The 72,089-nt window shown below is 39.8% G+C and overlaps 2 protein-coding genes across 2 annotated transcripts; both read right to left on the bottom strand.

Moving 5' to 3' along the window:
- Nucleotides 1-8,341: 8,341 nt before the first annotated feature.
- LOC131218084 (uncharacterized) lies at nt 8,342-8,959 on the bottom strand. The gene has a single exon (XM_058212766.1). The coding sequence runs from the start codon at nt 8,957-8,959 to the stop codon at nt 8,342-8,344; it is 618 nt and encodes a 205-aa protein (XP_058068749.1).
- A 6,670-nt stretch (nt 8,960-15,629) lies between these two features.
- Nucleotides 15,630-37,792, bottom strand: LOC131219006 (protein FAR1-RELATED SEQUENCE 4-like). Its single transcript, XM_058213959.1, has 8 exons — nt 37,449-37,792; nt 37,299-37,355; nt 36,813-36,861; nt 24,791-26,914; nt 24,638-24,706; nt 24,452-24,546; nt 22,718-22,780; nt 15,630-16,144 (listed from the first exon to the last, which is right to left on the bottom strand). The coding sequence occupies exons 4-6, from the start codon at nt 26,897-26,899 to the stop codon at nt 24,478-24,480; spliced, it is 2,247 nt and encodes a 748-aa protein (XP_058069942.1). The 5' UTR covers nt 26,900-26,914; nt 36,813-36,861; nt 37,299-37,355; nt 37,449-37,792; the 3' UTR covers nt 15,630-16,144; nt 22,718-22,780; nt 24,452-24,477.
- Between the last annotated feature and the right edge of the window lie 34,297 nt (nt 37,793-72,089).

Below are 72,089 nucleotides of genomic sequence, written 5' to 3' on the forward strand. Positions count from 1 at the left end.
GACCATGATTGGGTTGGCTCTATTCTCAGTTTCAATAGTCAGTGTAGTAGCTGGAGAAAAGTTTCAAATGCACTTTATCTACAGTTTATGGTCCACATAATCTAGGTAACGTGCTCAACTGTGGTAGGAATAGTCAGCTGTTTTGGCCATCTGATTCTGACATGAGAAGTTGGTTGGTGGCCGAATTACAGCTTCGATGAAAAAGTTTGCAGTGTTCATTTACCTCAACAAGTTGCTTGATTACTTCTTGTTGGTGACGTTATACTTGGTCAAACAACCAGGAAAGATTCTCGATGTCTAAGCTGGGCAGATTCCTCATTTCTATGGACTGGAAGAGGCATTCAGGGGTGGTTCCATCAGTTACTTCCAAAGCCAGAATCCAACCATGTTCCCATTCCCATGAAGTCATTCGGTGGGGCCTACTCCCCTCAGGATTGAAATTGGTGGTTGGAGGAAGACAAACTGTGTTTGGTTAGTTGCCAGATGGTGGGGAGGCCTTTGAGGTGGAGGGTAGGTGGACTTTAAAAGAAAAAAAGCTTCAGATGCTCGAGTTGAAAACTAAAGAATGGAGTAGGCTAAAATTTGGAGAAGACGAGAAAAAGAAGGATGAAACTCTGAACTGTATTGATTCTATCGATAGGGATGAAGAAGGAAGATTCACGGGGGAGAAAAGATTGATTGAAAGGGTACAAATTAAAATTGGAGTATTTGAGGATTTTAAGAAGGGAGGAAACATCATAGAGATAGAAGTCAAGGGCAACATGGTTGACAGATGGTGATGAAAATACAACGTTTTTCCACAGGTGAGCCATGGACAAACGTAGGCTGAATGATAGAGGGGTCTCAAGAGGCAACTTTTGAGGGGATCGAACAAGAAGTGCTTGGATAGAGATTTCTAGAGGTGACATTAGAGACGTTTCCTGTGAAGGTTTTATGGGGGATCAGAGATGCATCTCTAGTGACAGTTCAAAGGCAGATTCAAGAGGGTTCTCCAGAGGTGATTTGAGGGCTGCTGAGAGAGGAGGCAGGTTTCTTTAGAGTCTAGAGTCGAACAAATGGGAAGGGGCGAGAGAGCAGATATTGCTCAATAGGGAATTGCAGGAGATCCTTGCTTTGAGCAGAGTTTCCCAGTCTGAGGGGAGTGGTTCTAGGTTGGGTAAGGGGAAGGTTGGTTTATCCCCCAGAAGTAGAGAGCCAAGGAGAAGGGGGGGAGGCGAAGTAGGGGCATGTCCAAAGGTAAAGGAGTAGTTTCTACTCAGCTGAACAAAGCTACTGACTCCAACCAGGATCAAGTTGAAGGACTATGGATCTCAGCCAGAAGGGTAGAAAGAGAGGTCGGTTTAGAAATTGGAGGGTCAGAGGGCAACCTTTGTCCAAGTTTCCGATTATCTACATCAACCAGTTCCTCGAGGAATGGATGGAGATTAACTTCTCCCGGGTATTTGGGCATTTTGGTAAGGTGAAGGAGGGGATCATATGATGCGGACACCAGGCCATTCAAAGTATATCAACATAAGGATGGAAAGTGAAGATACTCTCTGAAAGGCTATAGAGGGTATCAAGGGCAAAGGTTCAATGGGAAGGAGATTTGGGGTCAAAGAGCTCATTTTGGCCTGTGGCGGCGAATCCTTTTGTGTGTGTGTGTGGGGGGGGGGGGGGGGGTTGGTTATTCTAGTTCCTAGACCTAAGTCCATCTCTTTTAGTAGTGATGAGGTCAAAGTTCTTTCTCAAATCATTGAAAACGCATGGTTTGCTCTTCAATGGAATCTCCTTGTGATGTAGAAGGTTGGTTTTTCTGTCTCTGACTTGGTTTACTAGCTGGTTCAATCTTGTAGTTTACTGAAAAAGGACTTTCTTCTCCATCGACTTCCGGACTCTGTGTTTTGTGTTTCCCTTCGTCCATCGAAGAATATTGACAGAGTCGTTCTCACCAGTCAATTTTTTCAAAACAATCCAATCTTGTCACTCCGTAAATGGGTTGATCGGTCGATGTTCGATTGATTAGACACCTGATTCCATTTCCTCGGCCTCCCTTTGGAGTTTTGGTTTGAAGAGGAGTTGGTGGCTATCGATTCTTGCCATTGACGATGCTATCTCGAGGTGGGTGGAGCTCTAGTGGGCCAAGATCCATGTTATAGGCTTAAAACTGCAATGTTGGTCCCTTCATCCATTTTTGTCATGGTGGGGGATGAAGTTCTGCTTAGGGTTGTTCATGAGAATGGCTCAGGGCGTTAGTTTGATGTCGCTTCCATCAGATTTCATGGTGGTGGGTTGGGGAGGTGCTACCCCAGTGGTGCTGTCCACGGACTATGCTAGTCCTGCAACGCCTGTCTCTATTGGTCCACCGAGTCTCGTAAGTCACGTGTGTACAATGAGTATAACAAGATTTGAGTTTTTAGCTCGTGTGAATCCTAGCGCTCCATTGGTGGGGACATGTGATTTCTGATCCTTCTAGAGCTCCCATCGAGAGATAGATGGCACCTCCTTTCGATTCTTCTATCCTTGCTCTTATAAATTCTCATCTCGAGACAATTATTGTTAGTGGTGAGCCTGTTACTTGGAGGTCTGAGATTTCTCCTCAAGTGGCCCAATTTGATGGTCGATCCCTAATGTTGCCACATATATCTAACGGGGGATTTCTTCCTAACGTCTCACTTGCTTTGAGAAGGGTTAATTTTCCATATGCCCCTCTTTGATGAGTAGCCCTTCGAAGGTGGACAACTAGACCTGAGGAAATCACCAAAGGATCCTTAGGCATTAATTATAGGTGGCCAATTTCTCGCTCCAATGGCTACCTCAAGCAGCGGAGTATCTACATGTCATCTCGAGAGGGAGCTCTGGTGACCTTGAAGTGTGGCGTTCGCTAGTAGATCTTTACATTTATTCATCAGATGATGACTTGATAGGTCACCACCTCGCTAGTCAACAAGAGGCCTTCGCCTGTCCACCTCGGGCCTGATGAGGGCAGCGCGGTGAAGAGAGATGATATCAACCCTACTCATTCGCCAACTAACAAGGGGTATTGGGAGATGGAGCTAGGTGGCATCAACTTTAACATTTTCTCGTCTCCTCATGCGTCTTTGTCAATACGTGTGGATAACTTGAGTTGGTCTACTCGTGTGGGGGAACCGGCTTTTCTTCCCACGTGTGAATCTCCTCCTCATTCACCTATTCCTTTGAAGTGTTTCCATACCCGGCCTTCCTTCTTTGCCTTTCCTCTTCATTCAGGGTCCTACCCCTGAGTCTATCTTGGTCAGCTTGAGGGTGGTTGGAAGTTGAAGGTCTTTGGTTCTCTCGTTCTAGATCCTTTTTCTTTAGATGTTCCTGAACCTTTTCAATGGGGGTGGTTTTGATCCTATTGAGTGCGAGCTTCCTAGCCCTCGAGTTTGTGATAATGCTTGGATATTCCTCCCCTTCAACCACCCTTTTGTCTGGATAATATTCGTATTCCTCGTGGTAATTTGCTTTCCTCGGTCCTTTCCCGTGGGAATTTGGAGGGTCTGGTTGAAATTCTTATGGTAAAGAGATGGGTTAGGGAGGCGATTTTCCATGTGGGTAGGCTTCTTAGGGAGGTCTTTGGAGTCCTTTTCCTATTATGGAACAAAGGGGTATTCGGTTGTCGGTGGGGGACGTTCAGAGGTGGTCTCCATAGTCTAACAAGAGATGGGGTAGACTTAGGAGGGCAGCTTGATATTTTTCCTCATAGCGAGAGGAGAATAGAGGCCAAAGTAGTTGTCCAATGAAGATCTTTTCCTAGAATGTTTATGGACTTGGATGCCCCTAGAAGCATGTCTTGGTTAAAGATATTTGCAAATGGGCCAAAGCTAGTATTATTATATTCAAGAGACTATTAAAACTATTAATAGGGGTTTAGTGGAGTCCATTTAGGGATGTAGATATGTAGGTTGGGTGGCCCTGAACTCGGTAGGGCTGGCGGGGGGTATTGTTGCTTTGTGGAACCCTTCTCTCTGGTTGAAAGAGGATGGTTGGTTGTAGTCTTCCTAGAGGCATCTTCTAGATTGAAATAGATGTTTTCAGGAATCTGTGGAGTCCATACATGTGGCACGCTGATGATACTCCGAAACAATCCAATTATCTGCTACATCACTAAAATCACACCAGTAGAATGATCCAATTTGTCCAAAGGTCGGCCATCTAAATGGACGGTTACAAAACGTTGGCAAGTTGCTTGTTTGTGATCCTCATGTTTGTGGACAAACCCGAGGCTCGAAATTTCCTCATTTTTTGCTGAAGTATATATTTCAATAGGTTTATTACAATTATTCTGTTAAATATCACATATGTACACTAATTTGGAATATTAAAGCTTATTTGGGATTATCACATATTTTCTTATGTATATATTGAAAAATTCCAATTCCTCCCATTTACTCCCATCTAAACAAAATATTTGGGTTTCAAATGCATTTCATTTACTCCCATCCAAACATAGCTGATAAGCCATTCACTCCTAATTCACTTACCTCTAATTCTATTTCCCATTTACCTCCATTTACAAGCGCTCCCAAACGAGCATTTAGGATGTTCCTTCTTGGCCCTTATTTCAAAACAAGTAGGAGCAGATTGCCTAAAGAATTTTAAACCCATCAATCTCCTAGGGAATCCCTATAAAATCATTGCTAAGATTTTGAGTCAAAGACTTGGGCTGGTTCTCTCGAAGGTGATTTTACCCTTTCAAAGTGCTTTTATTTCTGGGAGGCAGATCCTTGACAGTGCCCTGATTGCGCATGAATATCTGGATTTGTGCTTTAAGGCAGGAAGGCAGGGTGTAATATGCTAATTGGAATCGAAAAAGATTATGATCATATGTTGATCAGTCCTTTCTGGATTCCAGCTGGTCCGTTTGTGCTTTGGAGTTAAGTGGAGAAATTGGATTCAATCTTGTCTCTTTTGCTAAATTCATTGTGCTAATCAATGGTTCTCCATATATATTTTTTTAAAGCCTCTCAGGGACTTCATCAAGGAGATCCTCTATCTCCATTCCTATTCGTTGCGGTGGTTGAAGCCCTTAGTAAAATGTTATCTAAAGGTCAAGTTGAGGGTCTTTTTTGGAGGTTTTGAGATTGCAAATCTCCCTTAGGTGATTTATCATATTCAATTTGCAGACGATACCTTCTTGTTTTGCGAGGTTTCCGAGTCTATGGTGGCCATTTTGCTGATTATTATCAGGTAGTTTAAAGTTGTGTTTGGCCTTAACATAAATTTGGTTATGAACGAACTTCTAGGTCTTAACATTTTTTTGTTAAGGTGTCCCGATTAGTTGGTGTTTTTGGTTGTCGGGCAGGCTCCTTCCCTTCTACTTACCTAGGCCTTCCTCTGTGCTTGGGAAAGCATGTGTTGCATATTTGGGATAGAGTGCTCGAGAGAATGGAGAGGAAGCTTTCTCCTTGGAAAAGCAACTCTCTCTCTCTCTCTCTCTCTCTCTCTCTCTCTCTCTCTCTCAGGGGTAGGATTACCTTGATCAGAGCCTCCCTCTCCAATCCCCCCCTTTACTTAACGTCCCTGTTTCATTATCCCAAGTCAGTTCTAGTGTGAATTGATAGGTTAAGGAGGGGCTTCCTATGGCAAGGAGGCACCTCTTCTAGGAAATTCCATTTGCTTAATTGGAAAGAGGTCTATCGGCCTGTCACTGATGGAGGCACTAGTGTTAAGAGTCTTGATGTGGTTAATTCGGCACTACTAGGTAAGGGTTGGTGGTTCAATGTGGAGGAATCGAGCTTGTGGAGGAGAGTCATTGTTGCCAAGTATGGCTCTCCCCTTATAGGTTGGTGGATTAAAGAACTGTCTTCATATCGGGCCTCCTTTTTGTGGAAGTTGGTTGCTCAAGTTGCTCCTTTAATGGATGGGGGATTGAGTTTTGCTATTAGGGAGGGGAATCGAGTTAAATTTTGAGAGGATGTTTGGTGCAGAGACTCTTCACTTCAATTATCCTTCCCGACCCTAACCAACCTCTACCCCGCAGGTGATATCTCTATTGTTTCTTTTCTTTTCTTTTTTTGCCTCAAGGTTTTGGAAGAGTGTGGCTTCCTCCCTATTGCCAGTAATAATCTGGTTGCTCTTGTCTCATTTGCATGAGAAAGACCCTTTGATGAGGAACGTATGCCTTTGCGCACGTATCAAATGAGGCGGGCCTCAATCTCTCTGTGGTTATGTGAGTATTCGTGTTGAAGACCCCATAGTGCATGTATGAGCATCTGGAAGACCCCTCACCGGGAAGAGGCACATGGGTTTCTTTAGGGAGTGATTTGGACTGTTGGATTTGAGGGATGCGACGATCGGACTGTTGGATCGCATGGATTACATGATCGGCCTGTTGATCATGGACCATTATTCATCATAGGACATGTTTTATGATCTAGTTTTATGTTTGGGGGGGAGGGTGAAGCTCTCTCTAATGGTGGATTTCTGGAAAAAAAAAAAAACAAAAACAAAAACAAAAACAAAACTTCTTTGTTTCTTTTTCTTCATGCGATGTGAATACTTGTTCCATGTGATTTGGAATGAAGATCAGTGCGATGCCTATCTTCAATCACAGGAGTAAGAGACTTCTAGTTATCCACCCAGTCCTGCAAATGTCATCTACAATCCACGTTCCATACTAACTCTCCACCAGAAACAGAAACGCACCTGTTTATCAATATTCCTTTACTTAGGGTCAGTTGGAAGATGTTTGGGAATACTTCTTTGAGGGGCATGTCACCCAGCCAGGTGTCTTCCCAGAATCAAATACGATCACCCTTACCTAGGGCAAAGACAACCCCCTTCAGCACCTGATTTTTCATGGCAAGAACTCCCCTCCAAAGCGAAGAGGCCCTGTAGGAAGAAGAGAGCTTAGACCACCAGCCCCCTGTGGGGCTACCATACTTATATTTGATCACCTTATTCCATAGGCTGTCGTTTTCAGTCCCAAGTCTCCAAATCCATTTCCCCAGGAGAGCGCTATTCATAACCTTGAGATCCTTTATGCCTACACCCCCTTCTTGAAAACTACGGCATACCTACTTCCACTTAACTAGATGGAATTTTCTTGTAACTGTCTTGCCGTTCCAAAAAAACTCATGTCTCAGCTTATCGATTGTCTTCAAAACACTAACCGGGCATCTGAAAAGGGACATGAGGTGCACGGGCAGATTTGAGAGGGCCACCTTTATGAGAGTAAGCCAACCGCCTCTCAAGAGATAGCGACATTTCCATTTGGCGAGATAGGTTTCGACATAGGTACCTTGTCCCATGAAGCTTTTGTGGGCACCCCAACACATAGCGGAAGACCTACAAAAGATGAAGGGAGAGAGGCCGCAGAACAGCCCATCTTATAAGTATGATCCGATAGCTCCGTGTCCTCCACATTGACGCCGAACAATTTAGACTTGGCCAGATTCACTTTCAGCCCCGACACCACCTCAAAGCACCGGATAGCGGAGTGCAAGTTGTCCACCAAAGCTGGAGTTGCCTCGCAGAAAATGATCATGTCATCCGCATATTGAATATGGGAGATTGTGGTGTGCATTCCTCTCACTCTAACACCATGAAAGAGACCTTCCCCTTCTCCTTTTTGTAACATTCTGGATAGGGCCTCACCGACAATGAGGAACAAAGAGGGGGACAAAGGATCACCTTGGCGCAGCCCTCTTGAACTTTTAAAGAAACCTTTGGGAGATCCGTTTAGAAGGATCGAAAAGTAACCTGAACTGATACACTCCCCCATCCACTGTATCCATTTATTACCGAAACCCATCCTCCTCAGCATGTATAGCAAAAAGTCTTAATCAACGTGGTCGTAGGCCTTCTTGATATCCAACTTGCAGATTAGAGACTTCAAGCCAAATTTGTGAGCAGAGTCCAAACATTCATTTGCAATGAGGGCCCAATCAACAATCTGCCTACCTGGGATAAACACGCTCTGGTTACCAGAGATGATCTTTCCTATAACCGTATTCAATCTAGTTACTAACACTTCGGCCAGAATTTTGTACGGACCACCAAGCAGGCTAATGGGTCTGAAATCCTTCAACGCAGCTGCACCTGAAGCTTTTGGAATGAGCGCAATAAACGAAGCCCCTAGACCCTTTGACTGTCTACCTCTATCATGGAATTCCCCAAAAAAATCCATCAGGTCTCCCTTAATGGTATTCCAGTAGATTTGGAAAAAAAAAATTGGGAAACCATCTGGGCCAAGGGCCTTTTCCCTACCGAGCGAAACCACGGCCCTCCACACTTCCTCCACACTGAAAGGCAACTCCAGGTTGCTGGATTCGACGTTGGATATACTGGGCATATGAAGATTATCCAGTCTTAGTCTGCCCCAACATTCTCCTTGGAACTAAGCTTTAAAATGGCAAATCGCCTCTTCAGCAATTTGAACCCTGTCTTCAATCCGACTGCCGTCAACCACAATACTGTTGATTCTATTCCTCCTGGCATTCATACTTGCAATAGCATGGAAGAATTTCGTATTTCTATCCCCCTCCTTTATCCATCTGACCTGGGATCTTTGCTTCCACTCAACTTCTTTTTCAAGACCTCTGGCAAATAAAGCTTGAAAAATCTGAATGCATCTGGACAAGAAATCTGAAGGCCTGATTCTCGCTTCTGCTTCAACATCAAGGGCTTGTAAATCTTCCAATAACACTTCCAATTCCAGTGCCCTTTTGTGGAGCTCAAACTGCTTCCATTGCTTGATTTTCTCTTTCAGCATCCTCAGCTTACAACATAGTCTATACCCAGCATAACCTTCTATTGTGAATCCGTCCCACCAGTCAGCCGCCATCTCTGTATAACCTTTGATTTTAGTCCAGGAGATCTCAAATCTGAAGAGTTTCGGGCCCCGATTCTGGTCCTCAGCCGCCAGAAACACCGGGCAGTGGTCGGAGGTTGTTCCTGGGAGGGCTATTTGAGACACCAAAGGGAAAAATTCCAGCCATTCGAGAGATATCAGCATTCTATCTAACCTGGAATGATTGGATCAGCTCTTCCATTTGTCCATGTGTATCTGGCACCAATAAGGGGGAGATCCGGCAGCTCATGGTCGTTAATCCAAGAGGAGAAAGCACGAATCGGGGGAGAGATCTTTCGCCCGTGGGATTTTTCCTCCGCGTATCTAACGACATTAAAGTCTCCAACGAAGCAGCATGGACCCGAATATCTCTGCCTAGACCTGCTTAACTCTTCCCAAAATTCCTGCCAACGAGCATCCTAGGAAGGACCATAACCGAGGAGATGAGACAGCGAAAATGCGACGATTTATCTTGAAGGATGATCGAGACCGAGAATTTTCCCATCCAGCTATCTTCCAGCGCCCATTGAGCAGATTTCCATGCTATGAGGATGCCACCCGCAGATCCCACCGCATCCAGAGTCACCCAGTTGGCATCAGCAGCTTTCCAAAGTGATTGCAAAATTCGAGCATCAAAGTGCTGAATCTTGGTCTCCTGGAAACAAATAACATAAGGGTTCCTCCTCCCGCACGCGTCCTTTATTAGCCTTCTCTTCTACTTAGAGCCCACTCCCCTCACATTCCACGAGAAGATCTTCATATAATCACTCCACTGCCTTGAGGAGCCTGAAACACTGCACTCATCTCTATATTGTCTTCGAATCTTGATCTCTCAGAAAGCCGCCGAAGTTCCCTATTGCTACAAGACGTGGAAAGACGTCTTCTAAGAGACTTGTGCTCTGAAATTGGTCTCCCTCGAGTTTCCACACAATGAAACAAGGCAATAAAATCTTCCGAGCAGTCGGCGAATGATAGACCCAAAGCCCTTCCCACATGCCCGATTGCGTCCCTCACCCATTTTTTCTTATGAATAGTATCAATGAGTTTCGCTCTTGCCCCGTTCTCATTCATCTTCTTTTCTAAGGCTCCCTCTTTCTCTAGTGACATACCTGTGCGAATTTGTAGCAGTTCCGCTTCCAGGATGTCATCCCCGATCCCGTCTTGGAAAAGGGAGATCAGGTCATAATTAGATAAGGCATCCCTAACAGAGAGAGGAGGGCATAGAGGTCGGAGATTCAGGGTTGTCCGATTTCCATGAAGAGTTATCGAATTCAGCTTCGATAATATCTTCATCCTGTACCTTATCCCTTATTAGCTTACGACGCACTGGAGACCTCCTAGTTCTGATTGCGCGAGGAAACAGGTTTTCTATCTAAGCTTCAGGAATGGGGATGAGGCACCATTCAAAATTAGGGTTGGGTTGGGGAGAAACGTTGAGATTGAGTGTAATCTGCCGGGTTGGGCCATCCGTACCCGAGCCTACCTCCTTACCTGAATCGAAACCGCGGATCGTGCAACAACTATTAATTAAATGAAGCGGCTCTTCTCCCGCACAACCAGGTGTCTCCATCGGGATTGGAACCGCCTCGTTAGAAGTTGCATCGGCCCCCAATTGACGTAGCGGGCTCTCTGTCACCCACTTGGACGACTCTGAGGATCTCGGGCCCCCACATATACACGTGTCGGCTGCCTGGGAGACTCCCTATCTCTCCCAGCGATAGACAATCGAGCCTGCGTGATCAGCACGTCATCACTTGACACACCCGAGGACGTAACACGTGGCTCGCACGAGGATGGCGCACACGTAGCCTCTCAAGGCACACCAGCCGTGAAGTACTCTAGCGTGTGCCCTGCTCAGTCAGATGCAGTGCCACTTGTCACGCTCAGATGCGGGGCACGCACCCAGAGCAACTCGCGAGTCTCGATGGCAAGGGAACATGCATTCGTGACAAACACGCCATCAGCGTCTGGGCCACGTGTCTCGCACAGGAATAGGGCACGCGTTCGGGAGGAGTCCCAATGTGCGCCAACCATGGGAGAAACATCCCATGCTCCTGAGGAGTATCGAGCACTCCGGCAGACATCCTTAGGGCCCGACAACGCCTAAGACGGGGAAGGTGACCACTCCGTCTTCTAGAAATCTCCCCACCTCGGATGAAGTTCCTCCTTCGTCTCTCTTTGAACCAGCAGCTCCACCACTCTTCCGTCCACTAGGACCTGAAGTTGGAGCGGCAACGGGTCTCCCTTTCTTCTTTTGATCCAAGCTTGAATCACTACCATTTCCTCTCCCAGCTTAGTCTTCGGATCCAGCTCTATAAGGGAGTCGATCATGGTGGCTGCTTCTATAAAGAATTCGTCATACCATAACTCGAGCGGTACCCCCCAAATGAGGACAGAAATTTCTTCCATGCCAAAGAAGGAATAATTGTTCCATTTTTGAACTTTCACAATCAGTTCCTCAGGATGCAAAACACCTGCCATAGTGAGGAGTTCCGGATTAACTCCCAGGCAGACCTTTATCCATAGGTCGTTGTAACCTATTAGCTTGATAGAGTAGTTGGCCGGTCGAAGACTACAACACTCCGCTATCCATTTTCGAACCTGCGGAATTGAGAAGCCTTCTTTGGTGCTCACAACCACCGTATCCTGCAACTCCTTTTTGGACCGATCCAATCTATCTTTGCTTATGCATATCATGCGCGGATCGAAGGTTTTGATGGCCTCAGCCTCTGGCTCCGATCGATTATCAGCAAACTGGGGGTGGTTGGTTGGAGATGACTGGAGAGCGCCTTTCGATGAAGAACCCGCTAAACAGTCGCCCGCTATGTTGCAGGGTATAAACTCCAATTTTCAAACTTTTTGAAATTGTCGTAGCTTCGGAGATTTTTTTTGTTTCTTTTAGATAACCAGAGAATTTCTTCTACTCTAGCCGTTCAGGGCCGAATCTTGCCCTTTGAACTAACATCAGTTTTCCGCCAAAGCTTTCACCATGAAGCATCTGGGTCTGCCCTTCCCAGCTCCTCTTCAGAACTCATCCTAACGAGGGCGAACCCTCTGAGATGCCCTGAGACCCTGTCTCTAGGTAGGACGACGTCCATCACCGCCCCCGCACGCCCAAAAACTCTCGCAAAGTTGATCGGAAGCCACCCATCTAGGTAGCCTTTGACGAAAAGCGTTGGGTATGACGCGATTTTTCTTGTCCTCCCGACCGTCTCCTTACCTTTCCTGGATTTCCGATCGATTGTCTGTCATTGCTTCTGTGGATCGTCCCACTGTGCTATCTCCCCCTCCTCTATTTCCCTATCTGCCACATCCACCTCCATGGGTCACCTTCCACTCCGCTGAGCTATACTCCAGTCGCTCTCACAGCTCCGGTCTCACCCACCGTCGCTCTACCTTTGTCATGTAGCTATATAGTTTATGGGTTCATGTTATAGATCAAATGGATACTAGGCAATTAGTAAGATAGGGCATCAATCATATGGAGCTAACAAGATATCACCAATAAGGGCAGCTTTGAAATTTCAAGGATGAGGAATCGAGCTTGTTTGTCAACTCTTTAAATAGGTTGATGAGCAAGGTGCATAATGATAGTTCAATAAAGGACGGGGAAGTTGGTGATGATCGCACAATGGAAATTTCTTGGCCAAGTCTTTTTTCTTAAGGGCAAGCAAGAGTAACTCTTCCCCACCATATGCTAAAAGTTTGGATGACTCCCGTACCTCCAAGATTAAAGCTTTTGCATGGGTCGCCACAGCAAACAAAATGTTGACATCAGATAATCTGAAGAAAGCAACATATGGCTCTTCTCCATATGTGCTTTATGTGCGAGGAGTTGTCGGTCGACTATCTTTTCATCCATTGTTAAATGGTGAGAGAGGTACGGAGCTTCTTCCATAGTTTGGGACATTATTCAGTGTATTGGCGGTATTATCAATATTACTGATATCATCGGTATCAACAACTCGATAATATCGATAACGCTGGTAGTATTAGAAATTCTAGGTATCAGTGATATATTGCTAATATGTCATAGAGTATCACCAATGCATCGTGATATTTTCGATCGTATAAATTTTGGATGTTGATAATATTGCCAATGTATCAATATTGCTAAAAATATATTTATTAAAAAACTCAATTTCAATTTTTTTTTTTAATGGGTACATGGTCGTATGATGAAATGCATGAATGTGTGTATATGCACGCATGCATGGATGGATGGGTGAATCATGTATGCAAGTATGTATGTATGTATGCATGCATGGATGGATGGATAGTTGGATGGTTGGTTGAATGGATCGATGGAGGGATAGTTGGATGGTTTGTTGAATGGATGGATGGATGGATAGTTGGATGGTTGGTTGAATGGATTGACGGATGGATAGTTGGATGGTTGGTTGGGTGGATGGTATGCCTGTGTGTGTGTATGCGTGCAAGGATGGATGCGTGTATATATGTATATATCATTGTATGTATGTATGCCTGCATACATACATGGATGGATCGTGCTTGTGTGTCTGTATGTGCATGCATCCATGGATGGATGGATGGATCCATCCATCATTTTCCCCAATGTTTTCCTGAGTCAATGGTACATGCTTTTAGGCCCCATTAAAGGGAAACTTATTATGTATGCATCTTTTGGTCATTATTTGATTCCTAAATATGCAAATATGTGTATTTTAGCATTTGCTAACGTATCATTGAGAAATTCCACCATTTTCCCCATGTTTTTCCAATGTTTCCCTCAAACAGTGATACATTTCTGGGTATCAACAATAATATTAGTGACATTAATACATGTTTTTGTATCCCCAACTACCAATGCATGTAGCGATACTGATACTATGGACACTGGTTTGGGATCACTTGGACTTTTAGTAAGTCCTTTGGTGAGACATTTTTCAAGTGGCATTTTAGTCCATTCAAAGGCCGGATGGAGATTCCTTGGAGATGGTGCTTTTTGGAATACCATGAGTGGAGAACGAGAGAAACGGGAGATTTTTTAAGGATAAAGTCATTTTGATCAAGTGCCTAAAATGGAAAATCCTACCAGTGATCATTAGTTGGGTGATGCCAAGACAAGAATTTCATGGGTTCTCTTTGGAGGATTTTTGTGCAGATTGGATTTTTTTTCTTTTTTCTTTTTTGTTATTGGGGTTGGGGTCTCTAGGATTCGCCATAGCTGATTCTTTTTTGCCTTGCAATAGCTTGGTTGTTCAGTGAGAGAGATTCACTTAACGCTTTGGCTGCCTTTCTTGGTCTTTAATAAAAATCGCTTTACAAATACCCACATCAGTAGAGGGGTATTTGCAAATGCCTACATAAAAAGGTTTGAGTTTGAAAATAGCTACATTGTTAATAAGACCTTATTGCATATACTCATAAAAGAGATTTTACAAATACCCACATCAGTAGAAGGGTATTTGCAAATACCTACATAAAAAGTTTTGAGCTTGAAAATACCTACATTGTTAATAAGACCTTGTTGCAGATACCTATATTTTTTTTTATTTTTTTGCTAACGGTTGTTGAGTCCCCTAAAACATGCTCTTCTCTCTTACTCTTTGCAACTCAAACCAAAGGACCTGATGGGGTTTGGGCGAGCGGCCAACACCGTGGGTTTGCTCCTTACAAGCGTGGGTTCGACTCCCCTCCCCAACATTACTGGCTGCATGTGTTTGCGGGTGATTGCGTGCATCCGAATGGAATAGTCTCGCCTCAAAAATGGGTTGAGGACACCCTGTGTTGTCAAAAGACTAAAAAATAAAAAATAAAACGAAGGAGAAAAAAAAAAGAAAAAAAGAAAAGAAAAAGAAGAGTCCGATCTCCTCTCTCTATCTCTCTTGACTTCCTTTCTCCAATTCTCCTTCCATCACTCTTGACCTCTCTCACTTTCCAATCACAATGAGGGAGGAGAAGGAGAAAGAAAAGAAGGGAGAGGAAGAGGAAGAGGTTTTAAAGTTTTCTTTTTTTCTTTTTTCTTTTTTTTTTTTTTTTTTTTTAACGGGAAGATAGAAAATTTTTTGAGGATATAAAATTGTTTTTGAAAATATTAAAATATTTGGAAGATGCTTTTAAAATCTTTGGGAGATTTATTTACTCATTGTTATCCTTGTTATCCTCCATTTACATTCGGGGGAATTGTTTGTGGAGCCCAACCATGCGATCTACACCGTCCATCTGTTGGGGCCCACAATTAACGGTGGATCCCCAAAGAATCCGGATTTTTGTTAGTGAGGTCTGCTACTATTCCTTTTACAAATTATTTGTTTTTGTAACCATTCATTTTATAGAAATTTATCAAACCGTTAGGATCATTTGATAATTGTGATTTCCTATTCACTACCTATATACGATAGGCGCACAATTCTGACGGTTCAATCAGTGTAGGTTTCCACCATCTCACCATCTTTTTGGTGAATCCGTGTGTGGATGATATGGTCATATATATTTTGGTGAATGCAAAGGGAAAGAGGGAGGGGCTTTTTATCTCCGTATCCTAATATAATATGATCAAGGCATTTTCTTTTTTCCTTCTTTCTTTTCTGTTCTTTTCTCTTTTCCAAAAGGAGGGAAAGAGTTTAAAGACGGGTTATTTTTATTGTTTTCTAAGAAAAGCCACAAAAAGTTAATAGCTGTTAGTGTTAGCAAAAAACCTAACAGCATATGGATTTTGCAATAACGGCATATTAATGGTATGTTTATTTGCCAAACTGACTAGTGGATATTTGCAAATACCCTATTATTGAAGTGGGTATTTGCAAAAAAAAAAACCCAAACATATCATTGACATTAAAAAATAAAAATAAAAAATCTCAACTAGGGTGGATGTACAATTCAATTTGTTTCATAGATCACATAATGAACATATGATTTTAGTGTATTTCTACCTTATATGCATACAATGATGAGGAACAAACCCAAGACTCATTGAGTGTCTAACTGACCATCCATAGTTGGAGTGGGTGAAAGAAATTACCTAAAAACCTTTTTCATCCAGACCATCCACCATTCCATGGGTGGATGAAATTCCGCAAGGCCAGTTCATCCAGACCATCCACCATTCCATGGGTGGAAGAAATTACACAAGGCCATTTCATCCATGAAATAAAGTGGACGGATCAGCCAGGGACCATACAATTCCTATAATGCGACAGACCTGGCTTTGACCTGACCGCAATTTGAAGTTCAATAAAATTGCTGTAAGTAAAAAATTGTCATTTACACCAGATGCTTGGGAGATATATTGTAGTTCTTTCAGAAGTTACAAGAGACGTACCAAGGCAGTCCTTGATACCTTGATGGACATCGGACCATCGATGCCTTCTCTCCAAGGTCACTGAACTATAAGATGGAGATAAACCAACAAGAATAGCAGAAGCTTGTCAGAATATAACCAAAGATGGAACCAAAAATAAAGAAGGATAATAGCATCCTCTGAATCAGCAAATTAATGGGTTTAAAGACATGCAGGAATCTGTAAATGTGGGACTATGAATGGGTGATCTGAAGGGCCCCACCATGGACAGGTAATGCCCTAGTAGAAGTTTCTAGATCGGAAGACCCAGCCCTTTGACAAATGGCCTACAGATAGATGGTCCAGATTGAAAAAAGTATAACAGTCCACATTCAACAGAAAAAGGCCAAATATCAAATGGTTATGATCTTCCAATTTGGGAGGTTTCTAGGGCGTCCCCGCACAATGTGTCACATCATATTTTGAAAAAAAAAAAAAAACAAAACAAAACCTCAACTCAATTCGATGTTCAGCAAAGTCAGGTCAAATAAAAAACCCAACTCGATACTTTATAATTAAATTAAGATATGTTATGAGTGTATTACAAAAGAAGCAAATGACAAGTTTGTAGAACTACTTGGCTCTCGAAGTTAAGGTCGTGGCTTGTGGGTAAGAAACTCATGTTCTGCACTTTAGTTTTCATACTTAAAAGCAATCATCGAGAGAGTGACGCGACTCGAGTCACGCTGCGTCATGTCAAATAGACCGATTCAGAAAGAGTCTGGCAGAGTCATAACTGAGTCAAGCTCACCAGTGAGTTCTTGGTGGCTCGGCTAGAAATCTTGTCAAGTTGAGTTGACTAGACCAAGTTTCTTGTCTAGTTACCGAGTTTTGGAACGATGGCTCATATGACTTGAATTACTGAAACATTGGAAGCACTCAATAGGCATACAAAAACCTGATGTATCAGCAAATCATAACTCCTCCCAGCTACATTTCTTAGAACAAAGGACAGAATGTCACTTAGTATGCACAAGAGCATTGTCATGCGGTCCACCTAGATGGCCATATGGTTGTACAGCCCACTGTCTTTATTATTATTCATAGTCCCTTAGTCTCATCAAGTGCACTCGTTGTGTACTTGTCTTATTGTAAAATGTGGCAAGCACTTTCATCATGTTTGGTTATATAACTTAAAATCCCCTTTTGTTTTTAGAAAGATTACCCTACAGAGAGACGAGAAAGTAGGGCGTTGCAGCCCTAATTCCTCCTCCTATTTTCTTCTCCTCTTTTTATTCTTTCTTCCTCTTTCATTCTCTATATATTAATCTACAAGCATGAAAACCTAACAATGTGAAATAGTTTGAGTTAGGAAAGACACATTTACAAGAAGAGATCATTTGGAAGGGACAGAATGCTTGATCAGATAGATCTGATCTTGCATAGTGATCATATAATTTTGGGAAATGATATTTGCACCCTATGATCTCTTAATGCATAATCACTTTTCATTTTTTTTCCACTTTTGATACTTGAATAGTTATGCTTGCCACTATTATAATATATAAAGCTAGGATACCTGCATGCTTCAAATATGTCAAAATACCCATGTTGGATATGATGAGATATTGGAATGGATCTACATTGAATATGGCTTAGTCCTATAGAGCATTTTATGTTAAAAAATAATTAGATTTAAAACAAAAAAAAAAAAGAAATTAAAAGGTGTTCATTAGAAAAACTTGTTTTTTGGAGGTATTTATATATAAAAAATTGTTTTAAAAAAATAAAATAAAGTATTAAGAGCATGATTTCAATGGCGCTAAGGGAGCATGGAGAGTTCGTATGCACATTACCTCCCACTATTTCAGGCGAGTTGGCACATCTATAAGTACTTCATATTTGAATTCCACCCAAGAATATTGGATGGTGGGAGGATTGGGATTTAATGAATGGATGGAATGATTGGCATGGAGAGATGGATGTGCTCTGGTTCTTCGTTCAATGATATGACGTAGTAGTAGTTGATGCTACTACTCAATTCGATCTGTATACGGGGCCCCCTTGTAAGTCAGACTTATACTGAAAGCTTTCGAATCAACTTAACTATACTATTCAACAACTAAACTTTAGAGACTTCTTCCGCGATTCAATGAATAGTTTCATTGATAAGACTCTTGGAAAAGGGGTTGTTGAAATACTCATCAACCAGTATAGTCTATTTCAATCCGTCTTCACCAATCCCTCCTGATGATTCCAAGTTACTGAAGACGAAACTCGAACTACAAACAAATTCTTCGAGCCCCAATTCAATCGGCACCGCGGTTCCCTCCATCCGATTGATAGTGAGAGCCAATACCTCCATGTGCCTCTACTGTTCGTCCTGGAGCAGCACTGAAGAACTTCATCCTTGCGCATCAACTGATCCTTGAATGACGAAGACCTGGCTAGGGAAGACGGGGGATGGCCGCTTGGCCAACTAGAACAAATGCACCCTCCCTACAAGGATTCTCTATGAACATCGGGTGGGTGTGTGTACACACACACACACAATGAGGTTGACCTCATGGGAGCTTCCCTTGGAACATTCCATGGGCACCACCGTGATGTGTGTCGTATATCCACACGGTGCATTTGGTGGCTCTCCTTTAGGTTATGGGACACACACACACATCAATGTTCTAAATAGCAAATAACACGTAGCATGGTGTTTACCCCTCTAAAGTGTGAGGCTTAAGCTACATGGTGAGTGGTGCTACTTCTGGATTTTTTAATTAAAGTTATGCTTGGTTGCGCCAAATATCATGAAATTTTATGATATTTGCATCAAATCAGTCTGATTAATAATTAAATTTAATGACATTTGGTATCATCAAGCTTAAAATAATAGGAAAAATATGCAAAGATTAAGTATAAAAGTAAAGAAAGAGCAACCTAACTGATTTAATAGTATTAAAGGAGAGAATTTGAGAGAGAGAGAGAGAGAGAGAGCGTGATGGGGACATCAGAGGACCTACTCAGGTGTACCAGAGACGGAGACGACCACCCACATCAACACAACTTTCTTTGTAGATGGGAGACGAGTACCAGACGGGGCCCGCCAGACCATTTTGAAGACCCCACATGCATTGGACATGCATCAGGAAGACCTCACCTTGGGATGATGCATGTGGGCTGCTTAGGAGATCATTTTAGTCATAAGATTTCTATTTCATGTCGATCCAACCGTTGGATCTTGTCGATCAAGCCATCGGGCCACCAGATCTTCTAGATCTGGGCCCATTGGACTCTAACCTTGCTTTCTTTATGTTATTTGTTATTTTTAGGAGTTATTTGATGGTTGAGATTGATAATATATGTTTTAGTTTTCTTATTTTAGATGATGGGCCACTTTACTTAAGTAAGTGGCATAGTTGTAATTATGTTGGATTTAATTCCAAATTTTTAATTATAAAAGCACAAAAGGGTGGAGTTCCAAACAAAAAAAAAAAGAAGCTCCCTTCCAATTAAATTGTGGAAGGGTAAAAACATGTTTGGTGGTGGATTCCAAGGTACATCTTTCATCTTCCTCTTCTTCAAAAGGTATTCTTCGTCTTACATCATTCCTCTCTCCTCTTCGAAAGGTATTCTTCTTCTTCTTCTTCTTCTTCTTCTTCTCTTGTCTTCCTCTTTTCCTTCCCATTACAACCTTTTAAACCCAAGATCTTCAATTTCTTATTTTCTCCAATTTAAAAAAAACCCTAATTCCAAAATCCTCAATTCCCAGAACCATAATCTTCCTAATTTCAGATTTTCCCATTTCCTAAGCCTAATCATAAGACCTATAAATCTGTCCATTGAGTGTGGAACGTGCCTATGCTAAATTGGAAGTTTTATCCTTCCATTGGTCCAACTTTTAATTGATTTATGTGATTTCTTAGCATGCGGGCATGTGATTTAGGTTAAATCAGATTTTATTTCCTGTTATTTACTCTTAATCAATTGGTAGGTTAGCATCTTTTGTGAATTGAATTACTTTATGGACTCTTTCGTAATCTCCAGGTTGCATGCTAGCATTAAATCATATGTCCTGCATCAAAGAGAGAGAAAGAGAGAGAGAGAGAGAGAGAGAGAGAGAGAGAAGAAACTCATAGGGTTGGGATGCCTAGCCCTACCTTATTTATAACAATTGGAGAAAGAGAACAATCACATATGTGCCCTTACTAGGAGAAAAAATCTAAAGAAAGAAAAGGGACAAATAAGGAAAGCATAAAAGTAAAAATAAAAAGTAAAAAGGCTAACACCAAGGCCTAGGTGTACGTGCCTATACGCCCAATCATAGGATCCAAATAACAAAATGACAAATGGAAATAGTGACTTCTATGAAGATCCAGAAAGATACAGAAGATTGGTTGGGAAGCTCACTTACTTGACAATCACACGTCCAGATATCTCCTTTGTTGTAGGGATTGTGAGCAGATTTATGCACAGCAATGGGATGTTGTCTTGGGCAACCTTCTCTATGTGAAGAAAGCTCCTATATTGGGTCCTATATATAAATCATATAGTCATCTCAAAGTGGAGTCTTATGCAGATGCCGATTGGGCTGACTTAGTAGTTGATAGGAAGTCTACATCTGGGTATTGTATGTTTGTAGGTGGAAACTTGGTCACGTGGAGAAGTTGAAAAATAGACTGTGGTAGGAAGATCTAATGCAAAGGCTGAATACAGAACCATGGGGTATGCAGTATGCGAACTTCTATGGGTAAAGTCCCTTCTTTAAGAACTCAAGCTTTTCAGTACTGAGCCCATGATCCTTCACTGTAATAATGAGGCAGTAATTCACATGGTAAATAATCCCTTATTTCATGAAAGGACAAAGCATATAGAGGTAGATTGTCACTTTATTAGAGAGAAGATTGTATCAACAAAGATCTCCATTAAGCATGTTCACACCAATACCAATTAGTAGACATTTTCACCAAGTCATTACCATTTCCCATAGTTCTTATCTTGCAAACGAGCTGGCCGTGTTTGATCTATATGCTCCAGCTTGAGGGAGAGTGTAGAAGAACAGTTGAATAAGTCAGAACACAGAGTAGAGTAAGCTGTAGAACAACAGTTGAATAAGCTCTCTTATATTAGACCCAGCCCATGCAAAAACCCAACTTGGGCACACATTTTGTACAGGGCTTCCTATTATATAAAAGAGGCTAGGGTTCTTTTCTAACCCCCACCTCATACATATATCACTTCTCTTTCCCTTCCCCATATCTCTATCATCTCCCTCATTCCTCTCATCTCTCTCTCTTTCTTCTTCATTAATATCAAGCCTCTCATGCTCACATAAGATTTTTCACTTTTCATTGTTAGCAGTCCAATAAATGCCCAAAAACCTGATAGTCAGATAGTTAAATAAGCAGAATTTTTATTTCATGTTTCATCTGAACTGGTACGCATGAATTAGACAGTTTAATCTAGATTGCTTGTATGATATTTATACAAGCCTTAAGTGCATATGTTTCATCCATCACGCTACTATAGTACAAGCAATTTCCCCTTTAACAAATAGGTGTGTGCTTACGAAACCTTTCTTTGACTACAGAAGTAGGAAAGGAAACGCCGTTTCCTAGGAGTGCATGAGAAAATAAATGCGCAGTTTCGAAAGAAAAATTTCCCGCATAGGAAATGTGATTTCTGACTCTTTCTGATGGCGTGGCACTTCAAAAACAACGAAAAGAGGGTTTCTCAAGAAACTCTTTTTCTTTTTCCCACTGTTTCACTGAATCCAAAAGGTCCCCAAGTGTTTTTTTTTTCTTTTTTCAGGCATGAGAAAATTTATTGAACCCACAACCGTGTTCCATTTGTATAAACACAAATTTCTTCTAATGCTTATTTCCTTATTTGTGTTGGTCCAGAACTGCATTGTCTTTTATGCTTCTCATGGATTTGCAAGTGGTTGTTATGTTTCTTGTGGAAAAAGGATTGAGTACCAAAGTAACCCAAACTATGAAATGCAAAGCACCAGATCATCATTGTCATCATCATTATCTAAGCCTTATCATTACTAATTGGGGGTTGCCACACAAACCCTGTTGTGCTAGTTCACTCTATCAAGGACCATGGTCTCAGCTAAAACATAGGCATGCAAAGCACCAAACATGCACCTAAAAATGCATTAGATATTAGGAAGGCAAACTATATATAAATTATGATGATTTCACCACACTAAATAGTGATGATCAAAAAGTGATGACAAACTTCATAATCACCACAGAAAGCAATAACAAACTATCTGAAAAAATTATTCCCCATGAAACCTCCAGACATGTTTGAAGATGATCCTGATTTTTTTTTTTAAATGGATAAAGATAAGGGTATTTTTGAAAAATCTGCCAACACCATAACTAAATGAAAGATGAGGCAGTTTTATGCATCCACCTATACATGATTTCATCAAAATATCTGCATAAAGGCAAAGAGACTCACTAGCTTCAAATTTTCAATGCCCATGTGTGTGAGTGCACACACGTGTGTGTTTGTGTATTATTTGATCAGTTGAAGTATAAGTAAAATAGTTAGCTCTATTGCACGCAGGGTGAGAATTTTCCAAAGGCAGACCTAAAAGGGGAATGACAGAGTCATAGCTACATCCCTATATATAGGCATACCGCAAAAGAAGACAGTTTGGAGAAACAAATCTTGAGGACTTAAATCTTGTTGGACATAACCTCCGGCAAAACCTTTCAATAGCATCTCAAGATCTGAATGCATTGATAACCATAATAAGTAATTCACATATATGGTAAAACAGGCTAAACAATAACACTATAAATTACCATCTTCAAGGTTTAAAATTGGCGTATCGTGTATCATATTGTTCACTGCTGATACAGGTTTGTATCCCTCGTATAACCCCTGTATCGAGTTGTTTCATTCGGGTAATACTTTTGTAGACATCTGTGTGTGGGCCTGTTGGTCCCTGGCTTATTTCTCTTTTAAGTTATGTATTATACTCTCTCTCTCTCTCTCTCTCTCTCTCTCTCTCTCTCTCTCCCCCCCCCCCTATTTGAGAGTCATTGCTGCCTATTTGGCAATGTGATCCGATTTTTTGAGGAGGGATCTTGCAGTTGCTTCAGATTTTGTCACAGGTAGCTAATTGTTTGGATGTTGTTTTTCAGTTTTTTTTAATCAGACTTTCAGAGCACTTTTATGCCAGTTTTCTTAAGAAAACCAGTTGCGGCAGATAGGGTTTGCTGGATATACAGGTTTGGACAGATTTTCTTTAAAGGTTTCTTCTAAATTTTCTTGAAATTGGTTTGCATCACCATGGTTTTCTAGAATTTCTTATCATGGCAGTTTTTGGGTTCTTTTCGCCTTAATTTTTCAGCAATCTATTTGAGGGCAACAATCAGGTAATTTAAGTTTTGGTTTTTGCTTGAAGATTGTCAAGATTTACGAAGACTATCAAGCTTTGTTAGCTATATGAGCCCTTGTATGGTTGATATATTTGACTATTACTCGCCCAGATTTATCTAATGCGACGAGTTTTATAAATCAATTCATACGTGCTCCCCATTCTGGACACCTTGAAGCAATTCATCGCATCTTACCCTACATCAAGTTTTCTTTCGGCCATGGCATCCTATTGAGCTATGATAACAATCTTGATATTGAATGATACTCTAATGCAAATTGGGTAGGATAACAAGATGATCGATGCTCTGCAACAGGTTATTGTACTTTTTCAAAGGTAATTGAGTTACTTAGAAAACTAAAAAGCAGGCAATTGTTGCATAGTCCAATGCTGAGGCAAAGTATCATGATATGGCGAATACCGCATGTGAAATTACGTGGTTGAAAAGTTTTGTTACTAAATTGAGAATTCCTGTGAAGACTCTTGTGCCTAAGTGAGAATTCCAATGAAGACTCTTATGCCTAGTCATTATGACAATCAAGTTGCCATTCATATAACTTCTAATTCTATTTTACATGAGCAAACAAAACATATTTAAGTTGATTGTCATTTTATTTGTGAGAAGGTTGTTGTTGGCATTATTTTCACTCCATTTACTGTCTTTTACTCAATTGGCGGATACCTTCATTAAGGCTCTTACTGCTGAAGTTGGATGATGTACCTTGGCAAGCTGGACATGTTTGATATTTTATTTCTTGGCTTGAGGGAGAGTGTAGACATCTGTGTGGGCCTGTTGGGCCTTTAGCCCTTCTGTTATTTTCTCTTTAAGTTATTTATGTTTTCCTCTTTTGCCCTCGTTTCTTTCTTTAAGTGCAAAGGACATATTTGTAATTATAAATATCCACTATTATAAATAAGGGTTGTAGTCTAGCCCCATATGGCATTTTTTCTTTCTCAAATTCTTTTCTTCTCTGACTACTTTAAACTTTGGTAATCACTGCTTAATTAGTTCTCGTACCTTCAGCTAAGTGCTCATAACTTCAGCTATTGGTAAGGTTCTCTTATGTGATATACCGGTTCGCAAGATCCAATATGCTCGAAATACTCTCGTCCCTGTGATAGCAATGAAAAACAATTATGCAAAGAAAAGCATACAGTTAAATTAGTTAAGCAAATGCATCATTGTTAAAGGAGAGCATCAAACCATTTGTTGCCAAGAATCATGCATGCTATAATGATTGACAAGACTCGGTACTCCCTGCTCCAACTGATCCTACAATATTTGAGGACTCACTGTAAGAAACACATTCAGCTCAAATACGATGAACCTGGAAAACAGTTAAAATGAGTGTCAAACCTTAACTCCAGGTGGTGCGAGTCTCCCGATATTATTGTTAGCATCTGCAACTTTCTGCATTGCTTTTTGTAGTTCATACAGCACAATAATGTAGCTCTCTTCGGATAATGATCCTTCCTCTGCAAATTTAATGAATCTTTGGCATAGATCGTTGTAGCGCTCACCGATAGTTTTGGGGGGATCACTAACACATGCATGTTCAATACGACACTCATCCGACACATGTCTATTCCTCATTTCCTTTGTCCAACGTTTCAAAATGTAATGTGATGGGATCTTTGGAACACCTGATGTTAGGAGGACAACCAACGCATGCCTACAAAGAAAGCCTTTGAACTCAAACAATCGACAAATACAAGAAACTCTTATTTCAGAACCATTCCACAAAACTCTGTAATCCTTCCCCTTCAGCTTTTCTATATCTTCCCATTCCTTCACTATGTATGTTGTGATTGCCCCTTCTAGCTGCACAAAACTAATAGAACAGGCAGACATTCCAAAAACCTCAACTTGGAATTTCTTGAATATTTCTCTAGTGTAGATAGATGCTGCTTGTTTCTCAAAAGGTGACGGTGTCCTCAATGAGGGTGCTGTGTGGGATGTCTCTAAATCTGCTTGGACTTCCTTCTTGTACCGATTCTCAAGCGCTATCTCATAATTGTTTATAAACTCCTTCAGTGTGGTTTTGGGACTCACATATGCATCGAAAAAAGAGTCGATAATTTCATGTGGATGTGAAGAAGACATCCCTGCAAAAAATGTATCCTTCAAATACACTGGGACCCACAGTTGTCGATCTTTATACAATGACAAAACCCATGGGTGTTGCCCAAGGTTAAAATCTTTAATCAAGTTATCCCATCTCATTTCAAATTCATCAATTGTCAAAGAGTCATATACACAGTTATGTAACTTATCAATGAACGTCAGATCAACTCTACATATGTAACCCAATTTTTCAGCAACTCTTTTCAAGACATGCCATAGGCAAAGGCGATGGTGAGTTTCTGGAAAAACCTCTGTGATTGCTGCTTTTATAGCCCTATCTTGGTCAGTGATTAATGCCTTTGGAGGTCGTCCAGACATTGCTGCAAGCCATGTCTTGAACAACCACACAAACGACTCTTTTGTCTCATCTGCAAGGAGTGCACAACCAAACAGCACCGACTGCCCATGGTGGTTCACACCTACAAATAGAGCTAATGGTACGTTATATCTGTTTGTTAAGTATGCAGTGTCAAAGGTAACTACATCACCAAAGTATGTAAATGCCGTCCTAGACCTGGCATCAACCCAAAAAACACTTCTTGGTTGTTGTTCCTCGTCCACTTCCACTGCATAATAGAAAGCTGGATTCAATACATGCATGCGCATGCAATGCTTAAGAATAGATTGTGCATCTTCTCCTGCAAGTGACTTTCGCCTTTCTTTCTCAATTGGATTTCTACGTTGTTTTTCTATGGGGCCTGACTTGTTGATTCCATTGGATTGCTTGGCCATCGAAGAAACTATATTTTCTGTTTCTATTCTAGAAGCCTGTGGTTTTCTAATCACATTCTTTTGCGATTTGGGTACCTTCTTATGTGATCGAAGAGAGTACACATTCCCTGGACTCAATTCATGGTTATGTTCCTTCACAAAATTAAATATTTTCCATTTCTTGGAGTCCATTCTCTTTGCCTTTATCATTGCTTTACAGCCTACCCTTGTGACTGGTCGTGGATTGACTATGTTTTCCTTTTCAACTTTGAAACCTTGTCTGGAACATACATACAAGCCAGCAATTAATGTGTTGTCTTTCTTTGAATAGCGCGTGGATCTTTTAGTGACGCTGAAGCCAACACGCCGAGCATATTCTTTATAAAATAAGTACAATGCTTGCTCAGTTTCAAATTCCATTCCCACAGACGGCTCTCGAATGGCATCTTCTTTATTTACAATGGACTCCCTTGCTGGAGACTTCTCTTCCATTTCATCCCCACCCAGGCCAAGTTCAACATCTTCAATTCCAATGGACGCCCTCATTGTAGAGTTCTTCTCTGCCTCATCCTCACAGACAAAGGCTTCGACATCCACCGCCAGACGACATTCTGTGTTTTCCATTTCCATGCCAACCACTGGATGCTGCAAAACACATGTCCACGTCAATTTTTCACGACGACTTCATCTAGCGACATTTGAACTTGCAAGGAGAAGAACATCTTGAAGATTCATGAGTGAATAACACAGCAGATATAAATAATATTACATGCTCTTGCCTCTTTGCAACTAAATTCTCTAATGCTGGAGAAAGTATAGGACATGATGCTAACTATCTCATTGTTTTGTCTTTTTATCTTGAATCTCAAATGGAGTATTATAATACTAGTGATTGGTTAGCATTGTGGGAATGATGGACATTTGATGCAATCCAGTGAAGAACAGGTTGGCATTTGGCCATTAAACATTCAAATGCCACTCTCTTCCCTATGAATATCTTCAAGCTCAGCTATTTTACAGGGAATCCATCAAGAACAACGAGCCATTTGATGCATCCAAGTACCATATGAATCTCAACCAAACAAAATTGCCTTTTTTTTATATTTGAGTACCACAACTGTATGTGTGGGGTCCACATTTCAGTAATCCGGACTGTTCTTCTGGTGGGTTCCATTATGTTTGGTTCATGGCTCACGCCCAAAAGGTCTCCTCCATCTGACAATCTTATTGCCTGATTAGTGACCTCCCAACAGTGGCTATCCACATTCAATGAAAAAACTCATGGATTTTATGGCAACATTTTCTGATGGGCAAGAACTTTGGGGAATGGCATGAATAGCCTGGATGACACTAATATAGGCCCACTTGTATTGTGGCCTGCCACTTATGGTATTATAAGATGAGTCTTTACTTGAGTCTGACAGCCAAAATGCAAGGGTGACCACCAACTTATACAATCAAACATGAAATCATAACTTATTAGATTTTATCCTATAACAATGAATAAACTCAACTAACAACCAGTAACAATTCATCCACATATGACATAAGGTTATGTTTCGATGTACCCTAAACCAGAGGCAGAGTGGATATTTCTAGTGGAACAGATGGCTCCATACTGATGTGCATTTGGGGCAGAATAAAATTTTTTTTTTATAAAAGCAGCCATTAAAAAGGCCCACCACATAACTCAAAGCAACCATTTTTACAACTTCCTCCATCCAAAATCAACATGAGAAGCTTTAATCCCACGACAGGGAACCAACATTCATACATACACATGCAGACAAAACATAAAGTGTACAATGGCATACACGTACCCAATCCAAAGCGTTCAAAGAAAGGGCCTCACTGTAGATGTTTCGTAACTGAAAGAAATCGTGCTAATGGATCACTATAATTGTTTGATCAGTTACCAACAAATAGACTAAGGGGTCGTTTGGCACCCTGGATTTGGAGGTAATGGGTGTATTTCAAATGCAAGTGGCTGCTTTTAGCATTTGACGGCCCTGGATTTGGAGGTAAATGGAATCAGAGATATTTCAAATACACCCTTTTGGTGTGTTTTCAAATCTCAGCAAAATGTTGGGATTCCGGTGTAATCCAAATGAAAAGCGGGAGAGTCTCATGTGTAACAAAAGTGTAGCTATGCTATTAATCCACTATACATGTGGCACACTAATGATATCCCAAAACAATCCAATTATTAGCTACGACACTAAAATCACATCAATATAATGGTCTATAACATCCAAACGTTGGACATCTAAATGGACGGTTAAAAAACATTGGTGAGTCACTTGTTTGTGATCCTTATGTTTGTGGCCCACCCAAGGCTCGAAATTTCCACATTTTTGCCAAAGTATATATTTCAATGAGCTTAATAAAGTTTCGGTTATCTCTCCAAAAAAAATTTGTTATATATATATATATATATATATATATATATATATATATATATATATAGAGAGAGAGAGAGAGAGTCCCGGTCTCCTGCGCACCGTGCCGCATGGTGCTTAAGTACGAGCTCCATTAGGAGCCATTGGATGCAAAACATCGGCTGGGATTCAGCATTCCTGCACAGGAGAGTCTCCATAGAGATGACTCGCGCGCCAGTATTTTCGGACGCACGCGAGCTCCTCCTGAAGTGACGTCTCCAAGTTCTATGGGCCACACTGTGATGTGTGTTTTGTATCTGCACCATCCATCCATTTGGACGGATCATGTTACAGCATGATCCAAAAAATGAATCAGATCCAGAGCTTGAGAGGACCCCACCACAAAAAAAACAGAGGGGAGAGTGACGCCCACCGTTAAAAAGTTCTGAGGGCCACGATAGTTTTCGTTCAAGCAAATATTTAACATTTAAGTTTATCTTAGTATGAATGATATTATGAACGGGATGGATGGGATATAAACATTATGGTGGACCCAAGGAAGTTTCAATGGTAAGAATTTACCTACACACTTTTTACTAACATACGGCATACTTAAGCTCTGGATTTATATCATTTTTTGTCCCATCGTCTAAAATGATCTTTCAAAACTGATGAACGTGGTGGATCTTCCTTAAACATCACGGTGGACCCCACTAACTTACCATGTCAGGAAGTTCCTTTGGAATCCCTGTCGACAAGGTTATCTGCTATTATTGGTAATGTGGCCAGACTGTCACAACTTCCAAACTTAATTTTCTTGGATTTTGCTTTTTGGGTTTTCTCTAATTCACGCTTCCAAACTTAATTTGTTTGATATATGGAATCTCTAATGTGATAAAAGTTATTTATCTCCATAGTTTTTTTTTCTTGCTTTTTAACTTATTACTTTTCTACCTCTCTCTCTCTCTCTCTCTCTCTCTCTCTCTCTCTCTCTCTCTCTCTCTCTCTCTTTAGAAAGTTGCTGGAGGTTCTTCCCCCAGTCCTGGTCTCTCCACTGTGGGACCACCTGTTAAACGGTCTGGATGATACGTTATTGTGGTCTGTGTTGAACTGAAGTGCAACACACCGGTTAGAATGATCTTCTTTCTTTTTTTTTTTTTTCCATTTCCACTATTGACAATTTGTGTTTTCTCCTCATTCTGTTTTGTGAAGTTTGTATGTATCTTATATATGCCCATATGCACAACGCACATGGATCGCTAAAAATTATAAGGATTTTTTTTCCCATCTTTATGTGATTTCCTGCTCTATCATTCTGAATGTCTTTGTAATTGTATCATTCATTTCTCAATAAGACTTATTTGCACTTTTTTATATTTTTTGTGAGTGAGTAGGGATTGCAATTGATCTGTAAAATAGGCCTGATTGGAACAAGGAGAAGGTCTACCCTGGAAATAAGGTCCTACTCTGTGAACACTTCATGCTTTCTGAATCTTCCTGATATATGTGGCTGTGAAACTGATAAAGGGATTACTGGCTTTTTTATTTTGTTTATTCTGTAAGAATGGTTTGTAAATTTCTGGGAATGCAATGGAGGATGTGGGTTTAAGGGTAAAATTTTTTCTGATGGGTATAGAAAATTTGAATAAATAGGAGAAATTGGGCTATGAATGACAATCTCATTGGATGGGGAGCATTTTTAGGACAAGTGGTACAAGGGTGAAAGCTTGCAATTGCAAACAAATGAGTGGAAGCATTAACATGAATCCTGTTACTCTGTCTCCATCATCATCTTGGTTGAAACACTAAGAAGTATGCATTTAAACCATTGGATGATCCCAATCTTCCATCATGATTGTACCCTTGATGGTCAAGGGTTGAAATGTCTAAATATTAGTTATAGACATTTGGAACTTGTAGCACTCTGTTTGTGACTCATTGATGGGCTTGATATGCCAGCCAATGGCCTAATTTTTATTTTATTTTTCAATAGATCAGCTTACGGGATCATTTGGGCAAATCGGATGATGCTGTAAAAACTGGATGCATCAATTCCCTGCAGCTCTCAACAAAACTTGCACTTCTTGAGTTGATTGTTAGTACCTACCCATTATTAGGATTTGCATGCCCTCCGCCTTTTTAGGAACTATTGATTCCTTGGATTTCTTTTACCTTTTAGATTGGTAGACCATTTCACTTCTTTATTATAAAAATAAAAAATGCCACTTTCTCATTTGCTTCTTCGTGATTCATGTCTTTCCTTGCTTTCAATCAACTTCCAAATTTTCTACATCCTCCCTTTTGTTTCAAGCTTTTGATTTGCGTATGTGGTAATAAAAAACTTATTAACTAGGCATCCCGAGTTCCTAACTGAGCATATTAATCTGGAAATTGATAATTTATAATTGTCTTGTTATTGTTGACTTTGGACCCTTTAATTTTTTTCTTAAATCCGAAATAGAAATATTGATTTTTGTTATGAGTTATGTTCATTTACTAACTTTTATACAAGTTCACGATAAACTATATCAAAACTTCTTTTTTTTTTTTTTTTTTGTAGAATAAAAAATACGTTATAGCCAAAGAGGCCCGGGTATTTATAAAAATGCATGAGAATTTAGTGGTGCAAGTTGGCACAACTTCTATTCGTCGTTGGATTCCAGAAGTAGAAGAGGAGTTGAAACCAAAAATTGAAAAGACTACTTTCTCTTCAATTGATGTGGCGTTTAACTTCTACAACCATTATGCAAAGAAAGCAGGCTTCAGTATTCGTAGAGGATCAAATAAATACAATAAGAATCAAGAAGGGATCTGGAAGATGTTTGTATGTTCGAAGGAGGGGACAACAGATAACAAGGTACAAATGAAGCATGGTGTAGTAAAGAGGCGAAGAAGTATTATTCGAGAAAGTTGTAAAGCTCGCATGACAATTAAAAAAGAGGGTAGTGGACCAAACTATATAGTGAAAAAGTTTGTTGAGGAGCACAGTCATGAGTTAGCAACTCCTCGAAAGAAACATCTTCTTCGATCACATCGTGAGGTTTGTTATGCGCAGAAGAATTTGGAAAATACATTCACTCAATCAGGCATAGGCATTTCGCAAACTATGAATGTTTTAGCAATTGAATCAGGTGGTTACGAAAATATTGGATGCATTGAGCAAGACGTGAGAAATTATGAAAGAGATAAAAGAAAAGAAACCAAGGACCATGATGCTCAACTATTGTATGAACATTTTTCTGAAATGAAGGAATTGGATCCATCATTCGCATATAATGTGAAGGTTGATGCGGAGGGTAAATTAACACATTGTTTTTGGGCTGACCCGATTTCACGTAAGGCTTATCATCACTTTGGTGATGTTATAGTATTTGACACCACGTACAATACAAACCACTATGAGTCAATATTTGTGCCCTTTATAGGGATTAATCACCATGGGCAATCAATTATACTGGGTTGTGGTTTTATCCATAATGAGACCACTGAATCTTTTATATGGTTGTTTGAAAAATGGTGTGAAGCAATGCTAAGGGACCCACTGAAAGCGATCATAACAGATCAAGATCCAGCAATGACAAAAGCCATTGCTATTGTATTTCCGAATGCTTTCCATCGTTATTGTATTTGGCATATTTTGTAGAAGGTCCCTGAAAAGTTAGGTCACATAGCTTTCAAAGATGAATTTAAAGTACCTTTTTATGATAGCATATGGAATTCTAAGAAGCCCGAAGATTTCGAAGTAAAATGGAGCAAAGTTATTGAAGAAAATGAGTTGGATCATAATGATTAGCTTGTTTCTTTATTCAACATTCGTCACAAATGGGTACCAGCATATCTAAGACATGTTTTTTTTGCGGGTATGTCTAGCAGCCAACGAAGTGAAAGCACGAATGCATTTTTTCATAAATATGTGTCGAAGAATAACTCGTTAATGGATTTCATAATTCGTTTTAATCGTGGAGTAGCATGACAGAGACACAATGAGTTAGTCGCCGATCATGAAACGATTAGTAGCAGACCGAAGTTAAAAACTTTATTCGCCATGGAGAGAGAGCTTGGAGAGACTTATACTCAGTCTATTTTTTATAAATTTCAAGAAGAGTTGTATGAAAGCACCATTTATACTGGAATTCTTTTACAAAAGATGGAAGGCCTTTACATTTACAATGTTGGAGTATGTGAAGGAACATCTCCCGAACGGCTAGTTGAATTCGAGATGAAATCTAAATAAGCAAAATGTAGTTGCTTGAAATTTGAATTTGAGGGCATACCATGTAGGCACATATTATGTATACTATGACAATCTCGGATACCCAATTTGCCAGACCACTATATTTTGAAAAGAAGGACAAAGGATGCTAAAGTAGATTTTGTTTACGAAGCGAGTGGTGTGGAGTTAAATACAGAGAAACATGAATCATATGCTCTTCGATATAGCAATTTGTTAGACATTTATAGAAATCTTACCAAAGAAAGCGCTAATTTTAAAGAGACATATCATATGTGTAAAGAAGGGCTACAAGATATTCTCAAACGAGTTCAAGATCAGAAGTTGGTTGTTGGTGAGACATTGGTGCCTAAAAATAAGAAACAAATAAAGAAAATTACTAAAGTAATCATTAAAGACCCGGTGCGTACTAAAACTAAAAGAAGTGGAAAAAGATTAATTTCTGAAAGGGAAAATGTTGCTCGTAAGAAAGATAAAAGAAGATGCAATGGATGTGGGAAGTGGGATCCTGGACATGACAGACGTAATTGTCCAATATAAAAAAAAAACTGTAAGTGCTTAATTCGTTTTATTCATTTTTATTTGATTGATTCTTTAATTTTGTTTGTTAAATTATTATATCCTTATTTTATTCATTCTTTAAAATGATTTACTTGCAGAATAAGATCTCCCACGTGCCAAGAACCATCAATGAATGAAGTTGATTTGTGTGAAGAACCATTAGATGACGAGGTTGATATGCATGAAGAACCATCGGATGACGAGGTTGATATGCATGAAGAACCATCGGATGACGAGGGTGATATGCATGACGAAACATTAGGTGATGAGGTGGAGACGTTAGGTCATGACACACCACTATCTTAATAATGTAATCAATAGCAATTTTTTAATTTACCTATTTACTTGGTAATTATGTAACTATGACTACAAAAAACCATGCATATGAAACACAAGAGTCGTCGATGATTATTTGAATGAAAGAATAATAGTTATTCATGATGTTGAAGGGCTTTGTCCCAAGCTTTTTAGTCTGTTAGCCCCTATAGGTAGTACTTGTCGCAGTTGAAATCTTATTGCAGGAAGATCTATATATAAGCTCGCATTAAAGCTCTCCGTGGATTACATATTTGCGTGGTCCTTTCATCAATGCTTCTGTGACCTTATCATCAGGTTTGATAGCAAATGAATATCAGAGTGGCCCTCAAGAAACTTTAATGATGGCTATTCAATTACCACTATTTCTTCCAGTGGTGAGATACACCTAAGATTTGGATTGGCATTTTATTATTATTATTATTTATTTTTATTTTTTTCAAATATGCCTTAAAGCATCCAGTAACCCATCAGTGGGTGTTAACCTCAAAGTATGAGGGTCCCATGGATTAATATGGTGTATACATTGTGTATATCCTCACCTCTCATCCGTTTTTTAAGTTCATTTTAAAAGGTTTTTTTTTTTTTTTGTTTTGTATATCCTCACCTCTCATTTGTTTTTTAAGTTCATTTTAAGAGGTTATTTTTTAAACTTAGCATATCCAAATGTCTGGTGGACCACACCATTGGAAAATGTGGTGAATGATCATTACAAGTCTTTTTTAAGCCACAAATGTTATTTTTTGAATAAATTGATATTTTTTCCCTTCATCCTACTCTTCTTGACCTGGTCAATGGGTTTGATGGTAAATAAACATTATAGATTTGCTTACAGTAGGTTTTAGGAATTTAGATATACTTAATTTTTTAGATCACTAATTAAAATGGGCTGTAGAAACGAATGGAAGGCATCGATATATGTCTTTTATCTGCACCGTCAATGGGGCAAAAAAAAAAAAATGGATCGTACGATCCCTTCGTCTGCACCCATGTGAACGAATCAGCATGTGTTGGGTTGGGATTACAACTTCCCACGTTAGAAAAGAACAGGCATTAGATTAGGTGCGGCCACGACCATACTTAAACAAGGTGCAGGCCTGATTGTGGGGCCCACCTTAATATGTGAATTGTTTATCGACACCGTCCAATCTGTTTTTCAGTTCATTCTAGGGCTTGATCTCAAAGTTGAATCAAATCCAAATATCAGGCTAGCCATTCCATAGAAAACAATAGTGATTGAACTCTCACCATTAACAACTTCTAAGTCAACACTGTAATGTTTATTTGTCATCCAAGCCGTTGATATGTTAAAGTGGACCATAAAAAATAAAAATTATGTTGATTCAAAGCTTTTTTCACCCACATGAAGTTTTTAATGGCCAATCACCACAAACATTATCTGGAAAAAAAAAAAGAAGGAATTGCGTAAATATATAATACATAATCAATGTGAGTCCTACGGTCAGGATTGCACCATGTTGTGTGGGGCGAGGCCTCACCTAATCCGCTCTGGGGAAGACAGCCTTTCGTGTCATGAAACGTCAGTTCCTCTGTTAGACAGTCTGGCCACATTACCAATGGAGGCGGATTGCATCTTACCCTCTCTGGGGCCCACTGTGATGTAATTTTTTTATCCATGCCGTTAATCTTTTCTCTCAGATCATTTTAAGGTATGAGATAAAAAATGAATTAGGTTCACAGCTCCAGTGGACCACACCAAAGAAAGCTGCAATGATATGACACTCATCGTTGAAACATTTCTAAGGGACACCGTGATGTTTTTTTACTATACAACCTATTCATAAGGTCACGTAGACGTGGATGAAGCGAAAACATAAATATCTGCTTGATCCGAAACTTCTCCAGCTCCTAAGAAGTTTTTAATGGTGAAGTTTTAATCCCCAATTTGTGGTCCATTTAAGCCTTTTGGGTGGCTATTTTTTTGTGACATAGCTTAAAATGATTTGAGAGAAAATCTCAACGGCGTGGATAAAATTATTACATCATGGTGGGTCTCAGAGAGCCCTCCCCAGATGGGTCCCAGAGAGCCCAGACGCAATCCGCATCCTGTTACCAATAATAGCAGATGACCTTGCTGACAGGGATTCCAAAGGAGTAAGTTAGGTGGGGTCCACCGTGGTGTTTAGGGAAGATCCACCACGTTCATCGGTTTTGAAAGATCAATTTAGACGATGGGCCAAAAAATGATATAAATCCAGAGTTTAAGTATGCCGTACGTTAGTAAAAAGTATGTAGGTAAATTCTTACCATTGAAACTTCTTTGGATCCACCATAATGTTTATATCCCATCCATACCGTTCATAATGTCATTCCTACTAAGATAAACTTCAATGTTAAATATTTGTCCGAACAAACCCTGTCGTGGCCCTCATAACCTTTTAACGGTGGACATCACTCTCCCCTTTGTTTTTTTGTGGTGGGGTCCTCTCGAGCTTTGGATCTGATTCATTTTTTGGACCATGCCCTAATATGGTCTCTCCAAATGGATAGACGGTGTAGATACAAAACACACATCACGGTGCAGGAAAGAATTTGGAGACATCACTTCAGGAGGAGCTCGCGTGCGTCCGAAAATACTAGCGCGTGAGTCACGTATACGGAGACTCTCTCCTGTGCAGGAATGCTGCATCCCAGCCGTATACGGGGATCTAATGGCTCTTATAAGAGCTCAAATTTAAGCTCAATCGTCCTGTGCCCATATCTCTCTCTCTCTCTCTCTCTCTCTCTCTCTCTTATATATATATATATATATATATATATATATATATATATATATATATAAGTTAAGATATAAAAGCTGATTTAGTTAATCAAATCCAGATCCTGTGAATATAATGAAGAATTCCAATACATTCTAAATACAGGCTCCCAAATGGAAGATTTGGATTCTAGTGCATTTCAACCAAATGCAATTGAGGACTCAGAATCACCTTGATTCCAATGTAATTGTGATTTGGATTCCAATGCATTCCAAATCCAAGCTCCCAAACGGGCCATTAATGGTCCAAGTTCAACGGTGTAGATAGCATACACATACCTCAATCCAACGCGTTCGAATGGTCAGTCCCACTGTAGATGTTTTGTAACTGAAAGAAATCACGCTAATGGATCACCATAACCGTCTGATCAGTTACCAACAAATAGATTACTGGTCCAAGTTCAACAGTGTAGATGTCATACACGTACCCCAATTCAAAATGCTCAAATAGTGGGTCCCACTATAGACATTTCGTAACTGATAATTTTATTATTTTTTTTAAAGATCACACTAAATAAATAGACTAACAGTCCGAATTCAACGAACCGGTGAATTTGATTTCCAGGATACAATCCATCCACAGTGGGACCCACAATTTTGACAGTTTGGATTGAGCTACATGTGTAGTAAGTGTACAACACCAACATGCATATCTATGGATGGCCATAATCTATCGGCGTATCGAATAACTTCCTACTCAACAGACGTTCTTCGTTTCCAATCTTGGAAAATACATATGAAAATTGGAAATTTACGATTTCATACCTCCGTCTTTTTCGCGGTAAAATCTCTTCTCTTCTTCCAATCTTGAGAACTAAAACCCTAGAAAGATTTCAATTGGGTGAGGAAATATTTACAAAAGAAGGTTTATGTTTTTTGAGATTCGGCAGTAAGGACTAAGGAGACGGCACGCACTGGTGTTTGCGGGAAGGATACTGGCGGTGCACTGGAGAATATGGTGCTCCCGCGGGATACCGGACGGTGAAGAGCGTAGAGGCTTCGATGGAGAGGCGTTTCACGGTGTTCCTTGCGCGGCGAGTCTTCGACGGGTTCTTTTCTTCTTCTTCTGCTTCTTTCGTTGGCGAAGGAAACCCGCCGGCTTGAGAGAATGTGAAGGGGACTCGCGCACCGGGACTCGCTTTGGGAAATAATAAAGGCGTGAGGATATTCGCGCGAGGAGGGATTGAATGAATCGAAGGGGTGATTCTGGGAATGTGGATGCACACGTGTGAGGTGTCGGGAGCATATTTCACGACAGGGGGTTATTGCACGTGCGACGATCGTGGAGCGACGGTATAGAGAGGAGAGGGGAAGGGAGGGGACAGAGAACAGGGAGTCAAGGGAAGAGAGAGAGAGAGAGAGAGAGAGAGGAGGGTTGGGATCCTCACGGTTGAGAGAAAGGGAGCAGTGGGCGAGCAATCCTCACCTTTGTTTTCCTTCTTCTTTTTTTTTGGGGGCTCACTTGAGTCTCGGGTTGGAAAACTGAAGTTTACACGAAAAAACTTTTGTGGAAAAAAACTACGACACAAAATGATAATAATGCACTATAAAAGCAAAAAATGATAAGTGAGAGATTATTAGTTTGAACAAGCCTCTAATATACTCCTCAAGCCTGCGCTATGCTTGTGAAACCATTAGAAACGAATTTAGAAAACCTACAACACCTCTCTCTGTATTACAAATTCTGATTACACCTGATATATATAGCTTCATATGGTATCAAAATCGAAATGAGAAACAAATCCCACACTTACGCAATTTTAAGTGTGCACAGTCAATGGCACCTTCGATGGGACTTTAATGGCATCAACAATCTATCGATGGCATCAAACACCTTCGATGGCATTGAGTAAAATACCAAAATATTCCACCGATAAAACATGGATTTTCTGAATTTTTTTAATGGCATCGAGCATCTGTCAATAGCATCGACATATGCTTGATAGCATTGAGTAGTCTATCAATGGCATCGACAAACCTTGTTCTTTATAGATTTAAGACTCAACAAGAATCTCCACCATGTCTTTAATCTTCACTCTTCGTAGCTTCATATCCTCATTTTTAATTCAGCATTTGCATCATAGCTCCACCATCGCTTCTCGTGCACACTTTGTCTTCCTTTTACACATTCGTCAAGCCCAAAGATGTACAGAACTTGAACTTCTTTGTATGAACCGTCTTTGTAAGCATGTCAACAGGATTCAGCCTTAATTTGGTCCCACCGAAATCAACTTCGGTCCCCCTCAAATTTGACAGAATCAGCATAGATTTTTCATAGCGACTCAATCCGACCGAAGCGAAACAAAAGTGCATAAATCCAAGGTCGGTTTACGAAATTTCCAAGTCGATGCAAAAGTTAGAGTTCCACAACTATAAATAGGAGTCTCTAGGACGTTCCAAAGTATCTTCTAGGGTTTGAAAAGGGAGAGAAAGCCGAAGTGGAGTGCCGACAACATTCTTCCACTTCGATTTCTTCACTGAATCTAGTTGATCTTTTTAGTTTCTTTCAGGATGTTAGTCTTGTTAGGCTAATCTCTTAGCTAAGGCAAGGGATGAAGCTTATAGTTTATTTTGATGATTATCTTGCTTTTATTTAAGTTTATATTGAACTTCCATTGATTTCTAGTTTGAATAAAGGAATATTTTCAGTTTTCTATGGTTTATTATGACTTCAATTACAGTAAATGCTTGGAACTTTTGATATCTTTTTATTAATTTTACAATTGTGTGATCTGTAAAATTCATGATTTACCATTGTCTCTTGGGCATGGTAGATGGTTGAATTCCCTGCGATCATCACATTGGTGCTTCATGAGGGAACTGATCCATTAAAAGTTCAGATTCTATTTTAACCACTCCATCATCCGATAGGATAGGATAAGACTTTGATTCTAATCGAGTTATCGTTGAATCAAGTATATTAATATTGAGATTACTATAAGTGGATTCCTGAATCTTTAGTCTTTTATTTTTATAATTTCAAAACTTTTTTTCTAAATCGTTGGATTAAAAACCTAAACCAACCAAGTTAAACTTAAATTAGTTATAGACCGTGTTCTCCATTCCCTTTAAATTTGACCTCATTCTCATCGAGTTATTACTACATCGCGACCCTTCACTTGGAATTGTAAACACAAGCTTTTAAAGAAAATCATACATTCTCGATTGCATCGAAAGCTATTCGATGGCATCGAAATATGGACCAAACTATCCAAAGAGTTTTCATGGGAAAATTATTTTACTCACGATGGCATCAACCATCGACATGTAATCGATGACATCTTCAATGACATCGAAATCATGTTCGATGCCATCGAAATTTGGCTCAATATGTCCAGAAACCAAGTGGCATTTTCAAGAAAAATTCTGATAGTATCGAGCCATCTCTCGATGACATCGAATGACCCTTCAATAAAATTGGACAGATTTTGTTTTGCACTTATTTGAAAATCTTAGTGTAGAAAATCGATGCAATCAAAGAATGTTTGATGACATTGAAGGAAACTTCGATGGCATCAACAAGATCAAATTTCTGCTCTTTTTTTTTTGACCGTTGGGATTTGACTTTATATAAACACTTGAGTTGCTTCTTGGCTTTGAGAGTGAGTATTGAAGAGATCTTTAAGAGAGTTATTACCCTTCCTCTCAAGCCCTCTTTCCCATAGGAGTTCATCATTCAATCCATTGCTTAAATGCATTTATTGGTATATTCATAGCTTGGATTGAAGAATAAACTCTGGCATTCATTGATCTTCTAGTAGCACTCTTTAATGGCAAATCATTGTGCTGGGATCCTTGAATTCTTAGCTTCTGCGAATCTTCTCTAGCTCTTAAAGACCCATCAATTTTTAGAGAAGATCAAACCAACCCTAACTCAACAACCTTGTACTTGATTGGAGCATTTACAAGTTGTTGTGGTTCAAGGGAGCTGAAGACGCATCATCAGGAAGAAGATCGTCATTAGCATGTGCTAAATGGAGCTCACTCACAAGTAAGTAATAGAGTTCATTATGTCCAAGGCCTTTTCCTTGTGTAGGATTGAGATTTAGAGTTTGGTTCTCAAACTCGTTAAGACATTTCGTATGCCTCCGACGAGAGAATACTTGTAGTGTTCATGTGTAGGACCTATTGCCTTGTGTAGGTGTTATAAGTTGCCTTGTGTAGGCCCTAGAAGTTGCCTTGTATAGGCATTGCCTTGTGTAGGCATTATGAGTTGCCCTATGTAGGGACCTAGGTTTGTCTTGTGTAGGCACCTTAGCTAACTTTGTGTAGATTGTAAAGGTTTATGGTTAACCTGATTTAAAAAGCATTGGATAGTGAAATCTGGTACACTTATGGAGATAAGTGTGTCAGCCGGCAGTAGAGTAGGCACATAGCTAAACTACTATATATCGTTGTGTTTGTGATGCATGCTTTTATCTATGTTGCGTTGATTCATGAGATGATTAATTTTCGCACACTATATGTTTGATGTATTACAACTATTATACATTTCATTATCCTATCTTTTATTGTAAATGGTTTTATGTCAATCTTGCTTGCTTTTGTTTAAATTACTTGTATTAATTTTTGAGTAGGATTAAAGTTTTAAAATTCATATTCACCCCCCTCTAGGACACTTGGGCATGATACCGTACTTCAATTAGCGGTTTACCGCAATTTCATCAATATGTTTAGTACTTGAGTGATAAACATAATTTTCAGTCAAATTGATCACACTTTCGCTGTCACAATTAACTAGCACAACCTCTTACTGAAGCCCCAACTGATTTATCATCCCTTCAACCAAATACCTTCCTTGAACGCTTTTGTCACCGCAATGTACTCAACTTTAGTTGTGGAAAGAGCCATCACAGACTAAAGCTTCGACATCCAACTAATTGATCCACCCGCTAGCACAAACGAGTAGCCAAAAGTCGACCTCCTACCACATTGCCCGCGTAGTCAGAATCCACATAACCTACTAACTTGGCCCCTGATTTCTCAAAAGATAAGGCGTAGTCCTGCATAACTCGAATGTATTGAAGTAAGCATTTCATTGCTTCGCAGTGTTGCTTGCTGAGGTTAGATATTATCTGCTAATAACACCCACTGCATGTGAAATATCATGTCTCATACAGACCATGACATACATCGGCTGCCAACTACACTTATTTGAAAATCTTAGTGTAGAAAGTCGATACAATCAAAGACTGTTCGATGACATTGAAAGAAACTTCAATGGCATCGACAAGATCAAATTTCTGCTTTTTTTTTTTTTTTTACCGTTGGGATTTGACTTTATATAAACACTTGAGTTGCTTCTTAGCTTTGAGAGCGAGTATTGAAGAGATCTTTGAGAGAGTTATTACCCTTTCTTTCAAGCCCTCTTTCCCATAGGAGTTCATCATTCAATCCATTGCTTAAATGCATTTATTAGTATATTCATAACTTGGATTGAAGAATAAACTCCGACATTCAGTATCTTCCAGTAGCACTCTTTAATGGCAAATCATTGTGCTAGAATCCTTGAATACTTAGCTTTTGGGAATTTTCTCTAACTCTTAAAGACCTATCAATTTTTAGAGAAGATCAAACCAAACCCTAACCCAACAACCTCATACTTGATTGGAGCATCTACAAGCTGTTGCGGTTCAAGGGAGCTGAAGACGCATCATTAGGAAGAAGATCATCATCAGCATGTGTTAAATGGAGCTCACTCACAAGTAAGTAATAGAGTCCATTATGTCTAAAGCCTTTTTCTTGTGTAGGATTGAGATTCAGAGTTTGGTTCTTAAACTCATTAAGACCTTTCGTATGCCTCCGATGGGAGAATACATGTAGTGTCCATGTGTAGGACCTATTGCCTTATGTAAGCATTATAAGTTACCTTGTGTAAGCGCTAGAAGTTGCCTTGTATAAGCATTACCTTGTGTAGGCATTGTGAGTTGCCCTATGTAGGGACCTAAGTTTGTCTTGTGTAGGCACCCTAGCTAACTTTGTGTAGGTTGTAAAGGTTTATGGTTAAGCTGATTTAAAAAGCATTGGATAGTGAAATTTGGTACACTTATGGAGATGAGTGTGTCAGCCCGCAGTGGAGTAGGCACATAGCCAAACCACTATATATCGTTGTGTTTGTAATGCATGCTTTTATCTATGTTGTGTTGATTCATGAGATGATTAATTTTCACACGCTACATGTTTGATGCATTACAGCTATTATACATTTCATTATCATATCTTTTGTGCGTAAATAGTTTTATGTTAATCCTGCTTACTTTTGTTTAAATTAGTTGCATTAATTTTTAAGTAGGATTAAAGTTTTAAAATTCATATTTACCCCCCTCTAGGACACTTGGGCATAATACCGTACTTCAATTAGCGGTTTACCGTAATTTTATCAATATGTTTAGTACGTGAGTGATAAACATAATTTTCAGTCAAATTGATTGCACTTTCGCTGTCATAATTAACTGACACAACCACTTACTGAAGCCCCAACTGAGTTATCATCTCTTCAATCAAATACCTTCCTTGAACGCTTTTGTCACTGCAATGTACTCAACTTTAGTTGTGGAAAGAGCCACCATAGACTAAAGCTTCGACATCCAACTGATCGATCCACCCACTAGCACAAACGAGTAGCCAGAAGTCGACCTCCTACCACATTGCCTGCGTAGTCAGAATCCACATAGCCTACTAACTTGGCTTCTGATTTCTCAAAGGATAAGGCGTAGTCCTGCGTACCTCGAATGTATCGAAGTAAGCATTTCATTGCTTCGCAGTGTTGCTTGTTAGGGTTAAATATTGTCTGCTAACAACACCCACTGCATGTAAAATATCATGTCTCATACAGACCATGACATACATCAGGCTACCAACTGCATTCGAATTAAGCACACGATACATATCTTGCTTTTCTTCATCGATTTTAGGACACTATTCTGAAGATAGTTTGAAGTTAGCTGCGTGGGGAACACTGACCAGCTTAGCCTTGTCTATCCCATACTTCATCAATCATTCTCAAGATATTCCACCTGAGATAATCATGACATTCTCCTCTTCTTGTCTCTGCATATGTCAATATTAAGAACCCTCTTTGCAGCCCCCAGATCTTTTTTATCGAATGTTCCTGATAACTAAGTCATCAATAAGTCGATCTCGGACATGCCATGACTGGCGATAATATATTATCGACGTACAAAACTAGGATAATGAATTTTTCATCTCTCAGTGTCTTGTAATAGACGCAATGATCATATTCACTCCTAATAAATCTCTGACTCACCATGAAAGAATCAAACTTTTTATACCACTGCTTAGGCAATTATTTTAGGCTATACAATAACCTTTTTAACCTACAAACCTTATTTTCTGCCCCTTTTATTTTGTAACTTTCTGGTTGCTTCATGTAGATCTACTCTTTCAATCTCCCATGTAGGAAGCCAATCTTCATTCCATCTGCTCCAACTCGAGATCGTATTGGGCAACCAACGCCAACACGAATTGAATAGATACTTGCTTCAAAACTGGTGTGAATATTTCAATGAAGTCGACACCTTCTCTCTGAGCATATCCATTCGCTACCAACGTTGTCTTGTATCGATCATGTTTCTTCTTAAAGGTCCACTTGCACCCGATCAGTTTACAGCCAATGGAAAGCTTTACCAGATCTCACGTCTCATTCTTGTACATAGAGTCTATCTCATCATTCATCGCTACTTTTCTTCAACATGTGGCTCATCAAGGGCCTCCTGAAGAGTAGAAGGATTCCCCTCATCTGTAATAAGGGTAAATGTGATATTTGAGTCATTCTTATATCTCGCCGATAACCTGCGATCCCTCTGTGGATTCCTTCTCACAGCTGGTTACTCCACTTGCTCTTATATCTCTGTTTATGTACCCGTATCTGCCTGTGTCTCATCTGTGTCTAACTGAACGCCCACAACCAACTTTTCCATTTCTTTGTGCTCATCCTTACGAAACAATGATCTTTCATCGAATTTGACGTCATAACTAAACATAGTTTTCTATGTGACTCGATCATATAGCTTATACTGCTTCACATCATTAGCATAACCAATAAATATGTATTTCTTATCCCTTTGGTCTAGTTTACTCTCTCGACTGACGGTACATGAGAGTAAGTATTACGACGAAATACACGTAGTCCCAAGTAGTCTACCTGTTGACCGCTCCACACTTCCTCTGGAATCTTACGTTTAATGATCGTAGAAGGGGACCGATTCACCAAGTAACAAGCCATGTTAACGGCCTCACTCCACAGTTCCTTACCGAACCCAACATTATTAATCATGCGTCGGGCCCTCTTTAAGAGAGTGATTCATTTGCTCAAACTCACAATTCTACTCTGGTGTGTGCCTTATCCCTTTATCTTTGCAATGCCTATTGAATTCCTCGAAAATAAATTCTCCACCATTATTTATCTTTAATACATTTATCTTTCCCCCTGACATTTTTCTACTATCATCTTCCACTGCTTGAAGTTGGTGAAAACATTGGATTTATTTTTCATAAAATAAACCCACTCTTTTGGAATAATCGTCAATGAATGTGACAAACCATGATGACCCTTCACTAGAAAACACAGGCATCGGACCCCATACATCAAAATGCACATAATCAATAACACTATTACAAACATATTTACCATACTTAAAGATAACATTAATTGTTTACCATATATACAATGCTTGCATATACTATAATTAATACTTTTAAAAATTGAAATTAAACAACAGTTAAAAAGTACTTTCATGCCCCACTTACACATATGGCCTAATTGTGCATGCCACATATGTTCAGATGTGGAATCCACTTCAGACATTGCAACTCCACCCAATGAAGTGCTCTCGATAAACCTGTAAAGGTTTCCGTTCCTCTTTGCCTTCAAGACCATAAGTGCCCCCCTTTGAAACTTTAAGGACACGATTAAACCTGGTGAATTTTCACCCAAGCGCATCGAGTGCTCCAAGAGATATCAAACTCTTCCTCAGCTAAGGAACATGTCTCACCTCGATCAAGATACGCACCATGCCATCAAACATCTTGATGTACACCAATCCAATACCAACTACTTTACAGGCATTATCATTGCTCATAAAGACCTAGCCACCATCGCACTCACTTTAATTAGTGAACAAAATCTGATGAGGAGTTATATGGTATGAAGCTCTTGTATCTAAAATCCATTCTTTGTCGAAGTATACGAATTTTGATCCGATGAGCATGTCACTACTGTTCACTTCCCCACTGGATTTTCAGTGTTGTCTGCCTTGGAAGAACTTTCTGAATTTTCTTTTCTTACCTTAAGATTATAACAATCTTTCTTCATGTGCCCAGACATCTCAGAATTCTATCACTTCAACTTGCCTTTACCCTTGCCTTTGGATTTAGACCGCGATCGTGAAGATCCACTGTCCCGTTCAAAATTTTGCCCCCTCGTAATTAATGCATCTGTAGAGGCACCCTACATCACTGCTTTTTTTTTTTCTTATCGCCTTCAACTGAAGGACTGAGATAATGGTTTCGAGATAGTCAAACCTAACGAGACCATTGAAAGTAGAAACAGTCAAACCCAATGAGACCATTGAAATTATTTATGGTATTTGTGCTAGTAACATACACTTGACACAGGATTGCCCTGCAATTTTTGTATTCCAAGAATTGTTACACAAGCAATCTAATATCGTGAACAATTATTAAAGGTCATGTGGTGCCTCCATCTCAAACATGTATAATCCTAGCTGGAAAAACCATCCACACTTTAGTTAGAGGGATGGGAAAACGGTTAATACGGAGAGAAATCCTTAAGGGACTTTTCTTTCAAATTTCAACCCATTAAATCAGAAAAGATCTCAAGAGGATATAGTTTAGAAATTCATTCAAAATCAAGAGCAATTCAACCAAAATATGTTACAAGCATTCCAGGATATCAAAACATCCTTGGCAGTGGTTGCATCGTCTATTCAAAGGATTGAGTCACAACTAGATGTTAGAGAGAAAGGGACTCTTCTAGCCCAACCTCTACCTAACCCAAAACAGCTCAAGCTCTTTGAGCCATCATGTGAAGCAAGCTAAGTCTATCACCACTCTGAGAAGTGATAAGATAATTGATAAAAACATCCCAAAGAGGACTGAGAAGCCTAAGGACTCGGAAGAGTCTGAGAGGTATGATGGACCTAGCCATGCTACGTATGAGAAAAAACCGGAAAAAGAATACAAGCCCGTTACATCGTTCCCTTAAAGGTTGATTTCATTAAAATCTCTATCTAACACTTAGGATATCTTGGAGGTGCTTAAGCATGTGAATATCAATATTTCTTTGTTGGATGCCATAAAACAAATTCCATCATTTGCCAAGTTTTTGAAAGATCTCTGTATGATTAAGAGAAGACAAAACATTCAAAAGAAAATTTTTCTGATAGAAAAAGTAAGTGCTATCCTTAAGCAAGATGTGCCTCAGAAATATAAAGATCTTGGTAGCCCAACTATCTCTTGTGTAATTGGGAATTACTATATAGAACATGCACTACTTAACTTTGGGAACGAGTGTGAATCTGATTCTATACTCGGTTTACAAACAGTTCTGCCTTGGCAAATTAAAACCCACCAGGACCACACTTCAACTAGCTGATCATTCAGTTCATATATCGAGAGGAATGATAGAGGACATGCTAGTCCAAGTCGATAAATTCTACTATCCAATAGATTTTATTATTTTGGACACTCAACCCGTCATTAATGTGAGCGCTCAAATTCCTATCGTTCTTGGCCTACCATTCTTAGATACATCAAATGCTATCATTAATTATAGGAATGGAATTATGAAATTAACTTTTGAGAGCATGACATTAGAGCTAAATATATTCAATATGTATAAATAACTGGAGGATGTTGATGATGTCCATGGAGTAAATGTGGTTGACTGATTCGTAAAAGCTAGGTTTGAACATAAAATCTAACACTCTAGAGAAATACTTGGCCTACTCCGCTGATTTAGATGATTATATAATTACGGAGAGGGATGTCTTGCTTGATGCTACACCGGTACTTGAAACTAACTGGTGGAGGGCGAAATTTGAAAAATTGGCCCAAACCAATATAAAGCTTCTATCGTCTAGTGTCAAGGTACTGAAGCTTGACCTAAGACCATTACCCATTGATCTTAAATATACTTATTTAGGTCAAAATGAAACATATCCAGTGGTGATTTCTTCCCACCTAAATGAGGAACAAGAGAGTGCTTATTTCTACTATTAAGAAACATAAAGGAGCCATTGGATGGACAATCGCGGACCTTAAGGGAATCAATACTTCGATTTATACTCATTGCATTCACCTCAATGATAATGCGAAAACATCTAGAAAACCACAACATTGGTTAAATCCAAACATGAAATAAGTGGTTAACGCTGAGGTGTTAAAGTTGTTGGATGTGAGTATCATATACCCTATATCTGATAGTCAATAAGTGAATCCAACTCAAGTGGTACCCAAGAAGTCAGGGATCACCATCGTCGCCAATGTGGAAAATGAACTCGTGTCAAATAGAGTCAATACTTGTTAGAGAATGTGCATTGACAACCAAAAATTGAATACCGTCGCAAGAAAAGACCACTTCCCTTTGCCTTTTATCGATCAATTTTTAGAAAGGTTAGTTAGTCATTCCTATTATTATTTTCTGGATGGATATTCGGGCTATAACCAAATAGAGATAGCTTTTGAAGACTAAGATAAGACCACATTTACATGTCCTTTTAGCACTTTCGTATATCGAAGGATATCATTCGGACTATGTAATGCTCTTATCAGTTTTCAGCAATGCATGTTGAGTATTTTATCTGACATGGTGGGACAATTCTTAAAGGTTTTCATAAACGATTTCTCTATTTTTGGTACATCTTTCAGCGAATGTCTTAACAATCTCAAACTTGTGCTAAAAAGATGTAAAGAAAAGAACCTTCTGTTGAATTGGGAAAAATGTCACTTTATGGTTCAAAAGGGAATAGTCCTTAGATATATTATATCGTCTAATGGAACTGAGCTAGACAAAGCCAAAATTGATTTAATCTCTAACCTACCTCCACCCACGAGCATACGTGAGGTGTGATACTTCTTATGATACGCTAGTTTTTATAAAATGTTCATAAAGGACTTTAGTCTTATCTCTTGTCCTTTGTGCAATCTTCTTCAAAAGGGTACTTCCTTTGAATAGAGCAAGGAATGCCATAAACCTTTCACCAAGCTTAAGGACATGTTGATTAGTGCTCCCATCATGCAATCACCTGACTGGAGTTTACCTTTTGAGATCATGTGCGATGTGATTATGCCATTGGGGCGGTGTTAGGCCAGAGAAAAGAGAAGAGGTCTTACGTTATTTACTACGCAAGTAGAACTTTAAATTCTGCCCAAGTGAACTATTTTACTACGGAAAAGGAACTCCAAGTCATAATATTTTCTCTAGATAAGTTTAGGTCTTACTTGATAGGATATAAGATCATCATTTTCACTGACCATGGGCGGTAAAGTACCTTTTTCTAAGAAGGATGCTAAGCACCATTTGTTAAGATTAGTCCTTCTTCTCTAAGAGTTCAACGTAAAAATATGAGATAAGAAAGGAGTAGAAAACGTAGTGGCTGACCATCTCTCTCGACTTGTTTTATCGGATTCCATGGAGACAACTCACATCTATGACATGTTCCTTGATGAACAATTATTTAGAGTCTCTCAATTACCTTGGTATGCTGCCATTGCTAATTATTTTACCACAGGTACAACTGTAACATCCCAATTCCTATATAGCCAATTACACGCACACCTAAGTATATACATCTACCTTACGAGGAATATGGTTAAATATTAAACATAATGAATCAGTGCAAATGGAACAAATAAATAAATTTTGGGGATGAAATTTTGTTTAAGGGGAGTAGAGTGTAACACTTCGAACATCAATACCTAAGTATTGAAAGTTCTTGAGCGTTATCGAGAAGTTAACTTATATGTACATGTGTACGATACCAATCCAACTATCCTAGCCTTACATTCTTACCCTTACACAAATCTAACCATTGGAAATTACCTCCATTCAATAGATCCACTCATCTGACTGTTGAATTGAAGACAAGACCATCCATCACGTGATTTGACGTAAGTACTTTCCCATAAATGACCTGACGAATAACTCCCTATTTATAATGATTTAGATATACGCTCTTTTCTATGAATTGCTTAGAAATATTCCTTGTCACGCCCCAAACTTGGAAACTAGACCCACAAAATTTTCGATTGCTGAATCCGGTGCCGACAGCCTCCATAGTACCCCATTCTCGGCTTCCAGCACCCATATGCCAGATTCCGATCCTGGAATCCTACAAGGAGGATTTTCAATATACATTTGTCTCATAAGAAGCATAACCACAAGTTTACCCAAATTACAAAGGCAACATCATCATCACATATCCACTAATATAAACTTTGAATACAATGCTGAAAGGAAAATATATATGTTAATTAAAACCAAAGCTCTAGAAGACAGCTACACGGTCCAAGCTCAATGCCGCTGCAACCTAACATCACCTGCACGCATCCATCGTGCATAAGCTTATAGAAAGCTTAGAGGGTGGTGTAAGTGTGAGTATAAGGTAAGTGCCAAGTATACAATACAATGTCATAATCATACAATATCGAAAATACTGGCAAGATCATGAATCATACGATATCAGAGTAAGAGGAAATATTGTAAGTCTATAAACCATCCAATATCAGAGTACGGAATACAAATCAGTTATACAAATGAGGAGTTATAGAGAGCCAAATATCAGATGTCGAGGATACAATACAATATGTAAATCCTGCTAAGTCCATCTAGGCCATATAAATGCAAAAACATAGCAACCCAAAATGCCATATGCTTGCGGATGTAATGAGATATGCTATGCGAATGAAATGACCAAGCTGGAGTATGAAGTTGGGATGATAGTACGTAGTATCACAGGCTACGGGGTCTACCACAAGGAACTTCTATCCAAATCAGTCTCATACCTAAATTTGGATAGTCAGACTCAATGTGGTAAACTCCTAATTTCAGGTTAGTCGCGCGCCCCAACCGAAATCCTGGCCATTGCGAGGTACACGTAACAAATAGTTGTGCACCACTAGCCTGAGTGGATAGTGAATGAATGAATGTTTGAGTATGCAACTCTTGCTCAATAAGTCCACATATCAGTACTGTTCATCTCTAGGATCATCACCAGGGGTCTAGTACACTCTACATCTAAATCGCCACCCACTGACGCATGATCATGCAAGTGGAAGAGACCTCACTATTCGCTTGACCAATAGTCAGCCAATATCTACCCAACACGTCGATAGCAGACCTATTCATAAGTTGGTCAAACTCAGCCTAGCTATGCCCCCTACGCTCGGGCGGGTAAGGCCACACCCCCTCCCAACCAACCATGACATAGTGGGAGACGCGACCTCCTGGTATTCGGCACTCGGGCGCTCATGTATCCACTGTCTTAACGTTGGGGCGTCTCCTGGCCTCAGAGGTTTAAGAATTTTCACCCAGGGCCATTTATGGTAGCTCGATGCTAACAACAGATTTTCGGTGTCACATCTGGTCATCTATGATGTGCCTGTGGAGGGTACGACCCTGATGTCGCTAGGGTGTACAGTAATCACAACACACAATGTAAGATGCATGAGTCATACAATCCAGTCATGCATCAATCCTGCGCATACCATACGCTCATGTGAGATAACCTCCGCATATCAGGGAGTTTCATAACAACCTGCCCAATGACATATACAATGGTCAACCACATCTCATAATAAACATGTAGATGATGTGTACAGACATGTATCATGATGCTACGCAGTCACATACTCATAATCGGTATCAATAACCGACATCGACAATCAACCCCGACAATGTGGACATTTAACCAACATTGCCCCCAAGGAAAGGCCCACATAGAGCCTAACATATAGTGGACCCATGGCCTTACATAAGGGCCAAATATACAACACCATGGGCCTTACTCAAGAGCTTAATACATATCACGAGGGGCCTAACATACATCACAATGGGCCTCATCACATAGACCTCATATATATCACATTGGGCCTTAAACATGGGCTGAATATACATCACAATGGGCCTCAAATACGGGCCACATATATATCACATTGGGCCTCAAATATGGGTTGAATGCACATCACAATGGGTCTCAAATACGGGTCGTATATACATCACATTGGGCCTCGACAATTAGAATCAGCCTCAATAATTGACCTCGATAATCAGAATCGGCCTCGACAATCGGAATCGGTCTCGATAATCAAAATCGGCCTTGACAATTGGAATCAGCCTCGATAATTAGAATCAACCTCAATAATCAGAATTGACCTCGACATCATAATCGACCTCAACAATCGCCTCGACAATCGGAATCGGCTTCGATATTCAGAATCGGTATTGACAATCGGAATCAGCCTTGACAATTGAAATCAGAATCGGCTTCAACAATCGGCCTCGACAATCGGAATCGGAATTGGCCTCGATAATCGGAATCAGTATCGACAATTGGAATCAAAATCGGCCTCAATAATTGGCCTCAACAATTGGAATCGGCTTCGATAATCGAAATTGGTATCGACAATCGGAATCAGCCTAAGGGAAGGTCATAATGTGGATATTAAACCATCATTGTCCATCAATGTGGCCATTTAACTAACATTGCTCCCAAGCAGTGGCTTGTGTAGAGCCAAACGTATAGTGGGCCCATAGCCTCACGCAAGGGCCTAATACACATCATTATAGGCCTCACTCATGGGCCACATAAGCATCGCATTGGGCCCCGCTCATGCACTTTATGTACATCACAATGGGTCGCAATACATGGGCCGAAAAATACACCTCATTGGGCCTTACCAAATGGGCAGGAAATACATCATAATGGGCCATAACATATGGGCCGAGAATACATCTTAATGGGCTACGACCCATGGGCCTCAGATATAACAAGTGGGTCACATCAATGGGCCGCACCAATGGGCCTCATATACATCAAGCGGACCGCATCAATGGGCCTCATATACACAATAAGTGGGCCCTACTCATGGGCCTCAAATACATAACATGTGGGCCCTACACATGGGTCTCACATGCATCAAATGGGCTACGTATCTGGCCTCGAATACATAAAAAGGGCCACGCGTCATGGGCCTACTACATGTCATAATGGGCCATGAATACATCAAGTTGGGCCTCATTCATGGGCTAGAATATATGGTCTTCAAATGCACAATAGGTGGGCCTTGCACATGGGCCATAAATACATAACATGGGCCTCATTCCAGGGCTACATATACAACTCAATGGGCCGCTCATATGGGCCAGAAATACAACAAGTGGGCCACATCAATGGACTGCACCAATGGGCCATCATATACATCAATGGGCCTTATACATCACATCGGGCCACATCACATGGGCTAAAAATACATCAAGGTGGGCCAGTCCTTAAAATGATCTGGGAAACTGGACGGACAACATAGATATACCATACATACATCATGATGGATCTCACATATGGTCGGTATGGATGCAAAACAGGTGGATGGCATGGAATATAATACATGCATCAAACGGGACCCACATGACTTGCTAACGTCTACACAGCAGCTGCCCTGCTGTTGGGACCATAGATGGACGGTTGGATGAAACAAATTTATCATGATGGAATCACAGGACTTGCTGGCACCACCACAACAGCCGGATAGCCGTCCAGAGCTGCCGAATGCCCTGGACGGTCTGGATATAACGTATATACATCATGGTGGACACCCACTGTCTAGATGATGGACGACGTTGATAATTTTAAAAATCATGGTGGATCCCACTGATCTGGATAGATGGATGGAGTGGGTATAGAATAAATACATCAAGGTGTGGCCCACGCCCACAGACAGACAGATGGTTGGACATCACATGTGTAAGAAGTGGGGTCCACAACTGGACAACATGGTGATGTCCAAAGCACTGTCCAGATGATGGATGGGCTGGAGATAACACCTACATTATGGCAGGCCACACATGTGACAAGGATAGAGAATACGTGCATCCAGGTGGGTCCCACCCCACACATGCCACACATGTGGGTGGGCCCATACCAAAACAAATGGATGGTAGGAATGAAACACGTATCACATGGTGGGTACCCACCGTCCAGACCTGCTGGACGGTGTGGGTAAAACCCATCCATCATGGTTGGCCCCCACATGGCAGCATCAAGGTGGGATGCTGGATGAAACGAATGCATGCATGGTGGGTCCCATGTGGTGGACGGTTAGATGATCAGATACACTAGGGTGGCCCACTGTAGCAGCCTTACTACTGGACGACTAAGCTAATGGCCCATTGTCCAGCAGATGGCGGTGTGGATTAACATCATCAAGGAGGGGTCCATTTGAGGTGTGCACAGCATGGATTCATACATCATTAAGGTGGGCCCCACGTGCTGCACTCAACACGGACGGCGTGGATATAAACCACATGCATCATGGTGGTAGGATCCATGTAACTTGCTGGCGTCTAGGGCAGCAACAGCTGCTTGCTATATGGGACCTAGCAGATGAACGGTTTGGATATATACACATCAAAGGTGGGTCCACGATCAGACGGTGCAGATAAAATACATGCAACAGGGTGGCCCACGTCCAGCACGTCCAGCAAGGACGGACGACCTGGCAGTAATGTATGCATCAAGTGGGTCTCACCGTCCAGATTTGCTGGACGGTGTGGATTTCCTCACATACACCAAGGTGGGCTCCACATCCACCATGATGGATGGCATGGATATGTCACACGCATTGGGTGGGCTGCACATCAAGAGGGAGAGGAAAAGAGAGAGAAAGAAAGAGAGAGAGACGATCGTGAGAGGGGAGGGACCCCACCACTATGGGCCCTCCCTAAACATGCATACATAAAGATGGGTCCCACATATATGGGCCCTCAAATCACAAAATCAACAAATAAAAGCACCCACCCTCGATCTCCTCTTCCCTTCTTCTGCTAACACGATATAGAGCTCCAAGGGGTGGATTTTAATGGTTGAGATGGACTTTGGATGGTAGGATTGGGTTTAGGAAGGTGGGCCACACCAAGCTTCTCCATGGAAGCCATGGACGTTGGAGTTGCTTGGGAGATGGAGTTTTGAAAATGAGAGAGAGATGAGAGAGAGAGAGAGAGGTGATGTAAGATGGTAATGGGTGAAAAGGTGAGTGATGGGAGTATTTGTGCAGGGGGAGAGTTGACTTAGGGATGGGTGTGAGTGATGGGAGTGATGGGATGTGTACTTGATATTTGATGTGATGGATTCTCTCGGGATTACAACGCGCAGTGTTTTTCTCAAACTGAACGCGGGCCCACATCTCCTGGCTCGGGTATTGCCTCGGCACGTGAGAAGCGGTGTCTGAACTGCGGCGACGACGCGATCGCAAGGGTACAAGTTTTGAGTCAAGCCGACTCTGATATACGGGACACGACTCAGGATTACGCGCAAACGCTGATAACAGATCGCAGGTTGCCAGAATTTGATCGGGAAGACCGCTAAAGCCTACAAAATGGTATGGGCTAGGATATGGGTCTCACATTCCTATAACTATGTAGAGCCATTAGATTTCCCAAAACTCACAGATTAACAATAATTATGAAAATGCCACTAACCTTGACCTTTAAATTCCAGAACGCATAGTTCCCATGATCTGTTTCTTGTAAAATTTTACCTCATTCCTAGATATCATAAATTAACCATACACATTGAATTTCAGCCCTTAGATCATTAAATAAATAACCCAATCGACAGATTAGCCCCTTAACTGTCGATTTAGGCATCCATCGAAGGTCAGGGGTAACCTTAGTAGGATATTCCCCTTCATCGATGTCAATATGATTTTATGAATAGGTTGGATGACAAATAAACATCATTGAAGGGCCTAGAAAGGGTTTCAATGGTGAAAGCCATGGTAACCCTTGTTTCATGGGATATGGCCCATTTAATCTTTGGATATGCTTCAATTTTGGGCACCCTTTAAATTAGATGGAAAAATGAATGGACAGTGTAGATTTCTCAAAAACATCATGATGGGCCCCACCTTGTGTCGTGTGTGCACATAGCACACGCACGTTCGCAGTGCACCAAACCAAACATTGGGTCAAACTAGGTTTGACCTGATAAAACCACATCTCTTTCACAGTAGCTGCAGATGATCACCGCTGTGATGATGATGGGCCCCCACCTTCATCCGGATGGATGATCGGAACCGTCCATCGAGTCCGGGAGAGGGATTCGACCAAGACCATGTTTCTTGAATCCACTTGTGCATGCACGTGTGCTCGCAGAAACTGGTGCAAGGAGATCGAGTGTGGTAGCGTTCTAACCACTAAAGATCGATCCAAACCATCCATTCCATGAGCGAACCACACGGACTCAAAAAAGGGATCTAATGCAATCTCTACTCATTTATGGTAGCAGGAGTCCTAACATATCACGGCTTGAGACTCTTGCCGTTCGCAACACAAATGGGAATGTCCATCTGGAGAAGTTTTGACCCCCTTCCATAGACTAACTAGAAGATTCGGACCGTCCATCTTGTCTGGATGGGAATTTTGACGATTCCTGTGAATCCGATTTCCGGGTTTGGGGCGTGACATGCAGAGTCCAAGCAAGAAGACCAAGGAAGAGTGACCGCTCTAACTCCTCCACACAAGAAACTCGGAACGAACTTCATGGCTCTAATCAGAACCGTTCGAGAGGATAAGGAGGGATTTCCGATCACCACCACGAAACCCAAAAAGGATGAGGTTCGACACTTCCGACCTCTCGCACAATGAAACTGCATCAAAGCCCTTTTTTTTTCGGTTGCGCTAATCTATTGCGTAAGGTTTACACCCGAGCTTCATGCTGCGTAACTCCTTACATAGAAGCATACTTGGGTCCAGATAGGCTATAAAAAGCCTGTCCGTTCTGCAAGAAAGAGGCATGAGTAGATGTCATCGAAGAAAATGAGAGTGAGAGAGAAGAAAGTAACATGAGAAAGAGAGAGACGCCCAGCCCCTGCTGGGCGTGGCAGCAAGAAAAGAAAGAAAGAAAGAAAGAAAGAGAAAGAAGAGGAAAAGAAAAGAGAAAAGAGGAAAGAGAAAGAAAGAAATGAGAGAGGGAGATGCGAGTGACAATCATCCGTCTATTCCTTCATCTTTGGTAAATGCTAAGTTGCAAATTCCAAGTGCATGATGTGGAAGGATGAACGGTTGTAGTTTTCTTCAAGATGAGTAAATGAAGTTGACTCAACGGGGTATTCACTAAACTCGTTTTATCAGGATTGAATTATAGGTGCTATCCAAAGTAAGTAATCTCCTTTCATAATAATTTATATTAAAGTCCTAATTTAGAATGATAATTTGTGTAACATATACGTAGATGGAAGATGAAATCCTAGGTTAAAGCTTAACCTTATGATTTGTGTAAATTTTAGTTAAAGTTGAACTAAAAGTGCATACACCAAGTTCTAACGACATAAGAGCCTCTATGTAAGAGGTGAGGGTTTTATCCTTTAAACTTATATTAATTTAAGTTGTTATATTTATCCTGCCTTTTACATGCCTTCATGTTATTTTATATCACCTTTTATCTTAATTGAGTTGATGCATTTTATCTCGCATTTTACGTACCTTTTACCTGTTCTCGGATTACCATGACTTTCTCTTTATTTTCATTTAAAATGTCATCAACAATTATTAGCCCTTTTGGGATTATGACATGATGTCCATTGCAAGGAGTCTTCTTAAATTCATGTGGGGCTATGGATACGAGCCTTGCTCTTGTCTTTAATCTTATTTGAGTTGACCTTCATCACTCGTCTCATATTTGAGTTGACCTTCGTCACTCACCTTTTATTTGAGCTGGTCATTGCCACTCGTCTCTTATTTACCTTAAAGGATCGGGTAGGTGTCTTAATATTCCTAAACTCTCATAGTTTAAGGGTTTCTCTCTTGGTGCAAGTACTATGTTGGGAATCCCTCCTCTAGCGATCGAATAAATATCGTAGACATAATGCGTTTTCGGTAGCGGCCTTAGGGTGATACGTAATTCCTGTTTCATGGGTGATGGTGCAACAGTTGGTGTATATGAATCGTTCCATATACGTGTTACATCAATTCTTTTCTTTTGGGGGTTAGTTGTCGCAATTAATCACTCCAATAGGGATTGTGTAATTCACTTGGTCATGTGTTTGTCTGTCTTGGGATAACTACATAAATCCATGTTAAACGTGGGATACGCCGGCGAATCTCCGTACTATGGGATGCGGGGCAAGTCAGATCACTATAATCGTAGTCCGCATTGTGGCGATCGCTAAGTGTGATAAACCGTATATATTTGCTAGGCATGCATCTCATATAGATTACTTTTACATTGATACCTCTTGTAGTTGTGGAGTACGAGACGTATCAGAACATTTACATTTCTTTTATGAGTCTCTTGAATTACTGTTAATCTTAAAGGATAACCATCACTATGAGTAGGGCGTTGATCCTCTCCCAGCCGTACAGATTATGTAGGTGACATACAGATTGAAGACCTAATGAACATTCTCCCTAAAGAAGATTATGTTGAAAGAATAAGAAGACAATTTACGATTTAGTTTTATACTTCCGCTGCGAACTCGATAAATATAATAAGCTTCCATTGAGAAGGCATTTGATTATTCTTTTTACTCTAATGAAATATAATCATTATAGTTGATTTTATTCTTGTAAATGTTACCTTTATGAATGTATCTAGATGTGATCCAAATGAAAAAAATAGGGTGCGATTATCAAAAGCATCCAGGGTTATACATTATTACCCGGTTTTCTTGGACACGAGTATGAATTCTGACCGTGAAAATTCGCGATGTTACAATAACTCTCACCTATTGGACTACGCAATATAAAAAGTTCTTTACCGATGTACGTAAGTTCTTCTAGGATGATCCATATTTATTCAAATATTGCACAGATCAAATCATTAGGAGATGTGTCCCTAATAATGAACATTATAGTGTCATCTCATTTTTCCATTCTCATGCATGTGGTGACCACTTCTTGGCTAAAAACACTACAACGAAAATTTTGTAGTGCGGCTTTTACTGGCCCCACTATGTTAAAGGATACACATGACTTTTGTAAAGTGTACTATGAATGTTGTCAAAAATTGGGAGGATTGTCCCGTAGAAATATGATTCCGCTAAACCCCATTCTCATCATTGAAGCATTTGATTGTTGGAGCATTGATTTTATAGGACAATTCCTCTAATTCTTTGGAAATATATATATTTTTCTCATTGTATATTATACCTCCAAATGGGTTGAGGCAATTCCATGTCGGAATAATGACCATCGCATGGTCATTAAGTTCTTAAAGGAAAATATTTTATCTCGGTTTGGAACACCTCGAGTCATAATAAGTTATGGAGGATCTTACTTTTGTAATAGGCCATTTAAAACTTTAATGAAGAAATATGGTATTTCTCATAAAGTGAGCAACCCTTATTATCCTCAAACAAGCGGCTAAGATGAAATTTCAAATAGGGAAATCAAACAAATTCTTTAGAAAATGGTTAACTCGGATAATAAAGATTGGTTACTTCAATTGACTGATGCATTATGTGCTTACTATATTGCATACAAGACGCCTATTGAAATATCTCATTTTAAACTTGTCTATGGGAAAGCTTGCCACTTGCCTGTGGAGTTGGAGCATAAAGCGTATCAGACGATAAAGAATTTCAATTTTAATCTTGAAAATGTTGGCTTGCTGCGCAAATTACAACTGAATGAACTTGAAAAAATCTAGAATGATACATATGAGAATTCTAGGATATACAAGGACAAAATGAATTTGTTCATGATAGGAACATTATTCGAAAATCTTTTGAGCTAAATAAAAAAGTCATTTTGTATAATTCTAGACTTAATCTTTTTCCCGGTAAGTTGAGATCTCATTGGACTAACCCCTTTAAAGTTGTAGCGCCTCGAATTTCAGGGGCCGTGTAGATACTCGACTCCCAATATCCCCGGTGCCACTTATGCTTTGCTGAAGCGGGGTTCTATAATTCATTTCACCTGCGCTTGAGTAATTCCTGAAATTAAAATAGAATATGTAATGGCTGCCTCATCCAGCACATCAGGCTCTGTGGTACCTGCATCGAAGATGAGGTCTGGTTGGTGTTTTAAAACACCGTCCTAGAGTGGGAGTGAGCGATCAACTCAGTGGTACCATTAACAATAGGTTACAAAGATTATCATACACATGAACAAATTTAGTGAAAGGCATATATTCACAGAATCCTAAATACTCTGATTAATGCAAATGCATGATTCAATGATATAATGCATGCTCTCACCACAATACTCCCTCGAGCGACAACATCTAACCATCGCGAATGACCAACACTGCTTAAGTGCGACCACGACTGCTAAATTGCCAAAGTAACCAATGCAATGTAATGTGAATGTTAGCCAAGTTGATTAATTATTTCCATTCATCTAGCAGTTTGGGAAAACCAAAATACCCCGACAGATCAATGCCCCAATCCGATCACGCAGCTTTGGTGGCCGTGGCCTAATGGCTCTCGCGACCCTTGGCCCATTTGGGTTCGTCATTCCCATAAATAAGATCATACAAAGGCGTTTAAGACAATTAGGGCCCGTTTGGCCGGGTGCATTGGAAGGGATTAAATGGTATTAGGGTGGATGACATGGATTTCAAGGTAATGATGGTGTTGTCAGTGGATTGTCTTAAGATCCATGGGATTGCTATATCCCGGGATTACTATATCGAGTCTGTTTGGCACGCCCGACCAATCCTGGGATTAAACCTTCCCATCCCTTCCAATCCCTCGAACCAAACACGTCCCAGGCAAATTTGAACGGATTAGGGTGGACTGGATGAGATTTAAAGGTAATGATGGTGTTGTCAGTGGATTGTCTTAAGATCCATGGGATTGCTATATCCCGGGATCAGATCACCCAGTCTATTTGGCACACCCGGCCAATCCCGGGATTTAACTTCCAATCCCTTCCAATACCATCCAATCCCTTCCAATCCGCCTGGCCAAACGGGCCCTTAAAGTCTTGTCGCGGTCACTACAGGGAGGCTCGTCACCCTAGTGTAGGCCGACAACTCGGGTATAGTGTCCCATTGCACCATCCTTGGCTCACGAGTTATAGTACTCACTGGTGATTACGGAGAGGCTCGTCACCCTAGCATAGGCCGATAGCTCGGGCATAGTGTCCCATTTCACCATCTTTGGCTCATGAGTCTTGTGGGCCGCAATTAATGGTTGTCAGTGGGCGTAAACAGGAACAGGGTGCCTCAGGTTCCAGTAAGCGTGTACAAACATAGTTAACGTACAAGGATGACCAACCAGTGGGCCAATTTGTCCCCACGAGACGAACCACAGGCTGTACGGCCTAAGAGCAATGTCTTGCGTAGTCCAACTACAGCCAACAACTCGCAGTTTGGCTAGTTGGGCCAAACATGCCCGTGGGCTGACCCAATAAAAGGGTTGCCCAAGAAAATCTAGGTTGGCTGGCCGATCCGAAAAGGACGCAATGTGTAAATACAAGACCAACAAGTAGAAGCTGATCTACTCATAGTTATGAGGAAAATCAGGCAAGCGTGATTATAGTCTGCATTCGTAATCAGGGCATAAGACATCACTGTGCATAATTTAGGGAATTTCTAGTTATACACGTATGTGAGTCTAAGTTTCAAAGGATCGCAGTGTGGGAATGAACACCGCAGCTAGCTATAGGGAGAATTCATCCTACGTAGTGGGGGGTGGGTAGTGAATTCCCCCATTTCAAATCTATGGGAGGCATGTGTACTAGTTCATAGTGTACATTCAGAAAATTCAGGGACATTCCTAGCTAGGAGTTCCACAAATTTCAGCAATTCAATAGTACAAAAAGTGATACACCAATCTACACATGTAAGTTGCATGTAACATGATCTAACTTATGAAATCAGTAAGATTGGGGATAATGCACATGCAACTTCATAAATTGACAGACAATTCAACAATGCATACATTAGGGAACTTAGAATTGAAATTCCTTTCCCAATTTAGGAAAATTCCAGGCATAAGTCTTAAATGAGCAAATTCATACTAAAACGGCAACATGCAAGCAAATTTCCACACAAAATCACTAAAGTTCATTCTAGGCATGATAATAGGCCACCTAGAGGTAATGGTCTGCACCTATTGTAAATTGGAGGTCCTTGGAGTGGCTCTAGCAGTGCCAGGTCTGTAAATTTGACGTGTCGGGGCCCCATGCCAGATGAATTGCATGCCAGGATACATGCAAGCGGCCTAAGCTAAGGAAAAATGGAGGAGAGATAGAATGGTTACCTTTGGTCAGCTACACTTCGCCTCTACGGCGGTGGGGCCGTGGTTTCCGACGAATGACGGAGGTAGGAGAGTAGAAACTTCAAATTCCCAACTCCCCTTGCTCTCTCACTCTCTCTCTTCTCTCTCCTCTCTCTCTATCTCTCTCTTTGTTGGAAATTATTGTGGGAGTGAGGGAGAGAGGGGTTTGAAGGCTTTTATAGCCTGGACTTTTGTCCAATTGGCCCTAGGTGCCAATCATTTCCTCAAGTAACCCTTTGGGGCCCACTTATGGCTTTCGGGGTTGCACTGGTGGCTCCCTGGCCCATTTGATTAATATGATGGGTACCCCATAGTCCGATGAGGGGCTGTCTAAGGTTTGACAACAAACAGAGGTGGGGATTTATCGCAAGAGTCCGATTTGTGATTAATGGTCACCGTTTCTCGATCAAGGGTTAGATTTGGCAGATGAGTGCAGGAAAATATCTTCAACCTATGCTACAAATTTGGGTGAAATCCGACAGCTGAAATGTCATAATTTATTGTCTTAAGTAGAAGGGCTAATTGTTTTAAAAATTCAGATTTTAGGTTATTACTTAGGAGAGTTACGTTTTACAAGCGCCAGCTGGATGGCACAGATCGTCCATTTTTAGGTGTCGTTTGAGTTCATTGCCCGCGATGGACCACAAGCCCAGTGAGATGTACATTACTCTATAATTTCAGAAGTAGTGGCCTACTAACGGGCGGTCTAGAGCTTGTTTGGATAATCAGGGTATTTCTGGAGTAAATTGGGTAGGGAGATTTCTTGGGCGCAGTTGTTGAGGTATGGATTAACTAAGTTCAAGGTATGACCTATTTGAAATTAGTGAAAATGGTGGTTCGGTCATGATCACTCTAAACCGTCGGTTTTAGGCTAAAAGAGTAACTGGGTTGATTTGGTTTATTAATTAAGGTCCGACCCATAACTGGCTCAGGTTTGAGTAGATTTCTAATTTAGTTACGGTTGTTTGATTAGTCGGTGGCAGGTTAGTTAGATTTGGGTCCTATGTGAACAAATCATGGGGCTAAACTCAACGTTTAAGTGATCGGTTAGATTCATCGATTTTCTACAGTTGATCAATCTTATTTGTACGGTTCTTTATCGGTACTAGCCACGTATAAGCTCATCTCGAGCGTCAAGGGTCAGTAAGTTTAAAGGATTTTTGGCAATCCAAAATAGTGAAAATTCGGGGTGTTACAAAAGTGAAAACAGTTTATCCTCATGGGATTGTCGAGATAGAAAATCTGATGAATGGTAACATTTTCAAAGTAAACAATCATCATCTTAAACCATTCATTGGGAAATTTGATTAAGAGGATATGTTCATCCTTCTTATTGATCCCGTGTATTAGGATTGACCTTCTAGTCTGATGGAGGTCCACTCATTTATTGCTTTCTGAGGATTAAGATTGTTAGGTTTACTTTAGTTTTAGTTTTGTTTTTATTTAATACTAATCCCTTTAAAATGATGAAGACTTCATACCATCTCATTGGTATTACTCAGGTACTTAATAACTTCTAAATCTCTAAGTCTTCTTTTGATTAATCTTTTGAGCTTTAACCCTTCTTATTAGGCATAATTTCATCTTTGTTTCCTAGATTACCTAGCATGTATAAACTAGATCTTAGTTAATCAATTAAATACTTTGAATGCATAGAAACTAGTATAATTGAGAGGGTAAATATGAAATAATTAAATGTTATCATACCCCAACTAACATTTTGCTAGTCTTGAGCAAAACGTGCGAGAAATTCTGAATTCAAAAACAATTTTGAAAAGAAACCAATTCTTTAACCTTAAATAATTTCAACATAATCTAATCTAGAGAGAACCAAATCAATTTTATCATTCACCTAAATTCCAGTACTTTGATAAATATTTTGATTAAATCAAGTAATGATCATTTAATTGAATAATTCCTAACATTGAGTTTCATGAACGTATTATGTACTCAAAACTTAACAACACCATAGATCCATTTTTTCTACCTTCATGTTTATATTGATAATCAAAGAAATAAACAAATCAACCAAAACCTAAACCAGAACTTGTCTTATAGTTCAATAACTCACTCTTCCAACTCTTTGATTTTCCATCGACGGCTCTCACATTATTACTTCTTCTTCTTCTTTTTCAAACAATCTTTTTATAGACAATTTAATAAGTAGCAATTCTCGATGATAACTATTTTTTTAACTGGGTAATACTCTTCTCCTTTTCATTTATCTCAATAAACATGATGGACAAATTCCCCACGCTTAGTTCCTTGCATTTTTCATAATCATCATTTCGACGATTCAATGTCCAAACTAAGGTCTAAGGTGTAAATTAGATGTGGCTCATAAATTCATAACTTAATCAATGTTCAAATTTTTTTGACTAGATCTAATTAAAATACACTTAATCTTAACATCCATCAAGTAACCAAAATTTGGGCGTAAAAAATATTTAATACTAACTCTTGAATTTTATCTCCTGAAACGATCTAACATTACAAAAATTGGTTCTTAAAAAAATAAATTCATAATTTTTAGCTCAAAAATTTCTATAGAAAGCCACCCCCAACCTAAAATCTACGTTGTCTTCAATGTATAGAATATATTAAAAAATAACATGAGAGCAACACAATAAAGAGGAGTAAGTGGAACAAGTACCTGAAGGGTGAACTTCAAAGATTGGTGCTTCAATATTTAAGAATTATGAAATAAAAGATCATATTCTACTAAAAGAAAAAACTAAATCCTAAGAAAGCAAGGAAAAACGAATCTCCATCAGATTAGGAGATCAGTCTTGATACACAGGATCTTTTAGGGATATGGACTCTTCTTCTGGATCTAATTTTTCCACAAACGGTTTTAATCTTTGACCAATTACTTTAAACACATTACCGTTTTTAGGATTCACAACTTCCACGGCCCCATAAGGATAAAAAGTCTTTACTATGAATAGGCCGGTCCAACTGTATCATAATTTTCCAAGAAAGGGATGGAGATGAGAATTATAAAGGAGGACTTTCTAATTTAACTCAAATATTTTTCTAAAAATGTTTATGTCATGGAACACTTTTATCCTTTCCTTATAAATTCTCGCATTGTCATACGCATCTTTCCTAATTTCTTCTAACTTCACAAGGTGAAGTTTATGAAGTGTGCTAGCTTTGTCAATGTCGAAATTGTTCTTTATGGCCCAGTATGCCTTATGTTCCAATTCCGCTGGTAAGTGATAAGCTTACCCAAAGACAAGTGTATAGGAAGACATTCCAATAAGAGTTTTAAAAGCAGTCCTATAAGTCCACAACACATTAATTAGCCTTAACTACCAATCCTTACATTCTGTATTCATAGTTTTCTCTAATATTCATTTAATTTCTCTATTGGAAACTTTAGCTTTGCCACTTGTCTTTAGATGATAGCATGTAGCCATGTTGTATGTGATACCATATTTTCTCATTAAGTTCTCTAATAATCTATTAAAAAAGTGCGAACCACCATCACTGATAATAAATCTCGATGTTCTAAATCTTGATATGATATTTTTAAAAAAAAACTGTAAAACTACTTTGTGGTCATTAGTTCTACAAGGAATTGCCTCCGCCCACTTGAAAACATAATCCATAGTAGGAGGATGTAAAGATGTCCAAACGATGGGGAAAAAGGTCCCATGAAATCAATACTACAACAATAAAAAAGTTTGACAATTAGTATCGGATTTTTAGGCATCATATTTCTATGTGACATTCTTTTCATTTTTTGACATTACTCACATGCTTTGCAAAACTCATGGGTATCTTTAAACATCGTCGGCCAATAGAAACCACATTGAAGAATCTTAGCAGTGGTTTTCTTTACCGAAAAATGATATTCACAAGCTTCTGAGTGATAAAAGGAGATGACACTAGAATGTTCATTATTCGTAACACATCTCCTAATAATTTGGTCTAGGCAATATTTAAACAAATAAGGATCATCCCAGAAAAAACTATATACCTTGGTTAAAAAAAACTTTCTTAGCTTGTGATGTCCAATGAATCGGTAATTTTCCTGTCACAAGATAATTTGTTATGTCAGCTTATCAAGGTAATTGGGAGACTTTAAAAAGTTATTAATCAGGAAAATTTTCATTAATAGGTATCGTCAGCATGAAATCAGATAGAACAAGCCGAGAGAGATGGTCAACCACTACGTTTTCTACTCCTTTCTTATCTCTTATTTTAAGGTCAAACTCTTGGAGTAGAAGGATCTATCTCAGTAAAGAAGGCTTAACATCCTTCTTAGAAAGAATGTATTTCAGCACCTCATGGTTAGTGAAAATAATGTTCTTGGAGCCTATTAAGTAGGACCTAAACTTGTCCAAAATGAAAACTACGGCTAGGACTTCCTTTCCCATAGTAGAATAGTTCACTTGGGCATAATTTAGAGTTTAACTCGCATACTATAAAGCGTAAGGTTTCTTCTCTTTTCTCTGGCATAACACTACTCCAATTGCATAGTTACTTGCATCGCACATAATTTCAAAAAGTAAATTCCAATCATGTGGTTGCATGATGGGAGAGCTAGTCAACATGCTTTTGACCTTGATGAAAGACTTTTGGCATTCCTCGCTCCACTCAAATGGAGTTTCCATTTGAAGAAGGTTACACAAGGGACGAGATATGAGACTGAAGTCCTTTGTGAACCTTCGGTAGAATCCAATGTGTCTTAAAGAGGATTGCATGTCGCGTATTCTCTTGGGTGGAAGTAGGTTAGAGATCAAGTCGATTTTAGCTTTGTCTACCTCAATTTCATTAGATGATATAATATGTCTTAGGATTATCCCCTTTTGAACCATAAAGTGACACTTTTCCCAATTCAAGACAAGCCTCTTCTCTTCATACCTTGTTAAGACCAATTTCAAGTGATCGAGGCACTCATCAAATGTACTTCCAAAAATGGAGAAGTAGTCTATGAATATTTCCAGAAAACGCCCAATTATGTTTGAAAGAATACTAAACATGCATCTTTGGAATATTGTAGGAGTGTTACATAGCTTGAATGACATCATTCGGTATGAAAAGGTGCCAAAGGGGCTTGTAAAGGTGGTCTTCTCCTAATCTTCAATGTCTATCTCAATTTAATTGTAGCCCAAGTACCCGTGTAGGAAGCAATAATATGAATAATAGGCCAATATTTCCAAATTTGGTCAACAAAAGGAAAGAAAAAGTGGTCTTTTCTTATGACGGTATTCAACTTCTTGTAGTCAATGCACATTCTCCAACTAGTGGTAATTCTGTTTGGCACGAGTTCATTATTGGCATCGGCTACGATGGTTATTCCTGACTTCTTAGGCATCAGCTGAGTTAAACTCACCTACTGACTATCGGATATAGGGTAGATGATACCCGCATCTAATAGTTTTAACACCTCTTTCGTAACAATGTCCCTCATGTTAGGATTTAATCGGTGTTATGGTTGTCTTGATGTTTTGACATTTTCCTCTAAGTGTATTTGATGAGTGCAAATTAGGGGGTCAATTCCATTGTTATTGCAATTGTCCATCCTATAACACTCTTGTGGTTCTTAAAAGTAGCAATCAACTTTCTCTATTGCTCATTATCCAAGTGGGAAGAAATAACCACTGGATATGTGTCTCTTTGACCTAAATAGACATATTTCAGCTCAGGCGGCAATAGTTTTATGTTAAGCTTTGGTGGCTTGATGCTAGATGGTAGAGACTTTGAGTTTATAAGGGGTAATTTTTCAAAGTTTGGCCTTCACCGGTTAGTTTCAAGAACCGACTCAGAATTTAATAAAGCACTCACTATATCTAAAATCATGTGATCGTCACAATCCATAAAGCGAGAAATACATGCTTCTAAGGGGTCATAGATCGTACTCAATATGAACTCCTCCACGAGTGCGTCAATAATGTTTATCTCGTGGACCTCATCTACATCCCTTGATTATTTGTAGAGAGTGAACTCGTTCACCTTTAATGTTATGTTCCCGAAGGACAATTTCACCACTCCATTCTGACAATTGATGATCGCATTTGAAGTGGCCAGGAATGGGAGTCCTAGGATAACTAGAATCTAAGTGCTAGCATTTATAACCAGCTGTGTGCCTAAGATGATAAAGTTTACTAGGTAGTAGAACTTATAAACTTGGACAAACACATCCTCAACTACTCTTCTTGGTATATGAATAGATTGGTCAACAAGTTGTAGGCCAGTCTTAGTGGGTTTTAATTCACCAAGCTTCAATTATTCGTACACTAAGTAGGGTATGAGGTTAATGCCTGGCCCCAAGTCTAGCAAAGCTTGTTCAATTTGAAAATTCCCTATGATACATGAAATTGTAGGGCTACCCAAGTCTTTATATTTTGGGGGAGCGTTCTGCTTGATAATTATGCTCACTTGTTCCGTCAGAAAGGCCTTCTTTTGCACATTTAATTTGCGTTTAACCGTGCAAGGGTCTTTAAGAAACTTAGCATATGAGGGAATTTGTTTGATCGCTTCTAACAAGGGAATGTTAATTTTGACTTGTTAGAAAATTTCCAAGAAGTCCTAATTCTCTGATGGACGTTTGTATGAGACTAGTCATTGGGGAAATGGGGCCATGGGCTTGTGTTCACAAGCCTACTTTTTGTCATGTGGAGTCAGGCTTGGTCCACCATCCTTATCAGAATTTTCCAAATCCTTAGGCATGTCAGCCTTCATAGGTATTGTCTTGTCTATTTCCTTACCACTTCTAAGAGTTGTGATGGACTTGGCTTGCTCCATATGTGGGTTAGAAGGATTTGAATCAATCACTTTCTATTGCCCTTTTAGGTTGGGTTGAGGTTGGGCTAAAAAGGTCTCTTTCTCCCTAATGGTCAAGTGTGATTCAATCCTTGAAACCGACATTTTAAAATCAGTTATTGCCTTTATGGTGGTTTGATTGAATTGTGTTTACCTTTGCATGAATGTTTGCAGCGTGTCCTCAAGGGTTTTTTGTGGTTGTTCTTTTGGTGTACTTTGAGGTGCAGGGAGTGGTCCTTGAGAAGTGCTTGCATTAGCAGTTGGCACATTTTTGCAACTAAAGTTAGGATAATTCTGCCAGTTAGGATTGTACGTGTTAGAGTCTGGCACACTGAATGGGCGTTGGTAAGCATTCATGACATTTACTTAAGCTTGCAACACAACTTAAAAATATGGGATCGTAGGACAATCCTTTTGTTGGAGCATAAAATTAATTAAAAGAAGAAAAGCATAAAGAAAGAAGATTGTAGAAACAAGAGAAGATTGAAGAAAATTGATAAAAAAGTTGAGTTGCACAGTGTAACAGGATTGCATGAGGGGTCAAGTTGTGCAGATCCACGCAACTCACCACAATCATGCGGATCCATGCAACTCATCAGTGTGATTTGTGCCAATTGCGTTGAATAAACGTGAAGTGGAGTCCACGATACAAGATTCGAGGGCCCACATGTGCGTAAGCCTATAAATAACCCATACCCCTCCATTTGATTTGATTCGAGGGTCCACGACTCTGCTGGGGAATCAATTTATTATCTTTCTTAATATCGACTTGGGGAACTATGTAGAGAATTTCATTTGAGTTTGGCATTATATAGAGGCCAAAATGGCAACTTTCAACGGGAATATCCTTCCTTTCATCTCCAAGATAAAGGGCATTTGTAAATAAATACTAATTGGTGTTGTTTTGTCCTTTGACAGAACTACTTTGCAGCAGACGGGTTCAAATTTCAACCAATGGCAATCGCTTCCAACAAAATAATTTTTTACTTCATTCCCACTGGATTTATAGTGGAGCACGCCCGTAATCATTCTTTAAGTTTGAAGGATCGACTGATCCCACGTACATTAGCACTGACTAAAAGTAATACTTCATGAGCCATCGCCGAAGTGATATTCATATCACCACTCTTGCAAGACAAAGGAGACGAATGGATTGTTGTTTCTAGTCAGAGATCGAATGTCTAAGATCATGCAGCTACCAAGTCAATTTCCCTGCAAATGACCAGAGGCCCAGTGACCATAAACACAGTGAGAAAGAATCTTGTGATCGCTCCTCCGGTACCTCATATAGGGAGATCCCCTTATTCCCTAACATTACGGGATTTTCCAACCTTGCACGTCGCGAATGCTAGATGGACGAGAAAGGGAAAGGGTAAATACCTATAGAAGATTCATCATCCTTTGCATCCCTGTAAGCAACACCTCTCTGGTAACGTTATAATCAACCAAATCTTATGAAGATATAAGGGAATTTAATGAGACTCCTCTCTTATCGAGCCCTATCACTCCAATGCACTCATATTCTGCTTTGACAATAGTTTCGCAAAGGAGAGAAAAAGCTGTCGTATATATGACAGGAACGAATCAGGATCCATTATCGAATGTTGATGAGCGTATAACTGAAATGGCGTAAACTCAGAGAATTCTAATGGAAGAGTGCCAGAATCTTCGAGAAGCTTTGACAACTCTCGCCCACAATGTAGCTCAAGTTATGGCCCCGCCGATGATGGTTATAGTAAATGGAAATGATCAACGATTTGAAGGATCGCAACCTTCAAAAATAGGATCACATGATTCTGCGCCTGCTATGAGAGCCGTAACTCAAGAAGAAATGCAACAAGTAGTTACAGAAATAGTCAGAGAACGTGAGCATATTGGAAGGTTTCGTTATAGAATGCCTTATCCGAGAGAAGTTGAGGACGTACCATTTTAGGCTAATTTCAAACATCCAGATTTTTAAAAATTCAATGGGGATGGGTCTCTGGAAGAACACTTAATGCACTTTATCACTATGATGGGTAATTTTTCCACAATTTCACAATACCGTTTGCGATTATTTGGTTCTTCGTTAACAGGAAAGGAATTTCGATGGTACTCCAATTTGGCACCGGAGTCAATACGAATTTTGGAACAAATGCAGGATGCTTTCATGTCTGACTTCTTCTTATCAGATCGTGATGTTAGTATTACAAAATTAGTTGCTGTGCAACAAAGAGAGAACAAACTTATGGAGAAATTCATCAATAGGTGGAAAACTTTGGGAGCGTCGTGCAGACAGTTGCTTGAAGAAAAAAATAGGTGAAGATCTGTTTAAATTATATGGAAACAGGAATTGCGTTCAGATCATAAGCGCTAACGTAAGAACCTTTCACGACTTGGCTACAAAAGCACATGTGTTAGAGTTAATGGTTAGGAAAATGTCAATCTTTCAAAATAGAATAGAAAGAAGTGTATCAAATAGATCAATGGTGAATGTCATTGATCATGAAAAGAAGAGAGATGGATTCCGCAACAGATAAGAGGGGAGGAAAAGAGAAGATTCAGATCGCTACAGAGGTCGTACGAATGATAAACGATCTTAATTATATGACTCTTACAAAGAATATTCTTTCGAGAAAGAAGATGTTTTGCCAATGATGTAGCAACTACTGATAGCTGGGACTATTAAGTTACCTCAACCCAAATATCCAGAGGAAGTTGAGATGACGAATGAGAAGAACTATTGCCGTTATCATCCTTTTCTGGGGCATCCTACGAAAGCCTGTTTCACATTGAAAGATATATTATAGAAGATGATAAAGTAGGGCGAGATAGTAATAAAAAGGGATAAAAGGCGAGAGAGAAAAGTAACTACAAACATGATTTCCGCAAGGGATTCGTCGAAGACGTGTAAAGATAAAGGAAAGACTGTTATGACTAGAAAATCACCATTTGCTACATCTCTTACAGCAAGTCCCATTAGAAATATTCATTATTATTGTTCACAGCTTCCTAGGCCATCCACTGAAGGAATTAGTCCAGACGTCTTAGCCTCCATATGCCAAAGAAGAGACGAGTTAGTCAAAGAATTCATTAATAGATGGAGAATTCCGGGGGCATCATGTTCACAATTGATGAAAGAAGAAGAACAAGTCAAGTTATGTATAGAACGCATAAGACTAGATATTGCAATGGGTCTTATTGGTCCAAATATATAGGCCTTTCAAGATTTGATTGTAAAAGCTTGCAATTTAGAAAAGCTCAATGGGAAAGTGTTCGATTCTTATATGAATTGGATGTTTCAAGATTCTGAAAAGACTT

Source organism: Magnolia sinica, chromosome 11, assembly GCF_029962835.1.
Source record: "Magnolia sinica isolate HGM2019 chromosome 11, MsV1, whole genome shotgun sequence".
In the NCBI taxonomy this organism is placed as follows: Eukaryota; Viridiplantae; Streptophyta; class Magnoliopsida; order Magnoliales; family Magnoliaceae; genus Magnolia; species Magnolia sinica.

Excerpts from the sequence above, each read along its gene's own strand:
- LOC131218084 (XM_058212766.1), bottom strand. The coding sequence starts at position 8,959 with ATGCTGATATCTCTCGAATGGCTGGAATTTTTCCCTTTGGTGTCTCAA.
- LOC131219006 (XM_058213959.1), bottom strand. The coding sequence starts at position 26,899 with ATGGAAATGGAAAACACAGAATGTCGTCTGGCGGTGGATGTCGAAGCC. Across the intron at positions 24,707-24,790 it reads TCGCACCACCTGGAGTTAAG|GATCAGTTGGAGCAGGGAGT; the intron begins GTTTGACACTCA and ends CAAATATTGTAG. Across the intron at positions 24,547-24,637 it reads ATGATTCTTGGCAACAAATG|GGACGAGAGTATTTCGAGCA; the intron begins GTTTGATGCTCT and ends TTGCTATCACAG.